General features: G+C 60.1%; 2 protein-coding genes across 11 annotated transcripts; one reads left to right on the top strand and one right to left on the bottom strand.

The window, feature by feature from the left end:
* The first annotated feature begins 10,196 nt into the window (after positions 1-10,196).
* On the top strand, positions 10,197-15,128 carry Lrrc10b (leucine rich repeat containing 10B). Its single transcript, XM_003465874.4, has one exon. It carries the CDS (start codon positions 10,402-10,404, stop codon positions 11,278-11,280), a length of 879 nt encoding a protein of 292 aa, XP_003465922.1. The 5' UTR covers positions 10,197-10,401; the 3' UTR covers positions 11,281-15,128.
* On the bottom strand, positions 14,885-58,928 carry Syt7 (synaptotagmin 7). 10 transcript variants are annotated; one of them, XM_063228227.1, is made up of 13 exons: positions 58,583-58,928; positions 41,304-41,407; positions 37,793-37,872; positions 35,068-35,199; positions 34,120-34,350; positions 31,210-31,578; positions 28,413-28,535; positions 24,639-24,774; positions 21,768-22,038; positions 19,760-19,929; positions 19,499-19,613; positions 18,982-19,181; positions 14,885-17,302 (listed from the first exon to the last, which is right to left on the bottom strand). In XM_063228227.1, the coding sequence occupies exons 1-13, from the start codon at positions 58,911-58,913 to the stop codon at positions 17,198-17,200; spliced, it is 2,367 nt and encodes a 788-aa protein (XP_063084297.1). In that variant the 5' UTR covers positions 58,914-58,928; the 3' UTR covers positions 14,885-17,197. The 10 variants fall into 10 exon arrangements, with proteins under 10 accessions (XP_063084297.1, XP_063084300.1, XP_063084301.1 ...); XM_063228230.1 differs by lacking the exon at positions 58,583-58,928 and adding an exon at positions 55,467-55,500; XM_063228231.1 differs by lacking the exon at positions 58,583-58,928 and adding an exon at positions 54,454-54,472.
* Between the last annotated feature and the right edge of the window lie 390 nt (positions 58,929-59,318).

Below are 59,318 nucleotides of genomic sequence, written 5' to 3'. Positions count from 1 at the left end.
GGCCCCCGGCAGCTCAGGTTTCTAGCCTGGGCCTGATCCTGCCCTCTTTGGTTACCTCCCCTCCCTGCTTTTTCCATCACTGTGGCTCCTGTGTCTGCCCTGAGGCCCCCGTCCAGGAGCAGTGTGCCCCCAGGCTTCACATCCCAGGCTGTTGCAGGGCTCCCTCACAGGGCTATATGTCAAGGGGAACCAGGCTGTGAGGAGGCAGGAGGAGCCCAGCAAGGACTGGGAACAAGTGTCAGGCAGCCAGCAAGGACGTGGGCGGGGCCTGCTGTTGCAGTAGGGCATGAGCACAGTCTCTCAGGGACTACTGTGTCCCTGAAGGCCTCCAAGGGGAGGGGACAGACAGGCCTTTGATGCTGGGCACTGGAGGGCATGTGGCAAGGGTAGGGTGACCAGTGGGGAGTTGGAGAGTGGAGAGTGTCATTGCCCAAAGGCCCCACAGTTCCTGCCCCTGGGTGCTGGTGGTCAGCTGGTCCTGCCAGGCTATGCCCAGACCCCAGCATGAGTCTCCTCCCAGCATGAGCCCACTCACCAATGGTGGCCTCTGCAAGGCAGCCTGGAGGCTGTTGCCCAAGCCAGGGCACCGTCTATGGTGTCCTCTGTGCCCAGGCTGTGGGCCTCTGCCTGCACCTCTGGGTAGGAGAGGCTGGCTTTGCGCAGGTAGCATGCAAGGTTCTAGGTAGTCACATGACCTTGGCAGTGCGTCTCTTGGTGAGGGTGCTGCCATGTGTAATCTAGGTCATGACCATCTATGGTGGCCCAGTCTCCCCACTTCCTGAGTCCTGAGCCCTCACCAGCCAGGGTAGGTGGGAGTGTGGCTGGGACTCACGGCCCAGCCATCACAGCACAGCCACCTTTGCCATGGCTGTGCAGCCACTTAAGCATTCCCAGCCTCCACTGCCTTCAAGATGGATGAGGAAAGATGGTGACTGCAGTATGCCGGTGCCACTGCAGAAGTGGCTTCCATCTAGGCCTGGGTGGACAAGCCTGGAGGTGGGGATCCTGCCAAGAGCCCGGGCCAAGGGTGGCCTCAGAGACTGTCACCCTCTGTGATTGCAGGAGCGGGCCAGATGCTGTGATGACTGTCCCCTCCCAGCAGAGCTGTAGCTGCCTCTGGAAGCCTCCCATATCCTAGACTTTCTAGGGGTGCAGTCCCACTGAGCATTCAGGCCTTGTGCCTGCCTAGTGCTGGGGACCATTCTGTAACAGACCACCGAGGGGCTCCCTTGGAGCTGGGGACAGGGGTGGCTGGAAGTGGGGGCTTGGCAGGATGGGCTGCATGCTGGGGGTCATCCCACAGGGAGGCCAAGAAGCTAATGGTGTTGTCAGGATCAGATCAGATCTTGGGCCATCCCAGAACCATCAGCTCCTGGCTTGACAGCGGCACATAGCTTGGGTACGGGAAGTGAGGTTCACCACATCTGTCCTGGGAATGGTTTCAGGTGGCAGGAGGGGCAGGCAGATAGGCGTGTGACACTCAGAGTCTCTCCTCCGGGTCCTCCCTGGCCATCTGGAGAGACACACATTCCCAGGCACTGTGGTCCACAGGAACAAACAGCCAAGATGGAGGCATTAGACCCGGGTCCCCCACATCCCAAGCCCAACTCTGCTGGGGTTGCAGGGACCCCCACTTCCTGCAGAGGTGGCAGGAGAAACAAAGTCCCTCCCAGGGCATTTGGCCTTTCCACCTGGCCACTCTCCTGGGGCCTGGCAGCTGGGATTGGGGTAAGGATGGAACTGTATTCATAGCCCATGGTTACAGGGGGCTCATGTGCTTTGCCTGAGAAGGAATTGTGAGCCTGGGAGTGTGAAACTCCAGTATAGGTGCATGTTCAGGAGACCAGGGGAGACCTGGAGGGCCATGACAAGAACAACCCTGGCTGATGGGGTGTGGCCCATGCGGAAGCCAGGCTTGCCGGACTACAGGGCAAGCCCAGCTGTGCTGGCACATGGGAGGACACAGGAGGCACCTATGGCACAGTGTGGGGACTCGGGGTTCACACAGAAGGTGGCAGGTGGGGCCGAGCACACGATGACTCTCCAAAGTAACATGCAGTCTGGGTGCCAGAACCACATACAGGTGACAGAAATGGACTCTGGCTGATCCCAGAAGAGGAGATGTTTATGGAAGGGACATTGAGGCTCAGAAACTAGTTGGTTGGCCAGGAGCCCACACTGTCCCTATCCCTGGGCTGTGATCCCAAAAACCCGCTTCTCTCCCCTCACCCTTGCCACATTACGCTCCTCAATTCAAGTTTGGATCCCAAGTGGGGAATGTCAGGCAGCTGGGGTGGGGGGCGGTATAGGCTGCAGGATTGGGAAAGTGAGTGCTGGCATTTCCAGCCCCATGGCAGGAAGGGCAGGGCGGTTGTGGCAGGCAGCTCCAAGTGAGCTGGGGCTTCCTGAGGCCTGGTCATGGGGGCATTATCCTTAAGGAGGGAGAAGCATCTGTGCAGTGACTTCTGTGGGCCCCATGTGGGACACACGAGGCAGGGGCCTGGCCCTGGTTCATGGGAAGAGTTTTCAAGTTTAGAGGTGCTGACCAGAGAAGTAGCTCTCCAATGCTGGGAGTTGAGCTTCATTTTGGTTTGAGCATAGAAAACTACAAGGCTGACAGGCAGGCAGCCAGAAAGACAAATCTAGTTTCCTAGTTGGAAACTCCCTTGGGGTTGGACTTAAGGCTGTGCGTGTTATGCTTTGGCAAAAAGTTCCTGTACAAGGGGGCTGGGGATTTAGCTCAGCGGCATAAGCGCCTGCCTTGTAAGCAGGCAGTCGTGAGTTCGATCCCTGGTACCGATAAAAACAAAAAAGACAAAAAAAAAAAAAAAGTTCCTGTACAAGCCGGGTGTAGTGGCTCATGCCTATAATCCCAGCACTCGAGAGATTGAGGCAGGTGGATCGTTGCGAGTTTGAGACCAGCCTGGGCTACAAAGTGAGCTCAAGGCCAGCCTGAACTGCACAGCAAGACCTTGTCTCAAAAAGACAAAAAAAAAGTTCCTGTACGTTTTGCTTATGTCCTGATACTTCGTGGAAGAATGAAGTTAAGGGCAGTGGAAAATTTAAAGGCAGTTCAGTGTTCAGGTTGTATATGATTACTGCTTGCATACTACATTTTTTTTTTTTTTGTCTTTTTCCTTTTTATCGGTACCGGGGATCGAACTCATGACTGCCTGCTTGCAAGGCAGGCACTTATGCCGCTGAGCTAAATCCCCAGCCCCTGCATACTACATTTAGTGAGATTTACACACTGAGAAACTGAAGCAAAAATCCCACCTAAAAAGTTTTGAGTTTTACCAGAAAGGAAGCTCCTGTAAAGTTGGAGTCTGCAAAATTTTGACTGAGGAGAACTTGATTGCTAGAATATTATTATTAAAAAGAAGCCAAGGTCTTCAAGACCTAAAAACACCTTCATCATCCTGTTCAGATCAGTTTTATACTATGTTGTTTTGTATGAATTCACTGTAGTAAAGATATAGACAGCTATATAGACAATATATACAGACAATATGATAGATAAGATCTCTGGTTGTCTTGCTTTGAAATCTATGTTTCTTACATTGCTTTCTTATGTTCTGTTTTGTTGTGTTTAATTTTACCCTCTTTAAAATAAAATTAAAGAAAATAAAAAGAAGCCAAGTACTTTGCATCTAGGCAGTAATGAAAGATGCTAGTATCACAAGAATCAGCAAGACTCCTCTCTTCACAGCCTCAAGGGTTCAAAGGTAAAAGACTTTCCTTTAAAAAGAAAGCTGCAGGCCTCTGTACTTGAAAAGGGCCAGCTAGAGAATTGATTTGTAGGAATTTGTTTCACAGAGCTCAGTCATCCAGGCTACAGAAACTCCTACAGCCATGACTCAAGGGCACCCAGCTATTGCTTGAGCTTGCAGCAGATCTTGGGGTTATCCACATGGTACTAGTTTTACTAACATGCAGAATACAAGAGTTGTGGGGTTAGGAAAGCTTCCACTCAGATTTCAGAAGAGGGCCTGGGAGGCTAAGCAGTGTGCCCCTGAAAGAGCAGTATATACAGCTGTAATATCAAAACCAAAAGTATAATAGAAATGCCAGGAAGATGGAGAAGACAGAAATGTGGATTTTCCACTGAGGAAAGCTGCAGACAGTGAGCAGAGCCAGCCTGAGAGAGAGGCCATAATAGCTGCAGCTTGCTGTGTTCTCCAGGTGAGGCTGCCCGAGCCCTTTGGAGTTCACATCTTTGCCCTGGGTGCTGGACATGGAGCTGCATGATTTAATGTTTACCCTATTGGGTTTTGGTCTTGCTTTTGCCCCGTTCCTCCTATCCTCCTGTGCCTCTTTTTTTTTTTTTCGTGCCAGGGATCAAACTCATGATCTTGTGTTTGCCAAGCAGACACACTGCTGAGCTAAACCCCTGGCCCTGTGCCTCTCTTTTGAAATGGGAATGCTTACCCTTTGCTATAGTGTGTTGAAAGTGACTTTTTTGGCAGGGGCTCACAGCTAAGAGTTTATTTTGAGTCTCAGGGCAAACTTTGGACTTAGACTTTTCAGCAATTGGGATTTTAGGACTTTAGAGACTCTTCAAGATGGACTACGTGAAATTTACATAAAAAGATACACAAGTCTTGGGACTCAGGGGTGAAAGGTTGTGGTTGAAATCCAGATGTCCTTCATGGGATTTTGAAAGATGATTCAGCCAAAGGTGTCCCACAGCTGGCTTGCTATGGAAGGCATGGTCTGGTTGGAAGAGGCAGTTGCTGGGGTAGTGTCCTGGATGGGTTTGTCTTCCTCCTTGGCTCCTCTCTCCTTTCTTCCTGGTCAGCATGATGTGAGCAGCTCCCACCTTGGGAGCCAGCCCATTATGAACCAAAGCTCTACAGATTGTGAGCCCAAATAAACCTCTAAATTGCAGATGTAGAGTATTTTTGTCTCAGCAATGCAGAAAAGTGACTAAGACACCTGGCTTGTCAGTAACTGGATTTCAGACTGAGTGTCCTTTGAATTAAGACTCAATCCAGAAAGAACTCAAATCCAGAAAGGGAGGCACCTGTTCCTCTCCCAGACCTTTCCTTCTGTGGGATGGGGGGTGGGGCTTGCGTTTTCCACTGTTGCTCTGTGGAATCTCTGCAGCGTGGGGCACCCACACCAGTGCTCCCTACCCCTGCTACAGCAACTGTGGATGCTGGATCTCTGCTGACTGGGGTCCTCAGTCAGCCAGAAGCTGCCTTCCCTGTGCCTGGTGACCCCTCAGGCCTAGAAGCCTACTCCATCTGCACCTCCCTGGAGCCGGGCCCAGCTCCCTGCCACCACTGTCTCCCTGTGCACACATGACACACTGCCTGCTAAGGGCAGGTGCCTGGGGCCCCTCTGTGCTGAGTCCCCCTGAAAGCCTGATGCCACCCTGTCCTTCCAGCATGGGGTCAGGCGTGGCTGTATGCCTTCGCAGCTAGCTGCCCAGCAGGCTGAGCCTTTAGGCTCCTCCTGGATGGGCTGTCCATCTGTGATGACACATGCTTCCCCTGTCTGGAACTCACAGCATCCTCTGTCTGCTCTTCAAGTTCAAAGCCAGGCTTTTGGACTTACAAAAAGATTTCTCTCTCAACACCCCAGACTTGGAAGGGTACAGCCTCAGCTCTGGCTTTCAAAGTCTTTAGAGCAAAGGATTTGACTCTTTGTTCTCATTTTTCCTCAGACAGCAGCAAACAGAAGCAGCAGCTTAGCATCTGAAGGGGGCAGAATGGATATATAAAAAGCCTGGGCTTGATGGCAGTTAGAACCTCCAGGTGATGATGTGGCTCTCTGGTCTCTTCCCCTCAGTAAGGCTTGAGCTAGTGATAATCCCTGCCTGAGAGGGCAGCTTCCGGGAAGAGGAGATGCTCACTGGCAGGCATTTGAAGAAAAGCTCAAATCCCCATAATCGAGATAAATAAGTCCACACAGTCTTTTCTCCCCTGTCCTGAGAATGAACCCATGGTCTGGTGCCTGCCAGGCCAGGCTCCCACTGAGCTGCAGGCTGGCCCACAGTTCCATGTGAACCAAGCAGCCACCTTCTAAACAAGGGTGTGGTTATGGCTTTTTCCTTGTATCATCCACTGCAGTAAGCCTCGGCACAGCACTGGTACTGATCTGGTCTTGATTTCAAGCTTTAGTATTTTGTTCATCATGATTTATTTGATTTATTTTTGGCACTGGGAATTGAACTCAGGACCTCACACTTGCCAGGCAGGCGATATGCTGCTGAGCTACATCCCCGCCCCTCATGATTTTTTTAGCATTCATTCTGAGATTTTAGAAACACTGTATCAGGTTGTACTTCACCATAAATGTGGAGTTTGCCCCCCTCCCCAGCTTTATGCTTCCTGTGTGAAAACTGAGGAGCAGAGATGGAGACAGTCCAAGTGGCCACGTGGCTCCGGGGGACATGTGGGAGAAAGGTTCCTGTGCTTGGAGCTCACACCCTAAATAACACAGTTAATCATTTATTAGCATTGGAGTCAGTCCTTTGAAGGAGACATGTGAGTACTCAAAAAATCGTTCTGTGGGCTCCACATGCTATGAAGATTCTGGAAGGATTCCCAGAGTGGGTAAGATTTCAGTGGAGACCCTAAGGATGAAGGATGAATCATGTGCATGGAGCAGAGGGGTAGGCATGTGCAAAGGTCCTGGGGTAAACCAAACCAGGCACTTGAAGCTGACTCAGTCCCAAACAGCCTTGGAGTTTAAACAGAATGTCCTGAACGTTTCCTGTTTTTCTTGATGTAACGTGGTTGCAGTGGCAGCTGTTACTGTGGAGAGAGGGGCCACGCTGAGGGAGCACCCATGTGGCACTGGTCTCCCTTCTGCCCCATTGCTGGTTCAGGGCTCACTCCAGCCACTATTTTTCATCACATGTCCTTGGCCTCTTCCCCCATCTCTGGTGTCCCTGAGGGCCAGAGGGCTCAGCTTTCACAGAGCAGACATCAAGCCCAGTGCTGTGTCCAGGGAACATGATCCTAGGTGGCACCTAGCTCCTGCTTTCCAGGGAGGATGTGGGGAGCAGGTGGCTGCCATCCACCACCTGGGTCCTGCTGTTGAGTGGACCCTGAGCCCAACCACCATCCCTGGGCAGCCCTGGGCCTGGGCGTTTGGGCTCTGGGGCCTCTACCTGTTTAGAGGCTCTAGGGTTGCTCTCCAGTTAGCAAGACACACAGCCCTGGGCCCAGGGATGGAGGGGTTGGCTCTTCACCCTCTGCCTGTTCCCAGAAACATCTCCAGACAGAGGCGGTAGCAGTGTGCCTCAGTGGTGAGCACTTGCTGGTCCCCCCCCACAGAAGTCCACACAGGACAGCAGGCTCCTGGGTGGTCTCCCTCATCCCCCTGCCGAGGGCTGGGCTGGGTGGAAATGGTGACAGTGATTAATAATTCTCCCTGCTGCCTGTGGGGGTTGGTGGGGCGCAGGCTGCAGTGCCGCAGTGCGAGGGACAGGTGCTCCGGAAGGGCCACTCCCAGGAGTGTGGGTGGAGAGGGGTGCCGACTCCCCCACCTCCTTGTAGCACCACAGTACCAGGCCTAGGCTCCATGACCTCCGCCCGCATGGGTGCCAGGCCCTCTGAGGCCCACCTTTCCTCACTACTTATTCCCTGGCTCCACCACTCCTGTTCCTCTGCTGGCCCCTCTGTCAGGAAGGCACACCGCAGACATCGGCCTGCCTCAGCCTCCTTGCCCCTCACCTGTCCCTAGCCTCTCAAAGCCCTCCCTCCCCAGGGCTCAGTTTTCCACGGGAGCACCTCCCCCATCCTCTTCTCTTCCCCGCCACAGCTTGGCCAGCCATGCCCCTGTGTCTTGTGGATGATTTCCACCAACAGGGATTGCAGTCCAACAAGGCAGGGCCTTGGTCTGTCACAGGCACAGTGGCCCCCAGGGCCTCCTAGGTGTTTAAGTTTTGTCGAAAGTGCTGGGATAGGAGTTCTGGTTGGTGCAGGTGATGGAGCCGGCTGTGCTGTAAAGGGCGCCACTCCTTTCTCCTTTGCCAGAGGAGGGGCAAGGTCCTGGGCAAGTGTGTGAGTCCCCACCTCCACGCGCTTTTGTGGGACAGGCACCCCAGCTCCTCTGATACAGACGTGCTCCCCTGCTCTGTTTGAGGTTCAGGGGTCTCCGTGGCGGGCTCCAGTGACGACCCAGGATCCTGGCTCCTGGCCTTGGCTCCTGGGCCAGCCGGGAGACAGGAGGCGCCCCCTGCTGGCGGTGACCTCTTCTTTTATTTACAACGAAACTGGTTTTGAGCGGGCGGGCGTGCAGGCTGGAGGCCAGGCGCCGGTGTTGGTCACAGAGTGCTCCCGGCGGGCGTCTCAGAGCTCTCTCGGCAACAGCGCCTGCAAGCGGTGCTCTGAGGATTAGGCTGGGACATCTTGGCAGTCGACGGCGCACCTGGGGCTGCTCCTGCCGCTGGCAGCTCTGTTCCTGGCTTCCCGCTGAGGGGGAGGTGAGGGAGCGGCCAAAGCCGAGGTACAGCTAATTCATTAGCCTGAGGCGCCCGTGTGAATCATCGGGATGATTGTCCCGCGTAGGCCGCGCGCAGCGCGCTTTCCCTTTACCCACTGAGAAGCGCCCGGTGGGAGGGGAAGGCGCAGGGGCTGCCAGGCACGGGTGGAGGACTGAACAGGGTGAAGCAGTGACAGCCTGGTTTGGGCGCTGCGGGTGCTCATGGAGCCAGGAGGGCCGCATGGCGCCTCAGTGCCAGCTCCGAACATGTGGCCGGGGGCGGCTGAGTACCTCCTCCACTGGAAGTGTTCCCTGGGTGAACGGCGAGGGAGGGGGTCCCACAGGCTCAGCTGTCAGTGCCTCTGGGATTCCCCAGCTCCCTTGCCCCTCCTCTGTGCCTGCCCTCCCCAAAGGTCCCCCGAAATGAGTAAAAGGGGAGCCTGGAGGCTCCGTGTACTCAGTGGTCTGTAGTTGCAGTCCGCAACTACTTGGCGGAGTCCCCAGCCCTCCAGCCTCTCCCAGGATAGGGGTTCGAAGTGTGGTCCCTGGGCCCCCTCTCACCAGGCACCCCAGACACCCTGCCCATGAGAGCAGCTGTAGCGCTCACTTCCTCCCTTTATCCAGCAAATCCACATCCGTGTTGGGGTGAAGGAAGCCAGGAACGTGTGGAACAAAGTCCTTTACAGGAGGCAGAAACAGTCAGCACCCAGCAGTGGTGCAGGTCAGGACCGCTGGTGGGCAGTGCTGTGGAAGAGCCCGGGGACACTGAGTGACAGAAATGGGACATGGGATGGGTGTGCGCGTGTCAACATACACCCAAATAACACTTCTTAGGCTCTACGCAGTTCGCTTTATGTAAAGTTCACCTTTATTTTTTCCCTGCCTCCACCCCCATGGGCATCTCACTATGCGTTGCTCTTGAATTTCCTGTACTGAGACCTTCCTGCCTCAGCTACCCTACTAGCGGGGACTACAGGTGCTGGCCACAGTTCCCACCTCCCATTTTGATAACGCTTTAAATTTTCCCTTCATGTGGGGAAAGCAGTAGGGTGGGTGAACAGGGTGCTGCCCTGAGATTTGTCTGTTCAGCTAGTTTCCGTAGTCACAGCGCCGGTCTGGACTGTGTTCTCCCCTCTCCATGCGACCTTGACCCCTCCAAGAGGCCTCTTCCTCGACTTTCCAGCAGCGTAGGGTTCAGCATCTAGGGCTGCAGCCACTCTGCCGGGGTTCAAATCTCCGCGGCTTCCTAGTTGGGGACCTTGGGGGAGTCACCCCACTCCGCGTAAATTGGCTCATGTCGAACCTCAGCCTGTTTCCCTGTCACCTCAGCCTGTTTCTCTGTCTGCAGAGGCCAGGCGCGCAGGCGGGAGGTCACGTCAGCGGCGCTTCTCGCACTCCGCCCGCGCAGCCCCACCCCGTCCAGGATGTCCTCGAGGTCTCGGTACGCATAGGCCTGCGTGGGCGCAGCATGGGGAGCGCAGAGCCCCGCGTCCCGCCCGTACCCGGCGTGAAAGGAACAAGTCTCTCCGCTGGGAACCGCTGTCCTAAAGGGACCCACAGGAGGTTGGACGTGGCCGCGCCCTTCCTCGAGGGCCTTTGCGAGGGCCGCATCCCGCGCGAGTCCCGCATCCCGCGCGAGTCCCGGGTTCCGTGCCCACGACCCATGCAGCTCAGCTCTGACGGCGGCGGAGGCGGACCCGCGGGGGCGGGGCGATGGGAGAGCCCCGCCCATTCCAGACGCTCATTGGCTGCCACGCGCACGTCCAGGATTGCCAAGGCGACGGGCCGCCTAACAGCCAGCCCGCGCCGGGCCGGGCCAGAACCTCACTGAGTGGCGGCGGGGCCCGACCAGCGCCTCCACCCGGCCCGGCCCGACGCGGGCGCAGCCAGGCGGGGGAGCTCCGAGACCCACGGGGCGGGGCGGGGCGATGTGGAGCGGTGGAGGCCCCAGCCGGGCCCGTGACCATGGGCATCGCGGAGTCCACGCTGGACGAGCTGCCGTCGGACGCCGAGGAGCAGCTACGCAGCGGCGAACAGCAGCTGGAGCTGAGCGGGCGGCGGCTGCGGAGGCTACCCGGCGCCGTGTGCGCGCTCAGTCGCCTGCAGAAGCTGTACGTGAGCGGCGCGGGACTGCGCGAGCTGCCCGAGGAGATCGAGGAGCTGCGCGAGCTACGTATCCTGGCGCTGGACTCTAACAAACTGGAGCGCCTGCCCGACGGGCTGTGCCGCCTGCCGCGCCTCTTACGCCTCTACCTGGGTGGCAACAGGCTGCGCGCGCTGCCCGCCGACTTCGCGCAGTTGCAGAGCCTGCGCTGCCTCTGGATCGAGAGCAACTTCCTGCGGCGCTTCCCGCGGCCGCTTCTGCGCCTCGTGGCGCTGCAGTCGCTGCAGATGGGCGACAATCGGCTGCGCGCGCTGCCTGCCGAGCTCCCGCGAATGATCGGCCTGCGCGGGCTCTGGCTCTACGGGAACCGCTTCGAGGAGTTCCCGCCCGCGCTGCTGCGCATGGGGCGCCTGCACATCCTCGACCTGGACCGAAACCGCCTGGGCGGCTTCCCCGACTTGCAACCGCTGCGCGCGCTGCGCGTCTTTTCCTACGACCACAACCCGGTCACCGGGCCCCCGCGCGTCGCCGACACGGTCTTCCTTGTGGGCGAGGGCGCCGTCGAGCGCATGGCTGAGCGCGATGAGCCAACGCCGAGGCCGCCACCACGCCGCCCCACGCGAGCCTTCGAGGACGACGAGGAGGAGGAGCTGCTGATCGGGAGTGCAGGCGCCCGGGCCCTGGGGAACCCCGCGTGCGGGCCTTGCACCCTGGAGGCCCTATCCGGCCTGGATACCTGAGGCTGGGGTGTGACTGGTGATTGAGGCCAGCCGCGAGGCAGAGGGGACCGGTAGAGAGGAATCTTTGGGGTGTGGGGTGGCCAGGCGCCGTCCTCTCCTCCCCCTGGAACCCGGGTCACTGCTCTAGGCAAAATCATCCGACTGCCAGGGCGTCTATGCCTTCCTCATGGGGCTTGGCTCTCCCAGCCCACACCCTATCTGGTTCCAGAGTGGCTACCTCTGGGATGCACTGTGAAGCACTGTGCAGCCCTTCGGCGGAGGGAGGGCTAGGCCCAGGGCAGAGAGTGGGAGAAGCTGCCTGTAAACACCCCCCCCCCCCAACCTGGGCCTCTTGTGCTCCTCCCTCGCAGGATCTCTGTGGGCACCCTTCCTCCCTTCCGTCTGGACTCTTCTCCCAGCATGTGCCTGGTATTTTGCTGGGCAGAGAGCTCCCTCTTCCTTCCCCATAGCCCGAGCCGGCAACTATCAAGTTTGAAAAGAAGCCACTGTGCCTGCCTGGCTTCCTGCACCAAAGAGAGGGGCTCCACTCTCCAGAGGCTGCCAGGGACTCTCCCCCTGCCTGCACTCTCCATTCCCTTAATGGGCACAGCCGGCCTGGCTAGCACTGGCAGGGCACAGGTCAGGCCCTGTGTGATGGCCCTCCATCCCTAGGGCCAGGTCTTTTCGTTTGAGCAATAAGGGGAGGAAGGGCAGGGCCAGAGGACACTCAGGGATGCCGTCAGGCCAGGGCCCTCGTTGTGTTTTCTTTAGAAAGAAAGCTGACTGTACTCGTAAATTATATTTCTTGGAGAAAGAATGTGTGCCTCCCACATGCCTGTTTTTCATAAGCTCAGGAGCCCTCGGTGCCCTGCCCGAGTGTCCCAGCCCTCTGCCAGGCTGGCCCTGGCTGACTGTCATCATTTCATTCATCAGGGGACAGCGTTTCCCACCAGCAGTGGTGGCTTTGGCCCCTGCAGGCTCTGTCCTTATGTCTGTCTCCGCTTCCCTGCTCTGGGCTGTCCTGTCCCCCGGTTCAACTATGAAGTCCTGGGTGTTTTTCCATCTCTCAAGAGCTAGGCTGAGCTTTCTGTGTCCTCTGCGGGCACAGAAAGCCACTGATCTCTTTGGTGACTGTCTCTCTCTGTACCTGAGCCGTGCCCTCCTCCTCTCTCCCTAGGCTCCTGCTCAGCTCAGCTCAGCTCTACTGTTGCCCCTCCTCCCCCCAGGGGAGACAGCCTTGAGGTCTGTCTCCCATGAGAAGGTCCTGTTAGTCTCTGTCCCCATGGCAACAAGCACTGATGTCACATGGCCCTGAAAGGTCAGGCTTTGCCCTGGGCTTGGCTGGCATGCTCTGCTGGAACCTGGAAAGGTGGGGGCTGGGCACAGGTCTGGAGCAGCCTGCTCCTTCCCAAGGAGGAGGGTTGGGCATGTTGAGGATCTTCCTGAGACCTGAGTTCCTGAAGCAAGGAATTGAGGAGGCCCCAGGATCACTCAGGATGGGCGTGGGCTAGAACTACCTTCCCAAGCTATACAAGGACTTGTGGCAGAAGGCAGGTGCCTGGGCCTGGCCCCAAGAGCCACAGGTGAGTGCCTGCTTCCCAGGCAGCATTTCCCCATCTGCATGAAGGAGTAGGGCTACTCAGGGTGATGCTACAGCTCAGTGTGTGCACCCTAGAGTTCGCCTGCCTTTCTTTCTGCAGGATTGAAGCTCAGTTTCTTTCCTCCCTCTCCCAGCTCCCTGTGCTTCCTCCCCTGCTACAAGGCCCTGCGCTGGCCTCCCCTGGGTCAGCTGAGGCACTCGACTCTCCCCTTTGGCTCTACCAAGGTTGGCACCCTTGTAATATGCTGCTTTCCTTCAGGAAACAGTAGAGGTTGGCATCTGGGTGCCCATCATGCTGCTTGCTATTAGCCACCAGGAGCCAGCACCTCTGGGAAGTCATTTGGTTGAAGCAGATGTTAGTGCCTGGCTGTGGGGACCGGCAAGAGTCCATGAGACAGGGTGCTGCTCCCTGGTCCAGCAGGTGTCATGGCTCCCCGGCAGTCCTGGCCCTCCTCCACTTGTGTCCTGTGACTTTTCCTGGGCCTCACATGAGGGACACTGATAATGCCTGTGCTGGTTCCCCAAGGCACAGCCAAAGCTGGACCGGTGCAGGGACTGTGCTCCTCCTGCAGCACTGGGGTAGACAGGCCGTGGTGGAGCTAGAGAGAGAACCCTGAAGGATTGCTTGTGCCAGGGGCTGGGGTCGGAACAGGAAGGCAGGCTGGGAGCTGGGAGGAGAGCAGGGGGCAGCAGGGACAGCCTGGGCTGTGGCCTCCTGAATCTTGCAGGGCCCACTCTGGCTCCCAGACCCATAAGCAGAGTGCAGGACTGAAGCCAGGCTCTGCTCTCTCGATAGATTGGAGTCTATGGACAGGTAGAATGTGGGGCCCAACACCCAGGTCTCTCCATTTCCTGCCCTCCTTCTCCTGCAGGGCCTTACCCTGGGGTCCCACCTGGAGCACTTCCCTGGCTTCCCCAAGACACTGGGCGGGCGCTATGGTTCTGAGGATGGACATTTATTAGCACACACAGGCGTGAGCACAGAACGTATATGCAGACAGTCCCTGCCCAGGGGCTCACAATCTAAACAAGACACGTCACACACACACACACAAGACAGACACAGGGGTGGGAGCAGGGCTGCCTTTACAGTGACAGGAGGTCGGGGCCACAGGCTGGGGGAAACAATGAGTCAGCCTTGTCCTTCTGGAGTGGGCACTTGTGGGGAAGGGGACCCTGGGACAGTGGCCTGGTAGGGATGAGGATGGTGCCTGAGGAATGGAGGTACAGTGGGGAAGTTCTGCTAGTGGGCTGTATCTCAAGCACGGTGACAGACACAGCCTGGCAAGCCAGTGGGACCCAAGGTGACTCACCTGACCCCAGCTCCTCCAGACTCTGGCACAGGTCACAGGTCACACTGGTCTCTTTGTCTCATGTTGGGGAGGGGACCCAGGGCCTCCTGTATGCTTGGCAAGTGCTCGCCACAGCACTGCACCCCCACATAATCCAGGACACTGAGGGCAGCTGCTGGGCCGATGGAGGGGTGTGGGTCCCTCGTTCCAGAGAGGGCATGGCCATTGGGTAGACATGGGCCCTGGAGGTGCGCCTGTCCCTTGGGAGGTGGGGGCCTGAGCTGCCTGGCCCTGCCTCGGGCTGGAGAGGGCAGGGCAGTTATTGCTTCTCTAGGGAAGAAAATGGCGTGCCTGGCTTGTCACAGCCACAGCAGAGCCTGGCCCAGCTTCCTCAACGTGGGCTAGAACCTGCAGGGGCCCCTCTCCTGGGGGAGCATTTCCTGACCTTGAAGAGGTGAACTAAGATCAGGGTGGAGAGGGGCTGCAGGCCCTCTGTGGGGACCCAGGCAGAGGCTCCACAGGCAGGTTAGGGGACAATGGTCTGGCCAGGGAACTGAACTGAAAAGCCGCACTCCAGGCCTGCTGTGTTCTGGGGAAGAGCCAGGCTGCCAGCGACATCCAGCCCCGGGGCAACAGGCATGTGCTGGAGACTGGCTGGGGTCCCCAACTGCTCACCCAGCCGCTGCTGCCCAAGGTGGCTGAGCAGGGCCCAGAGAGTAAACAGCCAATGCCCTGCTTTTCACCATCCTTTATTAATCAGAACAGGCCTTACCCGACAGCAGGGCCCATTCCCACAAAAATAGGATTTTGCAAAGAGGAAATTCTGCTGGCTTACAGGGTGTATGTGGTGGAAAACTTCTGTATGGTTCTTTTTTTCTTTGTTTCTTCAGCTTTTTCTCTTCATTTCTCTTCACTGCAAAAATTCTTTCTTTTTTTTTGTATTAGTGGGTTTTTGTCTTTTTTTTTTTTTTATAAAACACTTGCACTCAAAGACTCAAACACGATACAAACAACAGCCACCAGTCCCCACCCCAGGGGCTGGACACCCCGTGGCTTTTGTGTGGCTTTTTCCTTTGTCCCCAACCCTGGCTCGGGAGCCTGGGTGGTGGTGGTGTGGGGGTCAGGCGGATGGGGTGATGTTCACAAGAAGAGCGCTGAACCGGGTCATGACCGGGTCTAGGGCGCCGCAAACGAGGCGGAGGACACTTGTGACAGGACCCAGGACGCGGCAGAGAGACGGGGCCCAGGCCTCGAGTCCCGGGGCAGAGACCGCCGGTGGGCAGCACTCAGGCCTCGGTAATAATACTTTGCTTCCTTAGCACCGTCAGGGTCCTTCCGTCTCGCTAGAGCCCCAGGTCAGGGCGATGGTGACCTCACAACCTCCCCCATGAGGTAGGTGAAGTATTATTACCATCATTTGCAGATGGGGAAACTGAGTTGCAGGAAGGGTGGGTGACTGCTGGAGATCCTGGGTCAGAGGCCAGGCTGAGGCACCCCCCCCAACATCCCCGTGCCCTGCCCTCTGGCTCCCCGAGGCCGTCCCAGCTACTGCCAGCCCGCGTCGCTCCGTTCTCCAGCCCCCCCCCCCAGCCCAGCCACGCAGCCTCCCACATGGGAAAGGCGCACAGTGCACCTGGCTCTTGCCAGAACCAGGCCCCTGCCTGGATGGCTGTGGGCCGCGTGGCCGCGTGGGACCGGGGCTCTGTGGCGGGTCCCTCAGGGCAGACGCAGAGTAGAGCCCGCTCCCCCGCCTTCTACCACGCCACACACAGCTACATGAGGGACACTGCTCACACGGGCTGTGGGGACCACGGCTTTGCACATCCCATAGGCCTTCCTCGCCCACAGAACTGCGCGCCTACCGGAACCCCTCCCTGCGGATCCTGGGTGGGGGACGGGGGGCGGGGGCTTCCATGCGAGAGAGAGCCGAGAACCTCGCGGCGGGCCGGCCTTTGCTACACGCCACTAGCTGGGCTCAGGGAGCCCGCGCCTTCCCGGCCAGGTGCCCCGCCTCCTGCGGTGTCCTGGCGCCACCTGGCGGTGTGTTCTGGGAACGTCGGGAGGCCCTATCGCCGCAGGAGGACCAGCTTGGGGAGGGGGCAGGGGTTCGAGCCGGGTGGTCCTGACTTCTGCTGTCTTGCGGGAAGCCTGCACCCCTAGCCTCGGTCACCTCAGGATCCAGCCGGTTGGCAGGAGGCTGGAAGGAGCCGCTCCGGGGACCAGGCAGCCCGGGTCAGATGAGAGCCCTCACCAGGAAGGAAGGCAGGGAGGGCCTGAGCTAGGCGAAGGCAGGGATGGGCCAGGCCCAGGAGGTGGGGAAGGGGTAGGGAGGAGCCGGCGGGGCTGGGACACCTGAGACGGAAGGGAGCGTGGGTCTTGGTGGAATGCTATGCACACGGTAGGTGCCTAAAAGTTGTGAACCGATGTCCAAGAGGTGAAGTTGCAGGGAAGGAGTCGCATCCCTGCCCCCGCAACCCCGCCTGGCCCTGGCAATCCTGCGTCTCTGAACCACTGTCTGACCCCAGATAGGGCACAGTGCCTGTCACCAGCATGCACACAGTGACACAGCCAGAGCCTCAAGGCCGGCTGTGTCAGTGTGAGCTGTGCCCCTCCTGCAGTGTTCAGGGCCCAGCCGGCACCTGAAGCCACCTGCAGATGGGCTGTCCTGCCAGGCTGGGGCCAAACGCCTCAGCACCTGCTCCTGGGCCGGGAGGATGGGCTTCTCTTCACCCTGGGCACCGCCATAAAGAAAACGGGGGCTGTGCCCACCTGGCGGGCCCCTGGAGGCTGTCCGTCTGTGCACCCCCCCCCAACTGCTCGGCATTGAAAGTCAGGAAGGAGTGGGTGAAGCAGGGAGGGGGCCCTGGAGCCCACCCCACAAACTGTGGGCCAGGGCTGGACATCGGGGGCTGGCCCTGCGTGTGGGGACCCCCGGCAGGACCCTTGGTTCCTCCTCTCACCCACAACGGGGCTGGGCCAGGCGGTGTGCGTGGAGTGGTGAGAGTGCAATGGACCTGGGCCTTGGCCCCCAGGCGTCCCAGGGCTCTCAGGCCTTCAGCTGGTGCCACTGGGCCACAGGCTGCCGGGGACGGGCGATCATGTCCTTCCAGTGCCTCACCTCACCTGGCCCGCTCTTCCAGGACAGATAGATCTGTGGAGCAAGGGTAGTGGCGTGTCAAGGGGCCGGGTGCACGGGGCGGCATGATCCTCGCACACTTCCCAGCCCCGTCATGCCACGCCCAGACCTGAGGCACCCGCCTCAGGCCAGCTGACTGTAACATATTCTCGTGGGGCTGGCACCATGGGCCCCTGACCAGCTTGGGGCTCTACCCCAGATCAGCAGGTGCTGCACTAAAGTGCTGCCCTTCTGGGCAGGGAGGCAGAGGCACCCGGGTGAGAAGACAGCACAGTTCCCAGATCCAAGGCACAGAGCAATTGAGCTGGGCCCTGAGCCACCTGGTTCCCATGCCAGGCCCTGGGTGGGGCTACAGGCAAGGACCGCCCCCCGCCTCAGCCCAGCCTGCGGACCGTGGGGTTTAAGAGCAGACTGGCTGGGAAGGTAGTGAGGCATGGATGGCATCCGCGGATGGCTCTGAAGCCGCCACTGAGCTGCCTTGGTCGCACAGCAGGGGGCGCTCGGGGATACCAAGTAAGCTCTGTGGCTTGCTTGTGATCTGCAGCTGAAAGCTCTCAGGAGATGGCATGGGAGTAGGCTGGCTCTGCCCGTGGTGGTGGTGGGGGGTCAGACTGAGCTGAGGTGGGGACGAAGGCCACAGGGCGCTCTGGGCCCCGCCACAGAGTTCTGGGCCAGCGCTGTGGGTTCCCCAGGGCACCATGCATGCTGTCTGGAAACAATTCGGCTTTGGCTCTGGTGGTACCAGCTGGCCCTGCGGGGGCTGAATTCCGAGCTCTGGACCTCCCCAGGCTACGGTGGGACCCATGCACGTTTGACCTGGAGCCACAGAGCTCACCAGAGTCAAAAGGAGCTAGAACTCCCTGAGAGGCTGAAATGGGAGAATCCCAGTATCCAACCCAGCCTGGGCAATTTAGAAACTAAGTGAGACCCTGCCTTGAAGTAAAACATAAACGGAGCTGGGGTGCAGCTCAGCTTGAAGGCCCTGGCTTCAGTCCCCACCAGTGAAAGCAAAACAGCTACCAATTCAGACCCAGGAGTCTGTGTAGCCCAAGATGCCCCGTGGCCCTGCCAGGACATGTGCCCTTCTGCCTCCCCAGCAATGAAAACTGCCACCATTCTGCCCCTTGCTGCAGGACCTGGGTCACTCTGTCTGGTGTCCCCAGCAAGGCCACGATGAGGCTTCCTGTGCTTCCCATCTATCTGCTCCTGGCTGCTGTTCCTAACTCACACAGGGGCTGCCCACGCCTTGGGTGCAGCACCCCCACACAGACTTGAGGTGTAGCAGGCACACATATGGGCACCCCCTGCACATCCTGCTGTCTTGCTGGCCCTCTGCTGTGTGGCCTGAGTGACCCCCGCATGCATGCGGGAGGAAGGAAGGTCCCAAGGAGAGGACAGTGCCAGGAGGCAGGGCTGCTGGATTTGCAAAACTCTGGGTTCAAGCCCCAGCACCACTGGAGGAGGAGAGGTGGGGCAGGACCAGCAGGGTCACTGACCTCCCAACCCATAGGTGACCCGAGACCGAACAGAGCAAGAACAGAATCTCAAAGCAAGGAGGTGGGGGCTGTGTTACAGCTACCAGAAACTGCAAGCCAAGCCAGGTACAGGACTTTGTGAGGCGAGGGCGCCACCCCAACCTCACCGAAAGAAGCAGGGAAACCCCTGAAACCATGGCAAACCCCCATGGTGCCCACCTTGCCAATGACATCGTTGCGGCTCAGCCTGTCCTTGTCCATGACGGTGATGACGATGGTGGTCTCCCGCAACTTCTCCGTGGGGATGTCGAAGGCGAAGGACTCGTTGAAGATAGGGTTCAGGTTCCTCTTCATGGTCACCGTCTTCTTCTTCTCCACCCGCTTGTCCTTGTACATCAGCCACACCTTCACGTAGGGGTCTGGGTAGGCAGGGAGAATCAGGGGTCTGGGACCCTTCCGGGTGGAGGGAGTAGGAGGGACCTAAGTGGGAGGGTGGGACCCAGGGAGTCCGAAGTGACACAATCAGAAAGACCCAGGGGTCTCTGGTGTCTCTGCTAACACCTGGGGGAGCTGAGGTTGAGGTGGGCGCCCTGACCAAGGTCAGTGAGAGTAAGCATTGCTGCTGGGCTTGAAGCCAGACTACTGCAGCTCAGAGCATCCCTCTCCTCCTGCTCCCTGGAGGACAGTGTCCCAACACAGCCCATGCCCTGGTTCCCCTCTGTGCCCCAGCCCGCACCTGATGTTCCCCCAATGTCCATGGCTTTGAGGTTCCGGGCTTTGATGATGTTCACGATGATGGAGTTGGCAGAGGGGTTGTAGCAGAGTGACAAGAGCAGCTCCCCTCGGCTCCCCTAGAGACAGTGGCATGGTCAGAGGGGGCTTAGGGGTGCCAGGAATGCCCTAGGAGTGTCGGGTCCCCACTGTCACACCACCACCCCTCTGGCAGGGAGCTCCGCCCCCAGGAACGCCCAGGCCCAACAGAGCTCAGGAGGCCTACACTCCCATCGCTGCATGGCTTCAGGTCCTTCCAGAAGGTCTGCATCTGCGTCAGGTCCACCTTGTTGAGGGGGATGGACACCTCCCCGATGGGGTCATTGCGGCTGAAGCGGTCATAGTCCAGGACCTGGAGGTAGAGGACCCTCTGCACCACCTTCTCGTAGGGGAAACCTGGGGACAGAGAGGGGAGGTGAGGGTAACTCACACCCCAAGCACTATGCAATTAGGAACAGGGGCCCCCCAAAACACAAGAGACCAAGGTCCCAGGGTTGAGAAGAGTGCAGTGCTGCCCCTACGCATGTACACCTGCCTGTGGCCCAGTTCCGGGCTGGCCAGGCCTTGTGGGGAACACAGCCGAGACGAGAGCAGGGCTGGACACAACACCAGACTGCTTTGCCTCCACGCCTTCCGGGTATCGGCCTGCCTGTGCTCCCTGCCACCCTCTTCTGTGCCCACTTTCTGCCCTGACGAGGCCATTACAGATGCCACAAGTCCCCCAAACCCCGCCACCTCCTCCTGCTCCTGGGCCAGGCTCATGCAGCTGCCAGGGTGGGTTTAAAAACAGCCAGGACAAGGTGCCTTGGCCTCGGGCACTGCAGCAGCTCCAGGGCACTGAGAGTAAAAGGCCTTGGCCTTGCGGGCTCTGGGTCCCGTCCCTGTGTGACTCGGCCCCGTGTCTCCCTGCCCCTATCTTTTTGCCACTGGCCGTGACAGACTCGTCCCTGTCTCCTTGATCATCACCTGCTCGCCCGCCAGGCTGGGATGGGAAGGGGGACATAGGTCAGCCTGGGGCTGAGCAGCAAGGAGAAAAGATGGGGGAAGATGCTGAAGGTCCTCGGACATTCCCCGCAAGGTGCTGGGACAGAGAAGCCATAGACAGGAAAGAGTGGGCGCAAGAGGAAAGCTCCAGGTGCTCCAGGGAAGGGGGCCACAGGATCTCCAGGAGTCCTACTCCAGGCGACCCTTGGCATCAAGTCCAGGTGAAATAACAGGGAAAAGCCATCTATGAAGGCTGGCAGCTCTGAGATCCCTGTACCCAAATCAGCACTTCTGCATGCCAGAGTGGGGAGTCTCCTGTCTAACTCCTATTCATGTGTCAGAACCCATCTTTTTTTTTTTTTCTGCGCCAGGGATCGAACTCATGACCTCGTGTTTGCCAAGCAGGCACTTATACCACTGAGCTAAACCCCCAGCTTAGAACCCATCTAGAATGGCCTCTCATCAGAGAAATTCTCTTTTTTTTATTATTTTTTATTTTTTGTCTTTTTTCATTTTTATCGGTACCAGGGATTGAACTCACGACCATCTGCTTGCAATGCAGGTACTTATGCTGCTGAGCTAAATCCCCAGCCCCTCAGAGAAATTCTCTTTAGCAACACAAAGGGAAACTTGTATGGTTCTCTGCAGCACCATCATGCGGTGCATGGCCTAATCACCAGACCAGAGACCTATCCAAGGCCACTGCAGTCCTTGTCCTTTTCTGAGCCTAGAACGGAGCTCACAGTTTGTGACTGATAGACAGGGGCTCTGCCGGCTGGCTCCACATGCATGTGACAGCTGGCATCCTGCTGGCTGTGCCATCCCTCCCAGCAGCAGCAGGCCAGGCTGCTGGGAAAGGGCTGTGGCTTCTTTCTCTGCAGGTGCCAGGAGAACCCACTTCTGACCTTGTGCCCCGATCTGTGACCTGAGGCTCAGACCCAGGACAGAAAGACAGGCTGTCAGGGCAGCAGAGGGCCCCTGCCCCAGCAGCTCCAGGGCACCAGCTCAGGTGGCTGAGACAGGGCACATGCAAGCTCACATTCTGTGTTTTGTTTTTTGTGGCGCTGGGCAGTGAACCCAGGGCTTCAGGCTGAGCTGTGTGGGCAGCCTGTTCTTTTTGCCTTAATTCTGATACGGCTCTCGCTACATGGCTACACTGCCCAGCTGGGCTGGAACTTGCAAGCCTCCTGCCTCAGGCTGGCATGTGTGTGCACACAAGTGTGTATGTGCATTGGGTAAGGGAAGCTCACCTTCGAAGAGGAAGGTCTCATTCCAGTGGGGGTTGAGGTTTTTCCGCTTCACCTTGGTCTCCAGCTTGTGCTTCTTGTCAGGTAGCAGATAGATCTTGACAAAAGGATCGCTGGTGCCACTGAAGTCCTTCGCCGGCAGCTCCTGGGCCTTCAGGATCTTCACGGTGAGCGTGGACTCCTGGAAGTTGTAGCCTACACTGAACTGGATCCGGCCCAGGTTCTCGCGGCTGCAGCCCTCGTGGGCCTCATCCTCCTCAGAGCCGGGAGACAGCTGGGGAAGGAAGAGGCCATGATGGGGGGACTCTGCCTCCTGGCTCCCTGGCAGCTGGCAGAGCAGACTCTGCTCCCTCTCGGCTCATGCTGGGACAGGTGATGGCCAGTCATGTCCACAGTCAGCAGCTGACACAGAGGCATGCAGAGCAAGGCTCTGGCAGATCCTCACGGGGACAAGGGAGGGAGAGGTCCTGAGCCAGGAGGCCCCTGATGGCCCCAAACCCCAAGCTTCAGAGGTACCTCAGGCTGCTGGGGTTCCCCTGTTGCAGCCCTCTCAGGCTTTCTACCTTCTTGGCCTATGGGAGACACAACTGGCCCAGTCAGGGCAGCTCCTGTAGTATAAATGTCCCCCAAGATTCCCTGTAAAAGGGGCCCTAGGTTCCAGGATGCTGTGTACAGGGTGGGGGATATTGGGGACCACATTGGTCTATGGCACTGATGCTCCACCTTGCCGATGCAGTCTGAGCCAAGAGACTGGACAGCACCTGGGCACAGACCTGCCTAAGGGCACCTGGTGCCTTATGTCACCTGCTGGGCCTCGGGGATGGGGGTTGTGCCTGCGCCATCCTGGTCTTGAGGGCGAGCCCAGCACAGCCCTGTGTGCGTACATTCGGTTCTACCCTGACTTCGTGGAACAGGAAGCGGCTGGGGCAGGAGCCCAGCCAGGCATGTGATGCCACAGCCACTCCCAAACCCTGTTGCCTTCTGCTGTCCAAGTGCTCCTGGCCAGCAGGGAGCGGACCAGCAGACCCCGGGTGAGTCAAGCCCTGCTCTCCTGTTCCTGCCTGCAGGGGCAGCTTGGGCTTGGTGGTGCTGGGACACCAAGTGACAAGGACACAGGGTACACCTACCATGGTGGAAGACTCATGTCACCTCTCCGCTGCCAAGTGGCTGTCACTGCACTCTAGCTGAGGAGGCTGGCTCACAGAGGTTAGGTCACAAGTCCAGGGTGACAGCTGGCCAGGACTTACCTGCTCGAGAGACTGCCATGGCCCACCTCTGCCCAGGGCTGCATCCCTCCCTCCCATGCCACCCCAGCCAGACAGGTGCTCCTGGCCAGTTTCAGTGTGGAGCCGCAGGGGCTGTAAGGCTGAGCCTTGGTGTTGGGGTACCGAGTATGGCTGCCTGTCCTTGCCACACAGGCAGGGACTCCAGCCCCACTGGGCAACCTGCAGCTCCACCCAAGCCCATCTTCTCAGCTCCCTGGAGACAGTTTCTGCCTCTGTGGAGCAGAAGCCACTGGCTCCAGAGAATTCAATGGGCCCAGCAAGTCACTGGCCCCATTCAGTCTAAAACTGGGGTGCAGTTGTAAGGGACCCGAGATGGCTCCGGCCCCACCTGGGGTCCTCTGTTTACTTGGCTCCGGAACAGGGAGCTGTCAGGGCCTTGGGCAAGCAAATGGACTTCCTCTTGTAAAAGGGTGGAGCCTCTGGACCCAGGGAACCAGTCATCTGTATGGCAACCAGGTTGGCCACACAACCCCTCCCTCAGGTAACTGAAGCTGCCAGAGTATCAGACCAAACTGGGCCTGACATAGCCTAGGACCCCAACTCTCCGAGGGCCGACCCAGGAGGGTTCCTGGAGCCCAGGATTTCAATTCCAGCCCAGGAACCTAGCCAGACTGCATCTCAAGAAGCACACAGAGAGAGCATCAAGCTAGCCCTTGTGCTAAGGCACCTGACTTCTGTCTCCTGCCCCCACTACTGGGGTCTCTCGGAGCTCCCCAGCCCTGCTGCAATGCACTATCACTTCTTGCCCCTGGGCTGGGTGGGGAAGGGAGGGAACCAATCAGCAGAAACAACCGACCAGGCAGTGGGTAGGGCCCTGGCCACTGGAAGGGAGGTGCTTCACCCTGAACCCATAAGTGCAGACCTGGACCCCAACAGCCCACTGCCTTGAGTCCTGCATCTCACCCTACCGACCTGGGACTCAGTTGTGTGTGGTAACAGACAGGCATGTGAGAGTCCCATGGCCAGGCTGGTGGACACCCCTGAGGCCCAGGGACTGGCCACCCTGAACTGAGGACGGCAGACAGCTGGAATCCCCAAACGCAGCCTGCGTGGAGGATGGGGCCTACGGAGATGACTGGTCTCAGGTCATCCCCAAGGGAGCAGCAGGTGCAAGTGACCACCCTCAGCCTCCCAGCCTTTCCTGGAGCCCTGGACAGCGGGACCCTCGGTTCCGGCCACATCTTTGAAAAGTGTGCTGCATGGTCACCAGCAGGGGGCGCCCAGAGACTCCATCAACCCTTGAGGTCAGGCGGGATAGGGCTAGGAGCCCTCCAGCCAGGACATGGAGGGAAGGTGGGGGACAGGAGATGGGGGGGGGATAGCCACGCCCACCTGCTGCCCAGTCCCTGTCCTCTGCCTGTACTGCGGAAGCTGTGTTCCTGGCCCCCTTCTTAACCAGAACGGGATGGATGAAGATGCTACTCTCATTTTCACTTGGTGAGCAGAGGGACTGAGGCACATGGCAGCCTCTCTGGCCTGCTCATGCATCAAGCACCAAGCAATCCCCACACCATGCCTGGCTCTCTGCCCACTGATCTGAGGTGCTGGCCACAAACCACTGTCCCACCCCACCCCTCTGCCCCCTCACCATGAGCATCTCGCTGGTGAGGGAGTTCACAAGGTCCGAGACAGAGGAGCGGGGCTCGGTCCTGCGGTCAGACTCATCGTGGGGCGTCTGGCCTGGCACCAGCGCTGTGTCCACTGCCTTCCCACCTGCGGGCAACCTGGGGAGGGGAGGGAAGTGGGTGTGGGCTGGAGGCGGCTAGTCTGTCCCCACAGCCTGGGTGAGTGGCCAGCAGGAGCACTAGTCTGCAGGCCTGGTTCTCCCCGAAGTGGGCACAGGGTCCAGGACCTCTGCAGCCTCTGCTCAGGTGGCTGCTTCAGCTGCTCCTGTGCGCTCTGCTCTGGGGACCACTGTTCTCTGTGGCTCGCAGGCTGATTGGTCTCTGGGCTAGTCCCATAGGAGCCAGGGAAGGTTCCAAGGGCACTCTCACCTTCCACCTTCCCTCTGGGAATACCACCATGCCTTCCCACCCTCAGCACCGTGTCCGCACCACCTGCCTACAGGGTCCCATGATGACAGGCACACCCTTGTGCCATTGGCAACTGACCACTGGCAGTGAGTGTGCCCAGTGAGTGTGACCAAGAACTGTAATTCTTTTTCCACACTCTTGGGGACTGAGTCATAGCCCCCTGGTTATCTTATCTCTTTTGTGACAGTGTCTCTAAACTGCCCCAACTGGCCTGGCACCTGTGATCTTGCCTCAGCCTCCAAGCACCTGGATTACAGGTACGTGCCACCACACCCATCTTTGTCATGTAAGGCAATGTAGGGTTATCGATCACCTTCTGGACACAGCAAGCCAGCACCCCATGCTCACTGGTCCCCACCCAGCTCCCTTTGGTGGGGCTGCATGTGGGACAAGCCCTCACCCAAGCTGAGAGAGACAGCTCCCCCAGTAGCCCAGCTGCACCCTGCTCCAAGCCATTCTCAGGAAGCTGGGATCTCTGTTCAGCTGGGGCTGGGGAAGGGCACTAAAGCCTGTCCCTTGAGGACAGCTGGGTGGGCAGTGGGCAGGGATGGGTGGCAGCGTGGGGCTGGGGTGGGCTGCAACAGGACAGCTTGGCGAGCGCACAGCCACACCTGGAGCCACACAGCTGGACACAAGGCATGGCCACTGGACAGACCTGGCCAGCACATGGGCACAGACAGACATGCACGGATGCCTGGCCGTGGAGGGACCCACAGTGAGCGTGCACACACAGATACACAAATGCACAAGTGCACATAGCCAGAGACGCCCAGGGGGAACTCTGGGAGAATGCATGGGTACAGCTGGACACGGCAGGCATGATGACGGCACCCAGGTGTCCAGGAGACCCGTGCGGGGCCCCAGCATGCCCTGGTGAGTGCGTGTGAACTGGGACAACTGAAAGGGAAAAGCAGGCAGCAGATTCGGAGACAGACACCCTGGTGATGGGGTATTCGACACGCCCGCCACTGACACACAGGGACTCCCGCCGCTGTACACTCGGACACACTTGCAGACACGTGCTCAGGAGGACAGGCACGGGGAGGAGGAGGACACTGAGAGAGCTGGAGAGGTAAAGTCAGGTTAAAAATAGAACTGAGGGTACGAGAGTCACGGAGTAATTCGGGCCAAACTGCAGCACCAGCACAGCTGCAAAGCAGCCTGGGAAAGCTGTTGGAGGTCACGGGATGGAGACAGAGAGACTGAGGCATCGGGAGAGGCAGGGGGAGGCCAGGAGTTGTCACTGGCCCAGGGACACCCTGTGAGGAGCAGATGGGAAGGAGAGACAGAGGAAGAGATGACAGAGAGAGGACACAAGAAAGGTTAATCAGAGTCAAGCGGAAGAGGCTGTGGGTGGACGGGTACGAGGAGCCAGGCGGCCACAGGAGAGGCAGAGGAGCTGGACACAGGGCGGAGGGAGCATGGTGGCTTCGGAGGCCTTGAGCAATGGGGTGGCCTGGCCCCCAGGGTGGCTGGGGTCACAGTGGCAACCATTTGGATCTGAGAAGCGATGGAGAGAGGATGGCTGAGCGTGGCAGGGCGGAGCAGGGTGAGGGGTTGGAGGGGAGGTTGGGGCAGTGGCCAAGGACATAGGGCTCTATGCAAAGGTATGGGCCAAGATGCCGGGCTGGGGCTCAGGGGCTCCCACCTGTCCATGGCTCACTAGACACACCTCCCCAGCATGGGACCTGGGGTGTGGCCAGCGGGGCACAGGGCTTGAGGTTGAGGGCACCAGGCTCCAAAGCTAGGGAACAAGGCTTGCCCCATGGGGACAAGGCAGGGACTACTAGCCACATCTCTACCTTGCCTGGGACCTGGGGTAGCCAGTGGGGCACAAGGCCAGAGGCCAAGCACTGGGTGAAAACCATTTGGGTCTTGAGTTTTGGGGTTTTATACCAAGGTCTAGGGCCACCGAAGACCACAGGGTATGAGGCAGGAGTCATCCCTCCTCTGGCCTGCCAGATGTACCCTTACCTTTCCTGACACTGGGGTAGCCACCCTGCTTGCAGCTCTGTCCCTGTGAGCATGTGGCTAATGGACCAAGGCAGGGACTTACCCTCAGCAACTGGCCAGCTGGGCAGAAAGGGGGCTGGGGAAGATGGCCACACCCAGCACTGCAAGACAGGACCCTGGGCCCTGGGGCAGCCATGCTGAACCTCAGGGTTGGTCTGCCTGCTTGGGGAGGCCCAGGGGACTCTCAGGCCTGGGAAGGAGCACTTGGGGGCCACTCTGGCAGTGGGGAGAGGGGACATACAAGGTCCCTGTAGCTGGCTGGGTGGGGGCACAGGGCCTTCCCCCACACCTATCTGGGTGGGCAGAGGCAATGGATAGTGACCAGAGAGATGGGTTATGGTGATAGAGTCTCCTCAAGCAAGGATGCAGACAGGAGTGAGATGGCACCGGTGAAGAGAAATCTGTTTCCAGATCTGCTCCCTCACACTTCCAGCCTTCCCAGCTGTACCCCAGCCTTTCCCCAGGCCCCCAGCTCCTCTGCCTGCCACAGCCCAGACCCAGGCCCAGGCCTGGAAATAGCCCCACCCTCCTTGGGCACCTGGGCCAGCCCTGGCTTGCAATGAGGCCATAATAGAGGGGGTCCCAGAAACACTGATCTGCTGGCTCTCGGCCTGTCCACCTGTCCTAACTGCCAGCTCCTGTGGCAGCCTGGGACATCATCCCATCCTCAAAGGCTCTGAGTGGGCTTTAGGGTTCCCTGTTCTACCCAGCCAACAGTTGCAGGAAGCGGCTGAGTTGGGCTGTCAGCAGCCCAGGCTTGCAGAGGGTCCCCATGGTCCTGCCCCTCCCCTGGGGACCAGAAGTGGGGGAGTGGGCCAGGCCAGTACAGGACAGTGGCCGCCCCGCCCATAGGGCCAGTCTCAGCTTGGCCAAGGCCACCAGCCTGGCCTACTTCCTGCTGACAGGGCTGTGTCCCTAGGGCTCTCCCAGGCTTCCTCACCAGGCTCCTCTTTCTCCGCCCCCCCTTGGGGCCCAGGGAGGTTGAGGCAGAGGGGATGAGGGAGCACAGGCTGGCACCCCTCCCTGACATCCCCCCAGGCCACCAACCACCGAGAAACAGGCATTTCCGGGTCGGGTGGACAGCGATGAGATGGACAGCAGAGGAAAGCCAAGCAGCAGATGGCGCAGGGGGGGCTTGCTCCAGGCCAGGGCAAGGGTGCCGGGGAGCAGGCCTGATCCAGAATGGTCCCAGGATGGGTGCCCAGGGGCTGGGAGGCCCGGTCCTCCAGCTCCAGCATCGCCGAAGGCGGCACCGTCGCCTCCTCATCCGCTGCTCCCGCTGCTGCCGCTGCCTCGGGCCCCGCCTGAGCGCGTACCTCTTGTCCCCCTGAGCGTTCTGGTTCTGCTGGGTTCCTGGGTTTTGCAGGTCAGGGATATTGGCAAAGTCATCCTGCTCCGAAAGCCCTAAGACCAAGGATAGCACCACCATCCGGCCTTCCCTGCCCGGGGAGGCCCAGCAGCGAGATGCAACGAGAAGGCCCCAGGGGCAGGGTGGGGAGGGGGGGACAGAGACAGAGACAAAGAAAAACAGGAAAAGAGCGTGAGAAACTGGCCCTGCAGGAGAGAAACCAAACTTCAGCAATATCAACTGTAGTGGAGGAGGGAGAAGGGAGAAGGGGAGGGGAAGGGCGGGGAGGGTCAGTGGCATAAGGAGGTCAGAGTCCCGGCTTGGCACCCCATGGCTGGTGGGAGTGTACACTGCTGGGGGCTCCAGGAAGCCACATATTCTGTTCACCACCAGAGAACTCGGAAACCCACTTCGACCCTCTGGGCCTCTCAGCCTGATGCCTTAGAAGCCAGAGGGCTCCCAAGACCTCCTCTTGCAGGTGCAGGGGGAAGGCATGTCCCTTCCCACAGTGGTCCCGGGCACAGTGGCCCTTTCTGTATACCCCCTCTGACACATCCAGGAGGGACTGCCAGGCCACCGTGTCTGCTCAGAGCCTCCTATCAGAGGCGCAGTCCAAGAGGCAGCAAGAGCATCTGCCCGCAGGTGGATGTGGGCCCCCAGTGGGGCTGCTGCAGAGGCATGGGAACCAGCATACTGGATATGGGTGTGGTAGTGGTGTGGCACCAGAGCCCATGGCTTTCTCCGAGGACCGCTGCGGTCACTGCTCTTCCCAGGGGCACTTCTGGGCGTTTTGTGGAGCTCGGTCCATGTAGGAGGTTCTTGGAGGAGGGCTCAGGGGAGGACGTGAGGCTGGGACTGCAAGAGCGGGTGGACCATTCCCGGGGAGCTGTCAACAGGGTACCCCAAGGGGCAAGAAACAGCTTCAGGAGGCGCAAGGGCACGGCCACAGTTCCTTCTCTGTTTCTGTGTCTTTGCCCCGGGGACAGCTCACGGCAGGCCCTAACTTGGGGGGCCAAATCTGCCCCTTCCCTCAGGATGAATTCCTGTCTCTGCAGCTCCTACCCACTGGCTCTGGAGTTGGTAAAATTCCACTTGGCTGCCATGGGAAGGCAGGCTGATGAAAGCAACTCGTTTTCCCCTGTTGCTGCATTTCTGAGAAACTCCTTCCACTCTTCTTAAAAAACTGAGCAGCACTGCACAGAAGCCCTTTGTCATCCTTTGCAGTGCTGAGGGCTGCAGGGCCAGGGCCCGAGGCTTGGGGACACGGCTGCACTGAGGAGGTGTTTGTGCCCACTAAGCAGCACGTGGGCCTCTGCTCTGGAGAAGCCTGGGGTGCAGGGGCCTGCACACCCCTGGGTCACAGCCTGTTTCTGCACAGAGCACGAGTAAGAAAGCATTTTACAGTTTTAAAAAGTGCTAATTAAAAAACCACAGTGAAAACCACATGTGACCTGTAAGGCCTGAGATGTTTATGACCTGGCCTTCATGGGGTGCAGGGAGGAGGGGAGATGCCAGGCCCCACGTGATGGGCAGGGGCAGGGCTGGTGCTAAGAGGCCTGGGCACAGGACACCAACTCTTGTACCATGCCCATCGGATCCTGTTCCACCTGGGCTCCTCCTGCAGCTGGGGATGGGAACCAGGGGGTGGTGGGGTGAACGTAGCCTGATGCTAGGGGTGTGTGATGGCCTGCAGCTGTGTCCGTGCCAGGGTAGCAGTGATGCCCTGCAGGGTCCCTGCCAGCACTGCATCTTTCCTGGCCTTCTGCACCTGCATGGCAGTGTCCTGGCTGGCTGTCCCATCTGGGGAAGGTTCTGGGTGGCCTGTGAGGGTCGAAGGAGAGACTGTCCCCATTCACAAGGAGCACCTCCACAGCACGTCGCCCTGGACTGCACGGTGCAGGCAGTGGCCTTCTCGCAGGGGCTTTCTGGGCGGCTCTTCTGCCTGCCCTGCTATGAAGCTCTGCTAGGCTCTTGCAGGACACACAGGGTGCTCCCAGGAAGAGTTCACCTTCTCGCCTTACATCTTGTCAGTGAGCTGGGTGCTGGTCTTAGGCTTCCCTTCTTTCTAGCTTTCTCCTCTCCCAGCCTCATGAACTGGTCTCCTGAAAAGTATGCCCAGGAAGGCCTGGGCAGTTGAAGAACCCCTGAACCTAGAGGGATGCTCATGTTAGGCCAGTGGTGGCAGGTGATGCCAGGAGCTGAAGCCCATACCTATTTGGGCCCTAAGAGCCAGTGTCATTGCCCAGAAGGGTGCTGGGGCTTCCTGGACATAACTAGTGGGGTGAGTGGCCAGGGCAGTGGCACAGCTTAGACTCTGGCAGCCTCTCAGGACTTGGAAGAAACCTGATTGAGAAGCGACATGCCTGGAAGCTTTGGGGGACCAGGGGGCCAAGCTGTCACTGGAGGAGACAGCTGGGGTACAGGTGGCTCCCAAATGTCAGAGGGCATGGGAAATGAGAGGTAGGAAGGAGTACGGGCCACCAAGGCTGCCCACCCACCTAGTTGGGGTGTAGAGAGCAGGTATGGAGGGAGGGCAGGCAAGGAAGAGGGCAGGGCCTCCAAGGGCAGGATAGGGGGTCAGCCTGGCCAGGAGGGGCCGTTCTCAGGAGCTGCTGAGCCCTATCCACCGGAGGCTTCTCTGAGCTCAGGAAGAGCCTGCCTGTGCCCTGCCAGATTGTGGAGGCACACGCGGGGTGCAGGATCAGCTAGCCCAGGAGACTTGGGAGAGGGAGAGGGTGGGCCGGCCACTCTGGGGGAGGACTTACAGGAAGGATTTCATGTCCAAGCCTCGGTTTCGAATCTGCCCCACCACGTGGTCCCAGCTGCCCGGGTTGGAGCGGCTGCGGCCCCCAGCCGCCCGGTACTTGGAGCTGGCCGAGGTGGCCTGCCGGGCTGGGCCGCGGCCTTGGGTGCGGGGGTTGGCACCGGGCGCCGCGGCCACATGGGCCTGCAGCTGGCCCAGGCTCTGGCTGGTGGTGGGCTGGCTGGGCTGCCGGCCCCGCTGGTGCTGGCTCAGGGGCTGCTGCAGGCTCTGCTGCCGCGTCAGGGTGCGGGGTCGCTGGCACCTCGGCTCTCCCGTGGAGCTGGGGATAGACTCAAGGGTAGTGGCCGTGGACAGGGTGGAGTCCTCGAAACTTGGGGTGGACGGAGGAGAGGAGAGAAAGGAGAAGCGGTTGAAGGGATCGGAGCGGAGGAGAAAGAAGCCCAGGGCCAGGAGGCCCCAGTGCAGGGCCCCGGCCGGCCCTGACCTCCTGCCATCCAGCCAGCCTGGCTGGCTGGCTGGCACCCACACCCCCTGCCTGGACCCCATCTCCACGTGGCTGTGTGGTGAAGGCGGGCTCCTTAGGATCGGAGGGTGTAGTCTCACTGGAGACTCTGGGCTCCCACTCCCCCAAATCCGGAGGAAGAGGAGGCTCAGGGCAGTGCAGACCTGGCCTAGTAACACCTGGCTTGAGGGGAGCTCAGGCTCCTGTGCTTTGGTCCCGGGGCAGGAGAGGACAAGGCTTCCAGGTCTGGGAAGCCACCCCTGGTTCGCAGGAGCAGCTCCTTGTCAGGGAAGGGACCAAGAAAAGAGCATGCAGGAGCCTCAGCCCCCTGTCCTGGCCCCTCAACCCTGTTCTGACAGAGAATGGGTGACTCCCCTGTCTTCTATGCATCCATGAGGTGCTCCCCATGCCAGGCTGTCAGCAGCTCTGAGAAATGTTGGGGTCAGGGAAAGGCTGGGGCAAGGTTGGACAGGAGGCAGGACCTAGCTGGTTGCAGGCCATGCAGGGCCAGAGTTGGGGTTCAGAGTCACTCACTACCTGGGGCCCTGGAGAAGCCTTTCACTCCCTCGGCCTCAAGGGTTCCCCTCCCTACTCCCTCCCTCTGCCAATCCGGCAGTCTAGGGTAGGGTTGGCACGGTGGCTTGGGAATCAAGTTTTCCTGGAGCACAGCCCCCGGCATTGGTTGTAGGGTTTGGGGCTGAGTAGTGTGAGAGCCAGCTGGTCTTGCAAAGCCTGCACACATCCTACATGCCCCCTGCTGTTCACCCTTGGTCACCCTTGATCTGGGGTCATGTGGCAGCTGTGTCCCTCTGGGAAGGCAGAAAGGAGGTCCAGGGCCCCTGGGAGCCGCGTTCACCACCACAACCAGATCCTGCCTCTGACACCCCAAAACCTACACGGGAACCAAAAGACAACAGTTAGACTGCCCCTGTGGGCTGAGAGGAGAGAGAGAGAGACAGAGATAGAGAGAGAGACAGAGACAGAAAGAGAGACAGAGACAGAGAGAGGGGAGGTAGAGAGAGCACCAGAGCATAGCAAAGAGAGAACGCAAGAGAGAGGGAGGAGAAAGCAGAACATCTTTTCCTGGGGTCCCATTGGGATGCAGCCTGGCCTGACCAGGGCCCAGAACAAGGCTTCCGTCTGGCACCAGCGGAGCCCACAGCTCCAGAGACAGCCAGGGCTGAGATCAAGGGAGAACGGCACGCAGTGGCCACCTCCTCCTCACTGACCTCATTTTGGTTTCCTATCACATCCAAAATTAGTCGAATTTACAACCTCTCAGTCGTAGGGAACTAAAATTGGTGCCTCTAGGCCTGGAGCCAGTGTAGGGCATGGAGGCCTTACCACCCTGGAGGCAGGCCGGGCAGTCAGGCAGGCAGGGGAAGGAACCTCCCACAGGCCCTTGCTGAGGCCAGATGTCAGAAAAAATGGCTCTGTGCTCACTCAAGCCAATGAGCAAAGGAGGTCCCAACCAGGGGTCCTCAGCGGCCCCTAGCTCTAACTTCTGAAGGGAACCAGGAGGGTCCAGGGGGGCCCAGCTGTTAAGAAGGGGCTGGGAGGTGAGTCTGGCAATGCACACAAGGCAGGGGCATAGCTGAAGGTAGCCCAGGACCTGGAAGGCAGTGCACCACGCAGCCTGGAGGCTTCAGAAAGCCATGACAAGAACAAGCCACTATGGTACAGGGAAGGGGACCAGTCATCTCCAGAAGACAGGGTCAACCACCCTATATCCATCCCTCAAGGGTGGGGCCAATGTCTGACAAGCTATTAGAGAGGGACAGCTCCCCTTGGTAGGGTCGGGGTTACTCTTTGGCATCAGGAAAGAGAAGCCAGCCAGGGCTCAACCTCTGCAGCTGGTCAAGGAGGGTCAGCTTGCTGGCCAAGACTGGGGCAGTTGTGGGAGGGCTGAGATGAAGTGGATGGGGGCAGCTTGGTGGCCGCTCATGGGGGGAGCCCGGCAACAGATGGTGTCATGGCCCAAGCAAGACAGGACAAGCAATGGAGTCAGCCGGTGGCCCCCAGGGGAACACCCAGGGCTAGATCTAGAGCTGCCTGCCAGCAGGGGGAGGCGAGGCCTTGTGGATATGAGAGGCAGCAGAAACAGGCTGACACAGGAGGGCCGGGCCCCCTGCCCACAAGGGACAAGCCAGAGGGTGGAATGGCTCTGGCCACTGGGAGGTGATGGTGGCTGAGGAGCTGCCGCCAGGGGCTGAAATGCAACACTGTGGCTGGGTGGGCTATGCTGGGTAGCAGACGATGGCAGGTCTCATGAAAGGATGGAATGAGCTCGGGCCGAGGATGGCACCTGCGGGCGGGGGGGGGGGCAGCAGGCGAGCGGGTCCCGCTGCCCACCCTGGCAGGCAGCCTGAGCTCCCCGATCCTCTGGCAGCCACGGGCGCCATCACTCACTTGGACAAGTTGAGCTTCCCCGCGGCCAGGTGGCTCTGCACCGTCCGCCAGCGGCCTCTCCCCGCCTTGCCGCCGCTGCCCGGCTCGCTGGGGGCAGCCCCGCCGCTTCTCAAGGCGTCCTCTCCGGGTGGCGGCGCAGGCGCCGGCGCCGGCTTCTCCCCCAGCCGGCCTTCCCGCTCCACCGCCAGCCCTGCCGCGGCGGCCACTTTGGCGCCCGACAGGAGGGTGCCACTGGGGCGTATGCGAGCGGCATATGGTGGTGGCCGAGGGAGGGCGGGCCACACCAGGGGCGCAGGGGCAGGCGAGGAGGAGAGACATTGACAGATAAAAGGAAGAGAGAGACAGTGAGAAAGGAGGAGAGGGACAGACCAGACAGACAAGAGACAGAGAGAGAGAGAGAGACATCAGCACCGGCTGGCTAACTCGGAGCCTGCGGAGGAGAGAGGGACAGGCTGGGGTCAGAGCAACGCACCACAACAAGGAGGGGCCCCGCCCCACCGCCAGCCGGTGGCAGGGATGGGGAGGGCAGCCGCCTCCTCTATCCCACAGGACAACGGAGGGTTAACGACGGAGGAAGAGCGGGCCGTCCAGGCCAGGAGGCCCCAGGCAGGGAGAGAGAGAAAGCTGTGTTAGTCAGAGATCTTCACCACCACCACACCACCGCACCACTGACCACCGACTACCACCACCAGCAGCCACGGCGGCAGCAGCCATGGCAGTGGCAGTGGCAGCAGCAGCACGCAGGGGAAGCAGTGCACGGGCAGGGACCAGAACAGGCAACCGTCCCACTGCTAGGAGGCAGGTGGGCTCTGGCACCAGCGGAAGGGTTGCTCGTCTCCATGGCCAGCCTGCCCATGGGGAGCGAGGGGACGGGGCAGGTGGGACAGGCAGGGCCAGGAGGGCTGAGCGGAGACAGGACAGAGGGTGAAGCCAGATAAAGTCACTCACTTGAGGGACAGTCGTGGGTCGCCATAAGGGGCGTAGGGTGAAATGTTTAGAATAAACTCCTTGGGAGGGTAGGAGCTCCATTTCTGCTGCACTGTGCTGTCATTGTTATTCCAAAAGTCTCTGTCTAGGTCGCTGGAGGGGCAGAGAGAGAGGGGAGAAGACAGGAGATACAAGAAGAAACTGCGAGGCCAGTCCTGCGGGGCAGATGGGCGTGGGCATGGGGCGGGGCCTGGAGTGCCGGCTCCTGGGGGAGGAAGAGAGGCTGCGCACGCACACACACACACATGTGCTAGTGCACACTTGAGCGGCACACGCACACATCCAAGCTCTCGTGGAGGAGGCTGCCACGGAGCCGCATGCCGTGTCGGGGAGCTGGAGGAAGAGAGCATGTGAGGGGACGGCAGCAGGGCAAGACAGTAGGGCAGGAAGCACCAGAAGTAGATGGGGTCCTGTGGTCAACTACCAGCCTCCTTCCGGCCTCAGTGTCCCCTGCCTGACAGAGAAGGCTGGTGGCCACCTGCTTCCAGTTTCCGTCCACAGAGTCCTTGGAAGAGGTGTCCCTAGTCTCTTTTGCCCCCCTCCACCTAGGGGACTCACAGGGACTGCACCCTATGAGTGTCACTCAAGCCCCAGAGAAAGGGTGTGCCCTGGCCTCGGTCTCCAGGAGGGCCACAGGGTCAGCAGGATCCTTTGTTCTGCAATCTTCCCTGGGAAGGGTGATGAGGCATGTGTGGCCTACAGTGGGCAGCCAGCCCCTGTGCTCTGACCCTCTTCACAGGGCAGTGTACCCCTCTCACCACCCCGGCTGTATGGCTGGTCACCCCAGGAGTGGCGTGCTGGGCTGTGGGATGTAGGAACTTCCTGGCAAGGCAGTGGCTGCAGGCTTGGTGCCCAGACACGGGGGCCAGGGGTGGTGTTAATGCCGATGTGGAGGCTTCTGGGGTCCCAAAGGGCAGGCTTGGGAGCCCCACGAGGACAGAAGCTGTGCCCCAGACAGAGGGTCAGCATGGAGGCAGCCATGCTAAAGCTTCGGGGGCTGCATACAGGCCTGGGGTGGGCCAGGGTGGGCTTGGCTGGGGGTGGTGCTGTGCAGGACAACGCCCCAGATCTGGCAGACATGACCTCAAGACCTCCCGCTGTTACCTGAGTTCAACCTGCATACTGGTTCTCAATCTTGGACTCAGAAACAAAGAAGTGGGGCACCTGGGGCCTGTGAGGGTCCAAAGCACACCCTGAGGTGTCCAGCTCAGGTGAGGCCAGGTGGGGAGGTGGGGTGGGCCTAGGGCAAAGACCTCTTCGCAACAGAGATCCCGCTGGGTCTCCCCACAGGGCACCAGGGCATGGGACAGGACATAGCTGAGCAGGGGGTTCTACCCCTGGCTCCCTGGGATGGCCAGGGGGAGGCCTCCCATGAACAGGAGGGTTCCCAGTCTGCCTCCACTGCACATGAGAGAGGACCCACATAGAGAAGTGGGGCAAACGGACTTCTTCATTGCAGGACCTGTGGGCGCCATGTTTCCCAAGTCTGCATGGCTCTGAAACCCTTGACTGGCATTGGGGGCGAAGTGTGGCTGAGTGGCGCAGCAGTGTGGGGGGACCTGGCAGACCCAGCCCGGTTCAGGGCTGCTGTCCGGGGGTGGGGCATACTCAAGCCGGAAGATGTCCTCAATCCTCCCACGGACTCCAAGAACCTCGTGGGTACTTGGTCCAGCCAGGTAGAGCCCGCCGGCCCGCCACATGCACCCCTCATCTCCTGGTGGGAACATAAACCCTGCTCTGGGCCGCAGCTCCACCCACACAACTCCTTTGCCTCTAGTAAGCACCCTGAACACGCAGGCAGCAGCCTTGAGAGGCTCTCCTCTGAAGGCTGAGAGAGCTCTGCAAGACCCAGCTTCAAAGGCTCCCGAGGCTCCTCCCACCCAGCCGACCTGGCTCCCCACCCTCCCTGGCGCTGGACTCAGATCCCAACTCCACACAGGGTCTGGGCAGAAGGTGGAAAGGCAGGGGCAAAAGAGGGGCGGGGCGGGGGAGCTCTCCACAGGGGGACTAGGGGCAGAGGAAAGGCAGAGGAAGAGAGAGATGTGCAGGGCAGGGGTGGTGTAAGGAACGGGCAGGGAAGAGCCGCAGGCTGGAGTGGCAGGCCAGGGCCACACCCTGGGTGGTGGACATGGAACCCCCCAGAAAAGCCTCAGCCCAGAGCCGGGAGGCCAAGGCCTCCCTTAGGGTCTCCCGGGAAGCTCAGCAGGGTACGAGCTGAGGAGGCCAGTGTGGGACAGTAGACCTGCCTGTGCATAGATGAACAAGTGGATGGATGGAGGCTAGATCTCAGGGTTCAGCGAGGACCCAGAGGGGCAGTGGGAGGAGATGGAGGAGCCCAGCACAGGGTCAGCTCTCTCATTTAGGGCTCAGAACCTAAGCCCACGAAGAAGGGCTTCTTAGCCCAGAGGCAGGGGCTGGGGACAGTATGTGATCAGAGGGCCAGATGGAGGGACTGCAACTAGGGCCACTGCAGGGCAGGGGCACCCTTGGGATGCTGGTCCAAGGGAATGGGCAGAGAAGGGGGCTGTGGAGCCCCAAGATACTGGAGCATGGAGAGTGCAAAGACACTGGGTATGAATGAGGGGGCTGAGTGGACATAGGTGTGGCAAGGCTGAGGAGCAGGGGGTAGGAGGCACTCCTCCCACCTGGGCTGCCATGTGCCCCCAGACTGGTGGCTGGCACCTACTTGATGGCCTTCTTCTCGCTCCGCCCACGCCCAGAATCTGGCGTGCCCACGGTCTCCAAGGAGTTCTTGTAGCGTTTGCCCTGTAGAGATAGCACGGGATCACCAATGGGGTTCCCACTGAACAGAGCCTCAGGTGAAAGGAGAGGGTGGTGAGACCTCTCCCCACCTGAGGGGTGTTGCTGCTGCAGGGCATCAGCCCTGGCTGACTCTAGGACCCACCTGGCTCCCAGGACATGCACCTGGCACCTGGGGCCAGGTGCCAGGCCTAGCCTGTCTACTGTTTCCCAGGCCTCTGGCCTGGTGCCCAGACACAGTCCCTCTGCCATGGTCAGACAGCTCTCGGGCGCCAGCCACGTCACACTGGCCACGTCACCATCCCCAGATGGTGGGGGCGGCCTCCTGCAGGGCAGGACTGCAGTGACCAATGATGCGGGCCGTGGGGGTGGGGTCAGGCCAGGTTCTTGTCCTGTCCTGCATCCAGCAGGGTTCAGACCTCCCTGGGTGCCCTTGAGCTCCAGGCTGTGGGGATGCTGGCTTGGGGTGGGAGATGACCCCAGCCTGGACACCACCCCACCCTAGCCCTGGCATAGGGGGCTACAGGGAAGAACAGAGTATGGTGGCAACCCAGCCAGTGGCTGGGAAGGTGAGCAGCATTCACCTTCCCAGTTTGGTTTCTAAATTTAGCTCCAGCCAAGCAGGGGCCCCATTTACATTCCTGGCAGCCACCACCTGTCCTCATGCGCACCCCCGGTCCCAGGCTTGGGCCAGGGTGTGGGGATTTCGCTGTGTAAAGGTGGCTGTCACAGACACATTGGCCTACCCTGCCCAGCTGAGTGGGGACAGACACGTGCCCCCCCACACACGTGCTCATTCCCCTGCACTGCAGCCACGACAGTCAATTACTTCATCCTCCCTAGAGCAATGCAGGGGCTGCCAGGGCCATTGGCTGGAGGCACCTGCCAACTGCAGCCCCTGCCAGCCACAGGCGTCTCCAACAGTGCCATGCAACGCTGCATGCCCCTTGGTCCTGAGAGAGTGATGCAACCAGGTGAACCCTACAGGGCAAGGGCCTCCCCCTAGACATGGCTACTTCCAGGCTCACTCATTTTAGTTCCCATGCTCTGGAATGGAGCATGGGAAATCCTTAGGAAGAAGCACCTCTTCCATGCCCCCACAACCAGCCCTAGAGTCCAGTCAGTGCCTGTGAGCTGAGCCTTGGAGTTAGAACCCAGACATTGTGAACCCTCAGTCCCTCTCATCATTACCCACAAGTTCAAATCCCAAGTCACGCCCAGTGCTGGCTGAGCACATCAGGGCTGGGCCACCCTGTGGTGGCTGGGACTGTCCCTGGCAGGACCCCCCAAGTGGCAGCCCAGCTCCCAGCACTCTTTGGGATCCTTCAGTATGGGGCAGGGTGGCACTGAAGGCATCTCTAATGCCCCTATACCCTCTGATTTAAGGAATGTTAGCTGCCTCTGCCCCAAGGCTGGCCCAGTTGGGGATAGTGACCCTGCCCCCTAGAACATCTTGGAGGCTTCTGCTTGCCCCTCTTCCTTCCATAGCTTGCAGACTCTTTCTGTGGCAGGAGCTGGGGCACCACGGGGACAGGAATTGGGAAAGACACAGTTTGGAGGGGAGGAAAAATGCAGCAGGCAGCCCAAGCCCACAGGAACTCAGCTGCTCCAGGACCCCTCAGGTGGCTCCCAAGGACCCCACATCCCTGCCTACTTGCCAGCGAGGGGTGGCCAGATTTCAACCAGCCAGTGAAGAGGAAGGAAGTTATTAATGTTTGGAAACAGTATCTGTGCTGTGGAGACATCATGCCACTGCTGCCAGGGGACAGGAGGCATGAGGAGCCTGGCAAACACCGGGAAGGTAGCATGTGACAACCTCCTCTGCAGCAAGGAGACTGGTGGACAGAGAGCTCCCAATGTCTGGAACCCGTGGGGCTAGAGCCAGGATTGGGCAAAGTCATGTTCCACCCAGAGTGAGCCAAGAAGGCCAGGCTAGTCGGGGCCCTACGGGGCTCCCAGGTGGGGGCTTCAGGCTGCTGGGACCTCGGCTGCCCACAGCCCTCCCTGTGTTGGCTATGAACAAGGTCATCTCCGAATCCCATCCCTAGGCTCTGGCCTTGCAGGTGGTGAGCAGGGGCCAGGTAGGGCCAGTTCACCCTGGTCCTGGAAGATGACCCTGAAGAGACACATGCAGGGGCAGGCACACACACACACACACACACACACACACACACACACACACACACAGCAGCTGACCCGAGGATCTTGTGAGACGTCCACCTCGTGATCTAGCATGCACAAACACGTATTTGTTCTTAAATTGGCACACACACACACACACACAAGATCACTAGCAGTGCACGGCTTTCTCCCTGCTTTTACAGAGAGACAGACAGACCCTGCCACACAGGCATACTCAACCTCCGCCAGTCTTGAGAGACAGACAGATACAGACCCAGGGACCCGCATCACTGCAGGGCAGCCAGCTGGGGCCTGTGCACCTGCAAGCCGGGACACGCAGTCTCTCTGACACGTGCACACACACACACACACACACACACATACACACACTCTTCCAAGGGATGTGTGTGGCCTCTCTGGCTCCTCCCAGGCCAGGCTGCAGGGGCACCTGGGCTTCCTCATTTTGCCTTCCAGAAGAAGCCTGCTGGCTGATGAGATGCTGCTCAGGTGCTCCCCACAGGCATCCCTCATGATCCCACAGCAGTGGGGCTTGGAGCCCGGGCTATTTGTCCCTTGCTTGCAGCCCTCCCCTCTGTCATGTGGGCCGTCTGGCCTGCAGGGAGTCACTGGCTCCCCAGAGCTGACACCCGCGCCCCCTCAAGGCTGCCGCGCCCCTCTCAACCCGGCCGGGCAAAAGACTGCATCCCTGGGCCCTCAGACTGGAGAAACCAGCAGGACAGGCGAGGGCTAGGGCGGGGCGGGCAGCTCAGCCAGCTGCCCCTCGCGGTAGCCTCCGGTGACTAATGTCCCTCCTGACAGTCTCGTTACTTATTGATGGTCTAATCCTGCTCGTTAATTCTCCAGCACTCGTTAAAAATGAAAAGCAGCCGTTTGTGCTTGTACAAACGCGGGCGTCTGGATAGATGTGAGGGCGGCGGGGGCGGGGGCGGGGAATAGTGCTTCCTCATTGGTCGTGAGGCCCGGCCCAGACACGCCCACCTGGGGAGAGAGGGCGGACGGCGCCTCCTCATTGGCTGGGTGCTCGGGAAAGCCACGCCCATCTCTGGCGGGGCGGGGCCTAATCTCAATCCTCCCAGGTGTCTGCGGTCCTGATGCAGAGGAGCGCGAGCGCAGCTGGGGGCATGCCAGTCCTCAGGTGTGTGGCTCGGAGCGACAGAAGACGCAGGGGACTTAGACGCAGGCAAATGCAGGGGATGCGTGCAGTAGGGCTCCCAAACGCATACCGCATGCCGACTGCCCGCGCATGGAGAGGGGCTGCAGGCTAGGCCCCACCCCTAGGGGCCCCAGGAGCTCACCAGTTTGCGCTGACACCAGTGGCAGAGGCCGCAGAGGACGACAGTGACGCTAAGGCTGATGGTGATGATGGCGGACACCAGGAGGACATCGCGGGTGGGCGCCCCTGAAGGGGGGACACACAGATCAGACCTTCCGGCCACGGCCTGCACTCCCTCCTCGTGAACCCTCCTCTGCCCTCACGCTGTTTCCTGGTCTGTAACATGGGAGACCCTGGCCTTCTGGCTTCTCTTATGGGTCTTTGTGCCGTTCCCCAAACTGGATGCTGCAGTTCCAGAGGCTGCAGGTGCCCTGTGGCCTGGACGGGCTTCACAGAACCGTGGACCCCTTGCAAATACCTGGCCTCAGGCAAGGCCTCCTCCCATCCAACCTGCCCTCCACACTCTGAGCCCCGAGGACGAGCTCCTGGGGGCCTCTGCTCCGCTCATGAATCAGTTGCCAGCCGCAGGTGGACAGGAAGGGGTGCCATGGGCCTCTGACCTGTGAGCTCACTTTTCCCTGCCTTCTTCACCTCTGGCCCACAGCCTGAGCCCTGGCCACTGTGGGCTCTCAGGAGTGGAACTCATCACCTCTTGTGACAGCCAAAACCTGCCCATGGGGAAACCTGTTTCCACCTGAACCCCACCTCCTCCCAGCTTTGGACCAGCACCACCATTCTTGCTCTCTGTTCTGCAAACACAGATGAACACATCCATCCTACCCCCAGGTTGCTGTAAACAGCCAGCATATGTAACAGGTCTGCAGGCACAGCCAATCACATGCACACATCGAGCATCAGTGTCCTGGAGTCAAGGAAACTTGAGGTTTATTTGCCACAGAGCCCGATGCTGGGTGCCAGTGAGTGTGATAATTAAGACCTGAAGGGTCAGCCCATCCCAGCTCCTGTAGTTACAGCTCCACCTCCCCACTCTCTCCAGCTCTCTCTTGTGATCTTGTGGAGGAGGATCAATGGTCCCCTGCCACCCTCTCCAGCACTCCAGGAAGCATGGTCAACCTCAGGCCCTGATCTGGGCAACCTGAGGGCACCAGGCCCTGCACATCAGCTGTGGGCACCAAGACCACTGTCTGGGAGAGCGGAACCCCCCTTGCCCACCAGATGTCCCAGGTGCTCCATGTGCAAGAACAACTCAGTCCTCACCATGACAACCAAGATAAGCATTATGGGTTGTCCTCACTTTCATAGCTGGGGAAACTGAGGCATGAGAGGTCAGATAACCAGGGTCCATGCCCTCTGCCTCAGAGGGGCACAGCTGGTGTTCTCCAAGGGTGCTCTTGGGAGCCTCCAGGGCTGCTGGACTCTCTGGGGTTCTGAGGTGGGTACCGGGCTTCTCCCCCTCGTTGCCTGGCTCCCATTTCCCACCTTGGAATTGTGTAGGGAAGCCCACTTGAAGCAGGGGTTGTGTTGTTAAGGAAAGTGGGACTCTGTTGTTTGTAGTGGTGATCCAGGGTCCCCCACCAACCACCACGTGAGTGCCTGTCCTTGTCATCTAGGAAGCTGGCTCAGTTCTCTCGGCCTCCTCCCTCCCTCCCTCTGACAGCCCTGGAGGCAGCAGGAGCCTGCCACTTCAAATCTCCTTGATGTGAATGCGAGTGACAGGTGTCCTTGGGCCACGCACCCGCCACGATGTCCTGGTCCAGGGGTGCAGTATGAGCACACCCACCAGCCAGAGGGAGCCACCCTGAGTGTAGGGTCATCGTGGCGCCAGCTGGAAGGGTTGCAGAGGTCAGGCACAGCACCCTGAACTCTCCCTCTGCCCACGCACTAGAGCCACGGGAGCATGCAGCCACCTGACAGGTCTCCAAATCCCTTCCGACAGCCCCATGTCCCCTTTGAGTCTTCTCCAGGCAAAGTCTCCTGGCCCTGCTGACGTTTGCTCAATGACACACATGGTCTCCCTTATTCTCAGTGCATTAACATTTGGGGAAATGAAACATTGCAGTCGGAGTCAGTTTTTGACAGCACCAGGTTCCACTGCCTCCCCTTGGGCAGAGGAGACAGCCCAGGCCCTGGGAGCCACAGAGGGCAGAGTGTCGGCAGATCTGGAGGAGGAGCAGCCATCAGTGGGTAGTGCAGGCTCAGGTTCCAGCACAGGGATGTCTTGGGAATGAGGTGTGGGGTTGGGTGTGGTACTGTCCCTCTACTAGGGTGCCAGCCAATCAGAGCTCAGATTGGAGCTCCCACTGAGTCTGGGGGTGCAGCCTGCACTTTGTAGCATGGCACCTGAGGCCCCCCCACACACACACATCAGACCCGAAAGCCCATGATGCGGCGCCCACCCACAGCCCTCTCCAAAGGTCTGTCCCCCACTATGCCTCACCTCTGGAACAGAGCCCAGCATGCAGCAAGTGCTTATAAACACTTGCTGGAAGGGTGAATGAGGAAGCATCCCAGGCCTGTGGGAGGAGGGCAACCACTTATGAAGCACCTGTTGTGTGCCACGCTCCAGGCCCTGGGAGCTGGGTGGCTCTGCTGTGCCGTGTCAGCGTACCCCTGATGTTCTTGTGTCTGACAGAGTCCCTGGGTGTTGAATGTTCAGGCTTGCATATGTTATCTCATTCGCCACCCAAATGAGATGGAAGAGAGGAGACAGGAGGCGTCAATGACAAGCCTGAGAGGTCCTGGCTTCTTACACACACACATCAGGCCCCCTTCTTTCCCTGCTCAGCTTTGCCAGACACACCCTTAACTCCTGCAGGTTCAGAGGAAAATGTCTGCTCCAGGAAGCCCTCCCTGCCTACCCAGCAGGACTAAGGTCTGCCCCACAATCCTGTCACACAGTGCCACCTTCATTCATTTCTTAAGGTGCAGTGATTACATGCTGGGACTCTAGGCTTGACTTCCCAAGCTGATTCTGGCTCAGATTTTGCCAAGCCCTGGCCCCTAAGGCTGCGCTGGCCTGTTTCCCCTTCCACATGTGGGGGCTAAGAACAGCACAGTTCCCACAGGATTTGGGCAAGGCTTAAAGGAATTAGCACATGGCTGGGATAAGCGGGCCAAAAACACCAGCCACTCTCACTACCCTGCGCTTGCGCTCTGTGCTCGAATCTGGGGCACAGGCTGATGCCAGGTACCAGGTGAATGCTATACTGGTGCTACCCAGAATCCCTCCCCAAAGGCTGGGGGCAGCCACACCCGGCCCAGGACTTACTGGATCCAAGTGAGGTTCAGTGGGCACCTGGGCACATGGTCTCTAGGGCCTGGGGCCTGGGGCTGTGCCGGCCACACGGAGAAGCCACTGGGCTTCAGCTGGAGCCACAGACCTGCCAGGTATTCGCTGGGCTCTGCCCCACTCTCAGCTGCTTCTCATCTCCTGCACAAGCCATGATTTATGGATGAACAAGATCAAACAGGGCCGATGGCTGCAAGGTGCCTGGGGAGCGGCAGGAGAGGGAATGGACTTCTGAGGGCTGGCGCACCAGCTGCCTGGAGAGGGGGACAGGATGGGTGGGAGGTGGAACAGATGCACAGGCCACAGACACTGCAGTTCACACACACACACTCATGCACATGCACGACTGCGGGCAGAGCTGTCCTACCTCAGTGCCCAGGTCTGGGTGCTCATGCTGTTCATTGGCCTGGGACCCTCTCCCCATGCACCTGCTTCTATGCCCAGCACTATCTCTCCTTCTGAGGCAAAGCAGGGCACATGCAGGCAATGCTGTGAGTTCAAGCCTCAGCACAGCCCACAAGGGTCTCAGCCCAGCAAGGCTGGGCCTCGTCTGCCAAGGCAGCAAAGGTGCGCAAAGATGCGCCATGAGGTAGGCACCGCACCTGAAGTCCACATGCACCCTGCCCAGGCCTGGGACTGATGCCTCCCCCACATCACATGGGAGAAAATGAGGCCCACAGGGCTGACAGCACCTGAGCCAGCCTCTCCTCACCAGACCTGGGTCTCCTGAGCGTCGTGCCAGCCTCAGAGCATGGGCCCCCGCCTTCCTCCGCCTGCAGATGGACTGACCCTGAGCCCTGAAGGAGGCCTGGTAGGAGCCACTCCCTCCATCGGGAACTACTCTGTCTACTCCATTTCCTGGAGTAAGCACCTGGCTGGACATGGCTGTGTTCTCTCACAACTGGGGCCTCCCAAGAGCAGTGACAGCTCGCCATTCAGGGTCAGCAACACACTCTGTCTTCATCCTTTCCACTCTGGAGTCTTTGCAGCTGGAGGTAGACTGGAGATGTGGATAAGAAACTGCTACACGCAAAGAAGGACTCAAGGCCTCAGGGAAGCCTGCCTCCTCCAGGAAGCCTCTGCCAGTGCCAGGGACTTAAGCAGTCTGGGCCTTTGGCTGGAGCCCAGAGCTGCCCCTGCCTGCTGCCTATGTCCTGGCTGCAGGCCACACTAGGAGTCTGCACACACAGGCTTTCCCCAGGACTCACATGTATGACATGCAGGCTGCCCATGCCTGGTCGTTCCATAGCTGTGCTGTCACCCCAGCCGCCCATGTTTCTTCTCCTGGAGGCCCCAGCAGGCACCCCCTCTTGGCCTCAGCGTCCTCTAAATGTGAATTTCCCACTCAAATCTGACAGCCAAGACAATGGGGAAGGCTCCATGCTTTCCCAGCTGCATGCACAGTGATGAGTTGCACCTTGAAACCAGCCACTTGAGGACAGAGGGACAGGAAGAGGGGGACAAGCAAGGGGTGGCCAGGCCCACAGAGCCCCAAGAACTGTTGGGACCCCTAGAGCCCTCTGATGCACACATGTGCCAGTCTCCTTCCCTCCTGCTGGCCAGGGCAATGATGCCCTCCACAGACAATGGCTCAGCCATTGGGGTCCCCAAGTAAGTCCGGAGCTAGAGCCGCAGGGAGAGATCAGGAGGGGGACCAGAATGTGTCCAGGGCGCTGTCCCTGGTCTGGCTCTGGGGAGAGCTGAGCAGCAGCTGGGGCTGCATCTGCATCACCTCCTGTCCTGAGCCCCGCCGCCTCCTACCTGCTTCTGCATTCCAAACCCTCAATCCCCAGGATGCCAGGCAGGGTGGAGTGGAGGGAGGAGAAGAAGGAAGGTGGCAGGGCTTTTACCTGCCTCACAACAATGTGCACAGAGACTGGGGCTTTTCAGTGCCTAGACTCCCCCCTTCCTCTCCACAAACCAACGCACGAGAAAGCCAGTAGGAGGCCGAGCGCAGAAGGAGGCACCAAAAGCCACAGGACCAAACCTCAAAGCCCAGACAGCCAAGAAAGACTGCTTGTCACCTCCACTCTGAACTGCCATCCCTTCCATCTGAGGAGGGGGCAGTGCTTTCCCTACAAGAAGAAAAAGAAAATATGATGGGCAAGGGGAGAAAGGAGGAGGGCAGGGACTTGGTCGGCCTGGCCTCTGGGGCCCAGTACCTCCTCTCTGCCCCTGCTTTAGAAAGTAGCTGTGGCAGTCTCATCCAGGACGAGAACATGGCTGGTGAAAGATGGGACCCACAGGGAATCATTTTAGAAAGTTACAAGTAGCTGAGAACAGGGACTCAGCACGAGTAGTCTTCCTCACCCTGGCCTGGAATGAGAACAATGTGTGAGTGAGAGGGACAGCACGCTGGCAAGGCCGCAGTGGCTGGCTGGCTGCAGACAGTTTAGAATTGAGAGAAGATGCCAGGTGAGCAAACAGCCAGTACAGGATCAACTGGATGGCCCAGGAGCTGTTGAGCAAGAAACTGGACAGGGATACATCAGGACCCGTAAGCACTCCACCGAGTCCTCATGGAGCCCGGCAGGTGACAGACCCCATCCATCCCTTCTCTGCTCCATCCCCTCCCCCAGCAGAGAGTTCCACTGGGGAACCACGGCTCACATCTGTACCCTGCACCACAGTCTGCAGAGGGCTGCACACTGCATCGAGGGTTCACACGCATCACCACATGAATAGAGGTGCTGGGGTACCCCCTTCCCAGCACCTCCTATACCACTTAGTCACCCTTGATGCTGCCAGCCTCAGCCTTCGGTCTCAAAAAGGGGTGAGGGAGAAGGAGCCATCTGCAACTCTAGAAAACTGCTGAGCCCAGAAATCACCGGGGTTAGAGCCATGCAGGACGTACAGGTCCAGGTGTTGGCTCTGCTCGGGGCACAGCTGATGGCACCTGGCCGAGAGTCAGCCAGGGACCTGCTGCCCTCCTGCCCACCTTGAGCCTGACCCTTATGAGCTACCCGGGCAGCTATGAAAGTGATCCTGTCCATCAGAGTGGCAGGGGCCCAAGAAAGGAGGAGTCAGCCAGAAGGGGCCTCTGCCAGGAGTTCGGATCGGAGGCAGGAGGCAAGAGTGGGACTCATGACGATGAAGTGTGGGCCTTGACCACCAGTGACTCCTATGAATAATGCATTGTTGTGCCTCACCCTAAATCAGCATCTTATCGTTATTAATAATACACGGCCACAGAGACACTAGGGTTGGGATGCTGAGTTGGATTCCATGGAGGAGCTCGGTACCACAGGCTTCTCGTCCGATGACTCAGTGCTGCCTCCCCACACCACAGGCTTCCTCAGGGGTAGGGGCACTGTTCGGTGCTGCTTGTGCTCCCCTACTCCTAAGGCTCAGACTCCAGAAGGCCACAGGGCCAGAGAACTGTCGTCCATCTGGGGACTCAAATCTTGGGCTGGATATCAGTGGGGGAGGGCAGCAGACTTCATTTCTGCCAGCTCAAGGACTCTTGAGAATACCACACGACAGGAAAGAATGCCTGGAGAAGTGGAGGAGGGGAGAGGTCCCAGCTGTGGGGCAGAGGGTGCAGACCCAGGCGGATCCAGTGCTCTCTGGCTTCGTGGCCTTGAGCGGCCCCTTCAGCTGCTCATTGGAATTCGGCATGTTTACAGATCCCTCTCGGGGGTGCAGTTCACCACATTATGTTCTGGGCGGCCTCTTGGACCACAGATCAGTAGGCCCCAGCCCGTGAGCCCGGGTGCTGTCCGAGGTGCTGATGCCGCTGTCCTTGGTGCCAAGGCAGAGCCCTGGTGGGGCTTGACCTCCGTCCTTGGCGGGGCTTGTGCAGAGCATAGACCCAGAGACAGAGCAAAGCCACTCCCTGACAGTAGCACAGCAGTTCCCCCTTCACTGACCCAGCAGGCCCAGCAGCGACTCACTGGCCTTTTCCCCAGAGAGTGAGGAATCCAGGGACCAATGCCCTCTCCTTTCCCTAGGGGGCCAGCCGCTCTGCCTCCTGGTGGTTGGTGTGATGAGGCCCCAAGCTTAGCACAGAAGGTCCCCAGTGGTGGTGCAGGTGGCCAGCAGGGAAGGAGTGCAGACGGCCAGCCCCTGCCACCTCCGCATGATCCCAGGCAATCTGGCACTTGAAGGCCACAGCACCGTCCATGCCCCGCCTGTTCCAACTTGCCTGCTGTGTCCCAGCCTGGCCTGGCTCGTGCCACCCAGGTCATGGTACAGGTCACCCAGGCTGGCCAGGCTGCATCTGGGACATGGGGAGAGCTTGTTAAACAACTTCCCACCTCTCCTCTGGCTGCAGGGCCCGGCCGAGAGAAACAAAAAGGTTTGTTCTTTACCTCTCAGAGCTGAGGCCCCATGCCTCATAGCCACCCATATAAGAACCTTGCCCACAATTGCAGGGCCCCACAGGCAGTGTGAGCGTGGAGCACTTACACTTGGTGTTCCCAGGGACTACATGGGATGAGGATCAGTGGGTTTAGAACCCTCCCTCCTTCCAAAAACAAAAAGCAAAACAGCCACCCAAAGACTATACCTCAGAGCATAGCTTCTCTGGGTCTTGGCAAGGAGTAGACAGCAGCCCTTCACTACAGTGGATCAGACTAGTATTTCCTGAGCACTTACTATGTGCTGAGCACTGGGCTGAGAGCTCTGCAGACCACTTAGCCTGACAGTGCCTCCACCCCAAGGAAGCATTGGTGCCCAGCATCCTACAGATGAAGAAAGTGGGATTCAGAGAGGAGTAGGCACCTCGAGCAGGCAGCAGGTGGGCATGGAGACCAGGAAGTGGCAGCAGCCTTCTCTTGATCTCACACCTCAGCCCCCTCTCTACCCTCAGGTGCCTCACTCTCCAGGCCCAAGCCTTGGCGGACAGCCACATGAAAGACAAGGCCACATGAAAGGCCACCCACATGCTGACACCCTCCCAGCACTTTCCCAGCTGCTGTGAACTGAGCCTCCCAACACTGAGGACAGAAGCAAAGGTGCAAAGGTGAAGCGTTGGCCAACCCCAGTACAGCTGGGCCTCACTGACCACAGGGCACCAGAAACCCAGGGCGTCCTTCCCACCTGCCCAAGGCCAGGGTTCTGAGAGGAAGCCAGGCAGGGAGTTGACAGGGTCTCTGCTTCTTGGGGACTTCCTGAGGCCCTGACCTGGGCTGTCTCCCCTCCACCTCCCTAGAGCCCCTCGGCTGGCTCAGCTCTAACTTAGAGTCTCATTCTAAATGAAATTTCTTTCCAGGCAATTACCTCCTGCTAATTAGGAAGCAAGGCTGCCATTCCCCGGGCCCTGGACTGACCCCTTTCTCAACTTGTGGGGCGGGAGTTGGAGAGGTTCTGGAAACTGCCTGGGCCAGGGCCTGTTGAGACAGGAAGGCTGACGGAGTAGCCAGGAGCCCCAGAGGGACTAGAAGACAGGAGGTGGAGAGGCTAGGGCAGGAAGGGACCAGGGGTGAGGAGCAGATGCACCCCGAAGAGGAAGATAGAGACCAGGCCATGAGAGCAGGGGAAGCCAGAGAAGTCCAGAGATGAGGAGACATGGGGAAGGAAGGCAGGCAAGAAGACAGGGAGGGAACAAGGTAGGAAGGAAAGAAGGAAGGAAAGGAGGGCAGGAAGGAAGGGAGGAAGGGAGGAAGGGAAGGAGAGAAAGAGGCAGGCTGGTCCCAAGGACCAGAGGCAGAGGAGGTTACAGGGATCTCCCCTCTGCAGGGGAAAGGGAGGAACAAAGTGCCCTGGAAAGTTGCTGAGTTTCTGGGAGAGGAAGAGGTTCCAGCAAGAGGAAGGAGAGGACAGGAAGGAAGCAGGAATGCTGAAGGAAAGCCCCAAGGAGAAGAGGGAGGCAAGCAGGGAGGATGGCTGCAGTGGCAGCTCCCAGAGTCCCGAGAAGGGCTCTCTCTGCATCACTGTCCTTGAGCCTCCCCAATGTCAGCGCCTGGCCAGCCGGGCCTGTGCCTCCTCCTAGCCGAGGGTGCGGGTACTTGCAGGCAGCCTCCAGCAGCCCAGGCCCCAGGTATGTCACTCACTGTGGGCAGCCACTAACCTCCTTCCCTGTTGGCCTGCTACCCCTGCCAGTGGACTGAACTGGGGCCACCTGAGTCACACAGCAACCCGACCCACTGCCCCTGGGACTGCAGTGCAGCCTTTCCGCCCCTCAGAGGGAGGGCAAGGCCCAGCGTGCAAAGGGCTCTCAAGGTCACAAAGCTAGGGCTTGACACCGTCAGATGTGGGGACTCGAGGTTGCGCTCCAGCGTTGGGCCTGGAGAACTGACACCAAGGCTGCCAGGGACCACCATCAAGTCAGGCCCTGATTTGGCTGGGCTTGGGTGGCCAGGGTCTCAGCCAGAGCCCTGGGGGAGGGTCCTGCAGAGTTGCAAAGGCAGCTGACAATACTGAGGGCAGGTGCAGTCTGCCATGGGGGCCCCTGCAGCCCACGAAGCAGACATGGCAGCCCACTGTAGGAAGGGTGGAGACACAGAGGCTTGTGTGACAGCCAGGTGTGCATCATGGCCACTTCCCGAGACCCCTCCAGCGTGGGCCATCTGAGGGTGCTGAGGCTCTTAGGCTCCCAGGACCCATGCCCAGCTCTGGCAGAGTCTGATTCCCAGATGCAAGGGACCTGAGCCCAGGACTGCTGGGGGCCCCGGGCAGCACCACAGCATCCTAGGCTCACGCCAAGCCTATCTGAGGGTCCTGGAGTCTGGGCTCTGGACGCACAGTGTGGTGCCAGGCTGGTCGTTTGCCCTCCTTGGCCTCAGAGCTCCCATCTGGACTGTTCCAGGGTGAGGCCTGGTAACAGTGAGGGTGATGTTGTGACAGACATGGACCCAAGGTGCTTCCCAAGCGCTCGGGACAGTGCATCCATCCCCACTTCCCAGGGGAAGATGAAGTGCTGCATGGCAGGCTTTCCAGGTCACTCAGCCAATCAGTACAAGGTGGTCTGAGAAGGGTTCCCCAGGATTTTGGACTCTGCATTGCTCCCTAAGTTGTGCTTCTGTGTGGCACCAAGTGTCACATTTCCACAGGGGGCATGCACAGAGGCCTGGGCATGCATGAGGAGATGGGTTTGCTTCCACTCCTGCCCTGGTCCCCAGGTGTCACTGCGTAGTGTCACCTAGCACAGGCTTGGGGATCACCCACAACCATAAAATTCCTTGCACCCAGCACCATCAGCCCCAGCAGCCCCCTCGTGCAGGGACACGTGGGGACCAGAACTATGGGTGCTGCCATGGCCACCACACCTCCCCCCTCAGCTCCCCACCAGTGCCCACCCTGGCTCGGTGTAGCACACACCTGCGGGCACCCCACCACCAACAGAAGTGGTGCCTTCTCTCGAAGGAAGCAGGCCCAGGCCCAAAGATGCAGTCAGGCTAGGGGTGGCAAGAAAGAGGGAGCAACAAAAGGAGTCCCAGGCCTGGGGTCCACATCCCCAGGGACTCCAGGCCCTGCCTCTCCCTCCAACCCCCTGCTGAGTCCTGAGTGCTCTGAGGCCCTGGAGACCCCAGCTTCATCCCTGCCAGCTGTGGGGCTGCCTAGGGAGTAGGGAGTGAGGGCGGCCTCGGGCCGCTGATCAGGACTTGCTGCCCCAGCGGAGTCACCACAGCTCCCCTGGTCCTTGCTCTCTCCTCCCCCTGCCCGTGTCGCAGAGTCCGGGTATTTTTAGGCCTCAGCTGACAGGCTGTGAAATCGCTCCCTTCGCACCTCCCCAACCAGGCGGGGGCTGAGAGGAGGAAGGCTGGGGGGGGGGGCACAGAGACAATTCATCAGCTCTCTGGGGCTGGCAAGTGCCGGGTGAGAAGTGAGGGGCTCCTTACTTTCTGTCCAGAACAGCCCTGGCAAAAGACTGCCTCACCTGCCAGAGAAGGACGCAGCCAGGCGGAGAAGCCTAGACTCACCAGGGACCCAAGGACAAACACCGTGGGGGACACAAGTCTAGTGCTGCCACCAGCCCCGGTGCCCAGCGCTGCCTTGACTGCCAAGCCGAGAGACGGGCTGGCGTGTGTCCTAGTAGGCCATGACAGGCACTGGGCAGTGCGGCCCAGTGCTTAGGACCTAGTCTGACTCAACTCCTATCCCTGACCCAGCCTGACCCAGCCCTTCCCCTCTGGGTCTCTGGGCCTCAGTCTCCTCATTTGTTCCCCTCACAAGACAGATGCTGGGGATTAAATGAATGATGTGTGGAGAGGATGAGATGAGCCCCACCGGTCCCCTGCTGTTCCTGGGCCTACGGCCTCTCTGCCATCTTCCTCTGAGCTGGCTTCCTTCCCACAATTCCCAAGGCAGAGGCCTGTTGGGCAGTGGGACACTGCCACCATAGTGGGCAGGAACCACACCCCTTCCTGCCCAGGCCACACACATCACGTGTGCACACAGACCCAAGTGTTGACGCCAGGCATGTGTGCCACTGGTGCTTGGAGTAAGGGTATTTGCTAGGACGACCCTCAGGAAGTGGGAAAGGTACCCGGGCTCTGCTGTGAACGGGCCCTGCGCCCAGGTCTGTGGGCATGGAAAGAGGGCTGCCCACCTCATGTGGAGACTGATTGGTTGTGCTGGGGCCCTGGAGCTTGGGCCTGGCAGCTGGTGTGAGAGGCCCGGCCTAGTGCCTGCTGTCAGCAGTGGGTACAGACGCAGCCTTGGGAGTGCCCTGGAGCACCCTGGCCCATGTCTCTCCTCAGATAAACTTCCCAGATGACACCCCAGGTGCTGAGCCCATCACTCCCCACACCAGCACGGGCCCATTCCACAGGGTGTTGCAGAGCTAAGGTGCAGCCAGCCAGTCCCTGTGTGGGTAGTCCTTGTGGAGCGGGGCAGAGGTAAGGCCAGCTCTGCCACACTCTGTCCCACCCCGCCTGCCATGGTCTCTTATAGAGACCAGCCCAGGGCCCTCTATCACCTTGATTTAAAAATCCAACTTCCCATTTTCCACCATTACCTCTCTGTGGAGATCTGGCCCAGCCTTGATGCCCTGTTCCTGTCCCTCCTGGCCACTGCAGTGGTGTCTCCACCTCTCAGCGTGGGCTGGCTGGCACTCACGCCTCCTCTTCAAAGACCCCAGGCTTGGCCCCTCCTACCTGTCCTGTGGCTGCAGCAGCTCACATGCATTGCATGCTGAGGCAGCACCTGGCACCAGATGGGCATGCGACACCTTGGCATCCTGATGGTGGCTCCTAGTGCTGCCTCGGGGAAGGAGCAAGTGCATCTTCCTCAGGGCTCCAGGCCACCCCCTTACACCAGTCACTGGGCACAGGAGGACATCGAAGACCCTGCCGATGCTAGGCACCCTCTAGTCATGGCAGACAGGGAAACTGACGCCATGTGCAAGGTCTCTGCCAGCTCATACAAGGACAGCAGTCCCAGTCCAGCACTTCCCCTAGTGACAGCTGCTACCAAAGGACAGGCAGGGTGACCTGAGAGGGGATCCTTTAACCCAGATCCCTGAAAAACACAAGCCCCTTCCTGGTGGAAGAAAATGAGGGCTCGGGGAGCACCCAAGGGTGGTCTGGACAGGGCTGAGGGCAGTAAGGGGGTGGACAGGATAGTGCAGGCTGTGCAGCTACAGGGGCCACGTGTGCCCAGGCTGTGTGGGGACAGTGACTCCTTATGCTGGCCACAGCTCTGTCCTCGCTGCCACCACCCCGTGGTAATGAGACGGATCCAATTTGTACCCAGAGCCCCGCCGGGAGAGCTGCCTCGGCAGGGCTGGAAGTAATTTAATTGGACATATTAGCCACACAGCTCTCTCCTCGCCCGCTTGCCTCGTGTGGAGCCGCACGCAGGCCCCCACACCCCACATGGGCTGGCTGGGGGCAGGGCACAATGCCAACCATGGGGCCCACCCAGCACACCCCTCCTCTCTCCTCCCTGGGCTCAGCGGGTTCTCCTTTCCCAGCTACCACAGGAGCCCATGTGGGGGGCAGGTCAGAAGGGCAGAATGGGGTCACCCTTATCTCCTTCAGGGACCCCTCACCTCCCGCCCTCAGAAGGGGCTCAAAGACACAGGTCCTGAGGCACCTACCCATTCTGACAACACTGAAGCCTTGTCATTATCGGGTCTCCACTGACAGTGCAGTCTTCCTCAGAGAGCTCGGGGGAGAGGGTACACACACAAACACATGCACGCACACATGCTCACATGCAAGCCTCCACCCAGCCAGCCACACACGGGTGCAGTCACAGCAACGCTCGTATCTACACACATAGCACTCCCACGAGCCTCCCACATCTACACAGTAGACTCACAGCCAGGTAGGCCTTGCCCCCTACACAGGGAGGCCCCAGGAGTGGCCAGGCCAGCAGGTGGGAGGGCGTGGCAGGGACAGGCCAGGTCCCTGGAGGACACAGGCCTGCCAGCCTGGGGACAAAGGTGGGGAGGGCAAGGTCCCTCCCCAATGCCTTCTGTCACAGTTCCCTGTGCACCTAGGCGCACCTTGCTACAAATGCACTCATTAGCTGTGCTGACAGCGGGCGGGAGCTCAGACAAGCGCGGTTGTGGCAGTGGCCAGCTGTCGCCTGGCACAGCACACGCAGATACACATAGACGTAGCCTCTCCACGTCCCACCTCTCTGCCCCACATGGGCAGTCACATGAATGCACCCAGCCCCAAATCCAAAGAGGCTCCCCCAGTCTTCCTCCTGGGGCCCTTCCATTGGGGTCTGTAGAGCCCTGGCTCCCCCCAGTATGCAGCCCACTTTCCCAGGACTGGCCAGGACTCCGGCAGAGGCGCTGGGTGCCATCCAGCCCCTTTCACAGGTCCCTGCTGTCTGCCAACTCTGCTCCAGCTCTCGGGGACCTTGCTGGGTGAGACCAAAGTCCTGCCCTCCAGGAGGAAAATTGGACAGGGCTCAGCAGGGATGCCCCGCTGCCTGGAAGGTCAGGGACCTTGGTGTCCACAGAACTGGCACAATTCTCTTGGCATCACTTGCTGGGGTTCCCTAACAAGGCAGAAGGGCACCCAGACTGGGCCTGGCACAGGCTGGCTCCGGCACCTGGCCAGACCAGTGACCGCCCAACAGAGAAAGCTGACTGACCTCTTGGGCCATGGCGCATAACCGGGCGCACTCTGGCAGGCTTCCCTGCTCTCCTGGGTCTCTCAGTGCCCGAGACTGGACCCCTGCACCAGCCTCTTCATGCTGAGCTCAGCCTCCCTCCCTGGGGGAAACAGTTACTGAAAATCATCCATCACATTCAACAAGGACTAAAGTCCAGAAAGAACGTGGGGTAGCTGAGGCAGGAGTGGGAGGAAGGAACATTTCTGCTTAACGTGCTCAGGACAGTTGGCGGCAGTGGGACAGAGCCAGGCCCGTGAGCCCAGGCCTAGGATCAGCCAGGTCCCTGACCCACTGCCTAAAGCTTGGCCGGGCTCACCTGCCAGGCACCTGTTACCCTGCAGCCCAGCTGTCCCTCACCTGTCACCAGTTGGCCTGCATCCAGCCTCTCCCATAGCATGGAGGGCGTGGGGCCACCCCCTCTCCTGTCTTCCCACCTGAGCACCTGGCCCATGGGTCCAGCTGTCCCCAGGAGGCCACAGAACAGCAGGCACCAGGCCACAGAGGGCCCGTCTCCACAGCAACCCTCAGGCTCTGGGGTACTGGCACCTCCAGCCCATGTTAGACCTGTTTAGCTCCAGATACCCCAGCTGCCATCCCTGCTGGGAGCCCAGGTGACCTTCAACCCTGACTGCACCAGGCCCACGATGCAGAAGAAGGGGCAGCCTTGGGCAGGAAGGGTGTCGGACAGTGGCCTGGACCTTGAATCCTGTGGCCCATGTGGTACCTAGTTGCCCTTTCAGCCGCAGCCCTGCTACCCCTCAGCCCCTGCCCTTGGCAAGGCCTCCTGAGCAGAGACCAGCAAGCCAGGCTCCTATCCCCCTCCAGGGACCGTCACAGGGCAGAAGCACTAATAGGTGGCTCTAACTGCAGCTTGGAGCTCTGCTGACCCCAGGGACAAACTTGCAGAGTGCAGGGGGCTGGGTGGACAGCCCTGGAGACCGGACCTCCTTGTGGTCCCCTTGCTGGCCTGCTTCATGAGCTCACAGCAAGGTCACCTCCCCCTCCTGTTCCTGCTCCTCCTCTTTTTTGTTGCCATCCTGTCCTGCCCACCCACCACAACTCTGACCCCAGCAGGCCTGCCGAGGCCCCACCCAGCTCAGGGACAGGGACAGGCTTGGGAACAGGCCTGAGCAGACTCAGGACACATGAAGCACAGGAGAGGGCAGGGGCGCAGGGCTGCAGGCACTGCTGGGGAGGCTGGAGCAGGGGCCGTGTTCTGCAGGAGACAGGTCTGTGTCCTCATCTTTGCTGTGGGCCCCCAATTTTTCCCACTGTCCCTCCCATCATCAACTGTGGAGCTGGAATGAGCCATGTCTGAGGACAGGGCTGGGACCGGTGGGGAGGGAGCAGCACCTTTCAGGGAAGGTGCTGGCCCCTGCTGACCTGGGGACCTGCAGAAGGAGGAGCCACGAACCCACTGGGCTCAGGAGGGCAGGAGGGCAGCAGGGCATGAGGATTCCGAAAACAGGACTGGGCCACAGGTGTTCTCAGGAGGGCTGAGGCCATGGAGCTGTAAAGGCTTATGGTTCCTGGGGGACCAGAGGACAGAGGAGGGATGCCTGAATCACAGAAACTGCTTTGCATATTCACTCCCACCTGATGTCTGACAGAGGGGACTCAAGCTGGGCAGATGTGGGAGACACAAAGCCCTGGCTGGGGGCAGCACCTGAGGGCCTTGGGGGAGTTTTGGGATAGGTGAAGTACAAACTGCAGCATGGGGGTCATCGGAGGCAGGGAGGGGTGCTGTGGCCAGGCTAGCCAGGGCCTCTCTAGCCTCTCCGGACCCCACCCAGCTCAGCACTCCCTGCCAGAAGCTGGAGAACCTCAGAGCCATCCCTGCCCATCACAGGCACAGTGGGCATGAGAAGCCCCAACCCCGGACGGGGAGGACCGTCCAGGGAAGGAGACAGAAAGGCGCAGGGCCTGCCAACCCACCAGAGACAGTCCTGGAGCCCAGGAGACACCAACACGTCAAGGTGGCCTCCGTGAGAGGGCAGAGGTTCTTGAGGAGTGGTGATGTCATGGTACCCAGGCGTGGGAGGACAGGGAGAGAAGGAGAGGGGACAAAGGCACGGCCCCAAGGCCTAAGGAAGCAGGAGAGAGGCAGGCAGCCTCGCGGGGCCCGGAAGGGGTATGTCATTCCTAGGTCCCCTTCCTTCCATCTGCTCCCCTGAGCTGGGTGGGCTCTGGCCTGAGTCAGAGGCACAAGATGCCGCTGCACCATGGTCCGGGCTCTGGACACTGGCTCCCCCAGGGCAATGCCAGAGCAGTGCCTGGGTACAGACAGAGCTGGCCAGGGCTCCCCAGGCAGTGCTCCTCAGCCCTTGCCTAGAGGACACTCGCAGAAAGGCATGAGGCTGCCCATGAAAGGGGTCTCTCCCCCTCTTGCCCAGTGCTGAGTGGGCTCCACGGTGTGCCTGGGGGTTGCTCTTGGACACCTGGCCCTGAATGGACTGACTGGGAAGCACCTGATGTCCAGAGGCAGGGACAGCTGGCCCTGAGGGCAAGAGACAGAGAGGACCCACTGGCCTGCCCTGCTCTCTCCTCCCCTGGCCCTCGCCCTGGGGTGGTAGGCAGGAGCCCAGAGACTCCTCCGGGAGCGGGGCTGGTGTAGTGTCTGCTGCCGCACTGGGAGCAGCGGGAGGCACAGCACGGAGCCAGCGCCCACGGCTGGCCGGGCTGGGTCTAGGGAGCACCCAGGTGGGCTGGGCGGGTGACGGGCGCCAGGCGCCGCGGGGGCCCTGCCTACAGGTGGGCACGGACGAAGAGGCGGCGGGCAGAGGCAATAGCAGGGCGATTTCCGAGGAAGGAGGCTCGGGCTGAGGCGTGGGGGATGCCAGGCAGACAGCGAGCTCCAGCCACTCCCCAGAAGAACACGGCAAGGGGCGCGCCCTCCCCGAGGACGGGAGCGAGTTGGGGTTCGGCCGCCCGCGCCTGCCGGAGACCGCCGTGGCGCCCCGCTCCCCGGGCCCAGACTCCCGCCTCACTCGTGCCCGTCCCCGCACCCGCGCCGCCCAGTCCCGCTCCGCCCGCTTGGGGCCGGCCCGTCCCGGCCTCGCCCGCGCGTCCTTGGGCGCAGTCGGGCGGGCGCTCACCTGGGCTGGCCGCCGCCGGGTCCCGGAACATGGTCCTAGAGGCGCGCCGCGCCGCCGCGGCCGGGCATGGGGCCGCCCCGGGCCGGAGGGGGCGCCCGGCGCCGGGCGGGGACAGCGCCGAGCTCTGCGCGGGCCGCGAGTGCGCGCCGGGCGGGCGCGGGGAGTGCGGGCGCGTGTGCCGCTGCGTGCGCGCGTGTATGTGTGTGTGTGCGTGTGGCCGTGTGTGATGTGTGCGGTGTGTGTGAGATCGCGGGGTGCGGACGCGGATGCGCCCCCTGCAGGCCGCCGCCGCCCCGCGCCCCGCCCGCGCCCGCGCCGCCGCCCGGCCCATGCTCCCGGATCCCGCTCTGCCCTCCTCCTCCCGGGTCCGGCCACTCCGCTCCGAGCGCTCTGAGGATCCAGACCGCACTTTCCGTCCGGCGGCCGCTGGAGGGCGTCAGCTCCGGATTCCACGCTTTGGCGGCCTTGGGAGACGGGCTGGCGAGTGAGAAAACCAGGAGCGGAAGTTTACCGGTGCCGGCCTGGCTCTGCCACCCTGGTCATTGTCAGAGCGCAAGCCCAGAGGGAGGGGTCTCTGCCTTTGGTGGGAATTGGATCGAGTGACGCTCCCCACTCACTCGTGGCCCTTCTGTCTCCGTGGCCCTCTCTTGTAGCTCCCCCTCCTCTGTCCCTCTCCTCTTGTCCTTGACCCAATGCTTGGCACCTGAGGCATCAGGGAAGCCCTCCACCCCGCTAG

The sequence above is a fragment of the Cavia porcellus genome, unplaced genomic scaffold, assembly GCF_034190915.1.
Source record: "Cavia porcellus strain 051 isolate PalLab524CR breed Dunkin Hartley unplaced genomic scaffold, mCavPor4.1 scaffold_17, whole genome shotgun sequence".
In the NCBI taxonomy this organism is placed as follows: domain Eukaryota; kingdom Metazoa; phylum Chordata; class Mammalia; order Rodentia; family Caviidae; genus Cavia; species Cavia porcellus.
The sequence above is the reverse complement of the archived record's forward strand: the minus strand, read 5'-3'. Positions and strand labels throughout refer to the sequence as shown.

Bases quoted from the DNA above. Each gene is read 5' to 3' on its own strand.
- Lrrc10b (XM_003465874.4), top strand. From the start codon at position 10,402: ATGGGCATCGCGGAGTCCACGCTGGACGAGCTGCCGTCGGACGCCGAG.
- Syt7 (XM_063228227.1), bottom strand. From the start codon at position 58,913: ATGGGCCGGGCGGCGGCGCGGGCGCGGGCGGGGCGCGGGGCGGCGGCG. The intron at 37,873-41,303 runs GTGAGCTCCTGG...CTATCTCTACAG, and splicing joins ACTGGTGTCAGCGCAAACTG to GGCAAACGCTACAAGAACTC. The intron at 31,579-34,119 runs GTGAGTGATGGC...GTCCACCCCAAG, and splicing joins GGGAAGCTCAACTTGTCCAA to TTTCGAGGACTCCACCCTGT.